Here is a 70,627-nt window from a genome sequence, read left to right on the forward strand (position 1 = left end):
GATCAGAATCTCTGGGGCAGTAGTGGTGGGGACAATAACCTATATATATATTTTAAAGTGTCCCTGGGGGTGATGGGATGCATGGTCAGGTTTGAGAACCATCCTATGGGGTCTCTAGCTCTGTGGTTCCAGCCGGAAGGTGCAGAATTCCAGCACAGAATTTTATTGAAGCTATAAACTATAGAATAAGTCTCATGCCACTTCCTGTCACCTATAACCACCAAAGTCCAAAAGGTACCAGAACTCAAGAGGAACCACGATAAGGCAAAATCATCAGCAAAATCAGAGGCCCCAACTACATGCGAAGCCCACCACTCTGGCTCCTGTGACCGAATTTCCAAACCCCTGGTGGGATGTGGGTCAGGGCATGGTCAAAGGGACTCCTCAGGCAACAGGACTAAGGGGTTGAATCGAGGCCATCACAGGAGATCAGGGATGCTTGGCTGCCCTGCAGAGGGGTGGAGACCTATCCAGGCCTTTCTGAAACCTGAGTCCTGGAATAGGGGGGGAGGAAGGGGGAGGAGGGGCTGCCTGGCCCTGAGAGTCCAAACTGGCCCCCCTACCCTTATAGCTCCTCCTCTGCCTGGGTGCCCTTTCTCTGGGGCTGCTCCAGACTGTGCAGGCTGCCTCCACTCTCCCTGTGCATCCCTCTGCCCCTAAGGTCGGGTGGGGACAGGCTGGGGCCACCAGCCAGCTCCATGGACAGAGATTTTGCTTCTGCTCACCTTCCAGCTTTGGAAAGGAAAAAAGGAAGATCTGTGTTGATTTGCATTTGGGAGATCCTACCCCCTCCTAAACTTCTGGGGGCGAAAAAGTGATTTGACCTTGGACTGACTGTTGAAGAAGGGACAGAAAGAGCCCAGAACATTCCCCCAGGTATGAATCCTTCACTTTTGCTGGTGGGTGTCTGTGTGTGTGTGTGTGTGTGTGTGTGTGTGCGCGCGCTATGTTTCCCACTGGTCAGATGTGAGGTTGTCTTTGATGATCTCCTAGGCCCCTTTGGACCGCTTCGTTCCACGATTCTGCGGCACTGAACTTCATTTCCTGAGTACCCACCCAGGCCAGGTGCTACTATCGACTAAAATCCAGTCCCTGCCATCAAGCAGTCTAGATGGGAAGATAGTGACAGTAATAATAGCTACCACACTAACAGTGGGGCAGTAGGTTAAACTAGGCTAAACTTTTTATAAACTTTAGCTTATTTAACCTAGCAACAACTGTTAGAGGTAAGTGTATCACTAACCCCATTTGCAGATGAGGACGGGAAGGCTAACGTAGCAAAGTAAGTCACACAGCTAGTGGTTGGTGGAGCTGATGCTTCTAACCATTGTGTTCTGCTGCCTCCTCCCCGCCCCCGCCCCCACTAAAAGGGACAGTTCAGGGCAAAAGGCACACTAATGAAGGGTGGGAAGGGAGCAGGAGCGCTTTTGAAAGCCAAGTTCAAAGAGGTCAAGAAACAGTTAAGCCTTGCTTTGACCAATTTTCCCAGGGAGTGGAGCAGGAGCAGGCTTGGGACCAAGTTTGGAGCTGGAGGTAGGCAGGCTCCAAGAGGCCCACTGGGGTCTCTTGGGTCAGCTGGGACTTGAAGTCAGTAGGAACCAGGATCAAGGGTCTTATCCCTCATTCCTGGGCTGGGGTGACAGGAGATACAGTGGGGAGACTTAAAGATTCCCAGCCATATTCCCTGGAAGCTGGTGTCCCCATACTCACATAGTAAGGGCTGACCTGACCTGTGGGCCAGTGTCCCAGCAGCCTGAGAGTTTTGGTGGCCCAGGAGAAGTGGGGACAGGCCCAGATCACTAGGGACCCCCTCAGCAAAGATTGAACCCTGGCTCCCCCACTCACATCTCTCAACTCCCATCTCCCAGCTGTCTCCAGGCCCGGCAAAGGGAAGACAAAAGCTGATTATTCCACTGGGGGCTGTCCTGGGCCCCATGAATGGGGTATTGAAAGCCCCATGCCCACATCCAGATAGGTTTTCATCCTCTCCCCAACCAGACTCTTTGTATGCCAGGGCGGAGGCACAGCCAGGGAGAGATGGGGTGGGGAGCGCTGCAAGGGGTACCATGTCCCTGCAATCTCAATATATCCCAAACAGAACCACCCCCTATGCCAGCAAAGCCCCCTGCCCCATTTAGTCTGTGAGGGCAGGGGGCATGGGCATGCTTCTGTATGCTGGTAACACAGTGTGAATATGCACTGAGTTCTACACTTAAGATTTAAGTACTTTTTTATTTGTCTATCTCAGCCCAAAATTTAACAACAACAAAATCCTCAAGGGCTTCCCATCCCCAAAAGGCAGAGCATCCCAAATGGCATTTACTCTCCCAGACCTTCGCCATCTTTGCATATTTGTGAGTCACGGGAACTATATTTCCTTGATGTTTTTTCTTTAATTGACTCATTTCTTCTGATTTAAATTCACTTTAAAGAGTAACTTTATATTATTTCTAATAAATGGAAAACCAGAATTCTTTGCCGTAAATAGGAGGCATTGAAAAAAAAGCAATGAAAATAAAACAATAAATATTCATCTTTCACCCCCTAAATGTATGTGGGTTGCACCAGGGGCACCAACACCACTCTCTGGGATGTGCTTCCCCGGAGGATAAACTCAGTGCTGGGTCCAGCTGCGTGGCCTGTCTGGGTTTGGGCCCAGACAACTCTCTGACCTCATCTCCCACCATCCGCCCTCAAGGCTCTCTGCTCCAGCCTGACGGAACTCCTCATTAGCTTCCATCTGTGCTCCCTTCCTTCTCATCTCCCAGCTGTTGCTCCTGCTGCCTCCACTCAGAATGCCAAACCCAAGTGGAAATGTCACTTTGCCAACTGAAGCTCTCATTGGGCCCTTCCAGCTGCAAGAAGTGACTTGGGGTTTTTCATTCCAGATGTTCCTGCTGTGACTTCTCCCCCAGCTCCATGATGGAACCATCAGAAAGGCCACTGAGTGGCTGGACGCACCAGGAAGTGGAAATTCAAATTGGTCCCCAATCAGATCCGAGCAGGGGGTGGAGGCCTGGAGACAGGAGTGTGGCCCTTGCACCCATCCCCCCAGCCCTATCCTTCCTTCTCCTCTTGCCACTGGGTGAGTGCCGTCCCCCTAACCCCCAACCATTTCCCTTTCTGGCTCTACTTTCCCAGCTCTAAAATTACGGTGGGAGGTGGTTTCTAAGTGAGTGGTTTCCAACATTCTTTCCAGCTCTGACACTTGTCCAGGGCTGATGATAGCTAAGCGTCTGAGCTGGGGAAATGGAGGGCTCAGTGCTAGAGATGAGGGATCGGTGTACACAGAGTGCGGGCAGTTAAGGGACATTGGAAACAGGGAAGGAGGGAAAGGAGGTGGGCTCACCTATGGCTTTTGGAAAGGCAGCTAATAGAATAGATGGAATCAAATGACCTAGGGACTATCCTAACTTAAAAAAGAAGAAACCAAGTCTCAGTTTCTTCATCCATAAAATGGGTTCCTTAGTACATGTCTCGGAGAATTGTTGTGAGATTCTCTGAGATGATATACGTGAAAGTGTCTACACAATACCCTGTGCACAAGTGGGCTATCATGGAGTTTTCATTGCCCGTGCTGGGCCGGTGTCCTTGTTTCCTCCCCACCTCCCAGGCCATGCATACTCAGAATTGTATGGTGAAGAAGAGTGTGGCTATTTCAATTGGAGTACCAGTTCTACCCTTTGTTGTGTGACCTTGAGCAAGTTGCCTAACCTCACTAAACCTGAAGTTTCCCCATCTGCAAAATCCTACCTATCTTATAAGTTGTTCTAACAGTTAAGTGACAGGTGGCAAACACAAGGCCCATGGGCCAAATCCAGCCTTCCACCTTGTTTTATCTGGCCCGGCACCTTGTTTTTAGCCTGCGGCAGTGCCGAGTTCTAGCTTAATTGTTAAGGAGTAGTTACATTTATACAGTTTTAAAATTACATTCGGCCCTTTGAAGGCAACCATGAGGTTGATGTGGCCCCCAGTGAACATGAATTTGACACCCCTGGATTAAGTGAACCAGGCCACATAAAGCAGTGAGCACAGTGCCTGGCATGTACATACATGAGAGCTAAGCAGAAGGACTTATCTAGGTAAAGCTTTTGGGAAATCATTATGAATCCCAAAACTAGTTTGCACACTTAAGGCAGAGCTACTGAGCACCTGCTGAGTAACAGGCCCCCGGCAGAGGGCTCTGGGAGACACCGAGGTGAGGCAGGCATGGCCACGTCTCCAGGCAGACGGCCCAGAAAGGCATGTGTATGGTGCCCAGGATTCAGAGGGAGCAGAGAGTACTTTCAGCTGAGCTCTCCAGGAAGGTTTTATGGAGGAGGGGGCTCCAAGTAGGGTCTTGAAGGCTCTAATGGGCTGCGATGAGCAGGATTGGCCAGAACTGTTCAAGCAGAGGAGACTGCATGGTAAAGTCCAGCAGACAAGATTGATGGCATATTAAGAAGTAAGGGAAGCTGGCCAGGAGATACTAGAAGGCTTTGTAGAGAAAGCTCAAGGGCTGGGACTCCTATAAGAAGTGGGGAGTCTTTGAGAAATTTAGCAGTGGAATGGGGTAAACTCTGTCTTAGGCGGATCTCTCTGGGGTGGCCTGTGGACCAATAGGAGAGGGGTGAAGCAAGGAGACTAACTGGGACCTTCAGGGGACTGAGGAGACTGGGAAAGCGAGGGTAGTGAAGAGGAGGGGGTGACGGTTAGGACCGTGGTGGGAGGGGAGGCTGTGTTCCCAGGGCCAGGCAGCAAAGGGAGGGGGGAGAGGGGCCAATGCTCTCCTCACTCTGTTTCAGCCAGTGCCCTACAGCCCACCCCACTGCCCTTTCCAGGTAGGTGCCCCTGCTCCTTCTTCCCCCACCCCTGTCCTGACCCCAGGTACTCAGGTGCTCAGAAAGAAGACCTCCATTATTTTAGATGCCCCAAAAGGGATTGTGCCAGTCTTCCCGTTTCATAGAAAGGGAGAAATAAGACCTAGGAGGGACAGTTCCCAAGCCTCCCATAACTTCATGGAAAGATGGACATCCTGGAGTTTGGGCCCAGGGAACCCCCTGGTGCCAGCTCAACCCTCTCCACAGAACTGAGGCTGGTGGGGGGTCCAAGCCGCTGCCGGGGTCGCCTGGAGGTCCTGCATGGTGGCTCCTGGGGCAGCGTCTGTGACGACGACTGGGACGTGGTAGACGCCAATGTGGTATGTCGTCAGCTGGGCTGCGGCCTGGCGCTGCCTGTGCCGCGGCCCCTTGCCTTTGGCCAGGGCCGAGGCCCCATCCTGCTGGACAACGTGGACTGCAGGGGACAGGAAGCTGCTCTGAGCGAGTGCGGCAGCCGAGGCTGGGGAGTCCACAACTGCTTTCACTACGAGGATGTGGCTGTCCTGTGTGATGGTGAGCAGACCCCTGTGACCTAGGAGGGCAGACAGACTCTGTCAGGCAGCAGGGCTGAAGGCTAGATAAATGAAGGGACTTCCCAGCAGTAACACTGTTCATTGTAGAAAGCCAAGCCAGTGGCTGCATTGCATGGTGCTGGGAGGAGCCCCAGGCTGGCTATCAGAAGCACTGGGCCCCAGTGGTGCTTCTGGCTCATTGTGTGACCTTGGTCAAAACCCAGCATTACTCCTTCCATGTTGGGCTCTGGCTGTTCCAGCAAAGCCCCCTTCTCATTTTTAAAACCAAATGATTGGGGTCAACACTAGCTGTAGGTCCACTTGGCATAGAGTTGCAGCAGAAATCTCTGAGAGGCTTTGATCTTGAGAGCAGTGGTTTTAATTTTCAAGAAAATCCCCCAGATGGCTCCGATGGTGGCCCTGTCCCAGAGTTTCTGATTCTGCACATCTGCAGGGGTGGGGCCTGAAAATTCACCTTCCTCAAGCGATGTAATGCTGCTTTAAGAACTAAAAGAGCTCCTCTAGAACTACTGCTTTCTGGATGCAGAGGGCCCTTTCACCTCTCGTACCCCTGGCTTTGATCCTATGTGTGGCCAGAGACCCTGGGCACAGGTACCTTAGGGGTCCAGGCCCTGTCACTCATATACTTGTGAGTGCAAAGACAAAAACCAGAAAGGTCCATTTGTTGTCCTCTCTTCCTTTCCAGAGTTCTTGCCCTCGCAGCGCCCAACAAAGAAAGTGTTAACCACTATGGTGCCCCCTACAACTCCCAGGAATGGGAATGGTAAGTAAGGGCAATGTCTGTGCCCACCTGGGTCTCAGGAGAGGGACCCAGAGAATAACCTCTGATATATGCCCTAAGACAGAAAGAGAGGGATTACTGATGGTTGAGTTTGGTCATCCCCCCTCCCCACCATGCCCCTTGTACCCCCTCAAGCAGCTCACCTGGATAGGGAAAGAGGATTCATTCTTGTGGAATGATTAAAAACAGTCAGCACCAGGTTGGAGAAAGTGGGAAAGGTGAGCACTGGATTTAATCTAATGGGAAAGTCAGATATGCACAGCAATGCTGATAATAATGTAGAACAAGAAAATGAGAAGTGACCCCAAAAAGGAACAGATAAACAGGCCAGGAAGTCCAGAAGAGGAAGAGGGTCCAATCCATCACAGATCAGGCAGGGCTTGCTGGAAGAGTCCTTGGTTCTTCACCTGGGAAGGTGAGAAGCTTTCACTACAGTCTTAAATGAGGAAGCAGCACAACCTGGTCGCTTAGGAGAGTGTGTACAAGGGCAGGGAGGGTTGCTTTTAGGCAGGAAGTGACAGTCAAAGCCAATTTGTCCTCTAATTCCACAAACCGCCCAAATCAGGAATGTGAGGAGACAGTGCCTTGGGGGTTAGTTAGTAGCTCCTCCAGGGTTTTAGGTCCTGGGGCACCATGCACTGTGGGTATGTGGGTATGGGGTGGGCCAGGAGTGGGCCTAGGGCATTATAGAAATGCATTGGATTAGGAGGGGATGGGAGGCAGAGTCCAGTGGGATTTGCTCCTTGCCCCCTCCCCTGTCCCGCCCTCACCAGGTGAGGGCAGTGTGCGCCTGGTTGGGGGCGCGGGCCCGTGTCAGGGCCGAGTGGAGATCCTGCATAGCGGCCTGTGGGGCACCGTGTGCGACGATGACTGGGGACTGCCAGATGCTACCGTGGTCTGCCGCCAGTTGGGCTGCGGGGAGGCGCTGGCCGCCACCACTAACGCCTTCTTCGGCTATGGCACGGGACACATCATGCTAGACAACGTGCACTGCGAAGGCGGCGAGCCCCGCCTGGCTGCTTGCCTGAGCCTGGGCTGGGGTGTGCACAACTGTGGCCACCACGAGGACGCTGGAGTGCTTTGCGCAGGTGCGGGCTCCGGAATCGGGGCGGGGCCGGTGGGAGGGACCAAGCTGTGTCCTGATGGTGGCGGAGCCTGTGTGGGGCTGGGGTGGGGAGGGCATTGGTGGTTGCCTGGGTGTTTCCCCGGAGTAATCCAGGAAGGCCCCGAAATTACTTTTAGTATCTCAGTACTGCTCTAGAAGTGCCTCAGGAAACCCCAGTGCTCTTTGTGGTGAGCTCCACAGCTGTATAATACTACAATATTGCTCTACTAATACTCCAGAATTACAGCAGTACCCCAAGAATGCCTGCGTTCTCGCAGGCATGGAGTTCTCGAGCATGTTTTAAGTACTCTTCATGGAATATTTCAGAGTAATAGAACTCTAAAATCACCTCAGAAATACTCCATTGTAGCCCAAGTATGTCTCTAGAAGTAGCTAGCACAGCCCTCTTTACTTCCGATGCTCTTTATTTTCCCCCACCTTGCCTCTGCCCATTTTGAGAGGTTTTCTGAGCAAATACCAATAGTAGGGCCAATAATGGCACTTCACAGGTGGATTCCACTCTACAAGATATAAAATGCTTACCCATGCCTCACAGCAAACCAGGGGCCATCATTTCCAGGTTATAGACGATCACGTTGGGGCTCAGTGAGGCAGAGTCATACCCATGGACACGCAGTGAGCCCTGTCAGAGTCACAGCTGACCTTGCTGCATGGTCTCAGGCGTGCCCCCGCCCTCTCTAGTCCTATTTTATCTGTAGGATGGGGATAATGAGCCTTGTTCTGCAAGACTTTCAGGACTGTGGTTGGCCCTCCCCTGTGGATAAGACTTATCGTCCTATTCTGGACACACATGGGATTTCTGAGAACATGGGAGAGAAAGGAAAGCATGTCTTTGAAAGTTCTGTATAAACTGTGATATGGACACCTGTAATTCACAACATGTGAATTACAACCACTGTCAAAGTGGGGCAGACCTCCTGGACCTCAGCTGGGGCTAAGCTCCCAGCTCTAGAAGTGAAATCTGTTGTCTTCTTCAGAGAAACCCTTCCGTCTTCCTGACAGCCCAAGGATGACCAGAAACCAGAACCTTGGCTTCTGACCCTGCTCCCTTCTCTTCTGCTCTAGTTTTAGGCCCCCCGACTCTCACAGCACTGCCACCCTCAGCCACAAGAGGGGACTGGGCCTGGCGCACAGAGCCAGAGGGTAAGGAGCCCAGCCTGAGCCTGCTAGCCTTCAGGCTAGAACAGTAGGGGCAAGGTGTGTAGGGCTGGAGATTGAGAAGGTTACTTGGATCCATAGGAAAGGGACCCTGACTAGAAGGCCAAAGCTCTTGGCTGGATGGTAGAGATGGGTGAGAGAGCAGAGGAGCAGATAGAGCAAGGATGAAATCCAGACCTCTGAAAAGTTCAGTAAGGTGGGGAAAGGTGGTAAGAGGTTTCTTCAAAGCTCTCAAGTAAAATTTGGGTTAGTGCCGAGGTTGGGAATTGAGAGGTATTGTGCGAGGGTTCAGATAAAGGCAGAATGAAGAAGTATATTTTAAAATTAGGGCTGAAACTATCATCGGGGTTGAAATTAGGACAATGCCTGGAAGTAGGGTTTGGTTCATTCCAGGCAAATCTCCTGACTGAGGATACACCAATCAACATGGTGACTCCAGAGTTGAGGCCCCGAGTATGGGGTACATGTGTGGTACAGCTGGGAGATCTCAGTAGGAGACCTGGTGCCTGCTGTAGGCCAGGAGGCCTCCCCTTCAAATACTCTATCGAGACGCCCTGTCTCCGCAGCTACAAGACTTGGTGTCCTCCCTTCCAGAGAGACAGCACTGTTCACCACTGCCTCCTGGGCCGCGGGGAAGAAAAGTAAGTGGCAGAGCAGGGATTCCATGGTGGGTGGGAAAGGATGGGGCTGGGGTACCACCCGGGAACAGGTGGCTCCAGCCTAGCCCCTCTGTCTGCGGGCCTGTGCGCCCTGCAGGCGGGAGGCTGCGGCTGGTGGGCGGCCCCGGGCCTTGCCGTGGCCGTGTGGAGGTTATGTACGCCGGGGGCTGGGGCACCGTGTGCGATGATGACTGGGATTTCGCGGATGCGCGCGTGGCCTGCCGCGAAGCGGGATGCGGTCCTGCGCTGGGCGCCACGGGCCTTGGACACTTCGGCTACGGCCGTGGCCCAGTGCTGCTGGACAACGTGGGCTGTACGGGCACAGAAGCCCGCCTGAGCGACTGCTTCCACCTGGGTTGGGGTCAGCACAACTGTGGCCACCACGAGGATGCGGGAGCGCTCTGCTCAGGTGAGGGCGCCGCGGGACCGCGCACGGGGGGCGAACTACCGGGCGGGCCAGGAAGCGCAGCAAGGGCGGGGCGGCACACAGGCACCCGCTGCAGCTGCAGCGTGGGCGTGTGAGGCTGCTTACGGAGCTCTGGGCGGGGCAAAGCAGGATCTGAGAAATAAGCGAGGCTGCACGTAGGCACGCATTGCGGCATAGGCGGGGTGGGACCTGTCGAGTAATGGGAGGGGCTGCGCGTGAAGACTCTGCGGTTCTGCCACATGGGCGGGGCCGGAGAGGACGCGCTCTCCGCAGAGAGGCGGAGCCCGTTCCTCCACTCACTCGGCCGTAGCGCAGCACGGGCGGGGCAGGAAGGGAGCGCCCTCTTGTTTGAGGGTGTGGAACCCGGTCTGGGGAGGTTGTGCGTCCTGCAGCAGTGAAGGGCGGGGCATGAGGTGAGAGACCAGAGACCAGGGATAAATTCTGAAAGTCTATAAAGGGCGAGGCCGGGGTGCTATTGCTCTGCTGAGTTAAGGACCCGGAAAGCTCTAATAAACGGACAGTTGATCAGCTTTAGGGAGCTGTAGGAAGAATAATGGAAAGGAGTGTTTGTAGAGTCTTACACATTTTAAAATGCTTCTAATCATTGCTTGGTGTAGGAATTGATATCTTCACCCTGGGTTGGTGCCCCAGGCCTAGTAGCCTTGGCCACAACCGGTAGGCTACAAAGGATTCTGCTTTGGGCCTTGGTGAAAGAAACATAATCACCATTTCTGATCCAAGGAGCAGTTATCCTTCAGGGCCCTGTGAAGTCCTTTATCCCTAAATCAGGCTTCCCTTGCAAGGGCAGGTGGTGACCTGGCCTCACGAAACATGTTCCTCAATGTTACAGCCGCCTCTTTTTCTCTGTCTTTGCTGATCCAGGCCCAGAGGAGCTAGGACTACAAGTCCAGCAGGATGGTTTTGAGACCACCCGAGTTCCCACTCCTCGGCCCAGGGACGGTAGGTGCCCACAACCCCTAAGAGGGAGGTGAAGGAAGGCATCAGGATAGTAAGAACCAGAATCAGGGGAAGTCACAGCCTGGGTTTATGTAGCTCAGCAGATTTGTACCATGTCCTGGAACATTTGTCCTTTTGTGCTAGTCTCAAGTCTCATTAATAGAGAGATGATGTCCAGAAAGAGGGAGGTGGGTTTTAAGCTAGAGGAATCTAGAAATTTCTAGAAATGGGATCAAAATGAGGGGATAGGGTTCCTTTCCTAAGGAGAGAAATGAAAGAATTCACTCTTTAGCTGGGGGAGCAAAGGGGTGAGAGGAGGCAATGATGACTTCAGAGGATACAATCACAGTCTCCAGAGAGTAGCCCTGGGGCTGAGGTACTGGAAGGACTAAGGAGAGAGCAGACATGGAACCTGACATGCTCAGAGCACCCTGCAAAGGCTTGTACATATTCTTACATGTGGAGACTGAGTCTGGACTAATGTGCATCCCATTTAAATCTCATTTGTCTGCCCTGGTCTGATGGCTGCCAGGGAAGTACTGTGTCTCAGACCAATACCCTTTGCTTCCTCTACCCCTCCTCTGGCCTTGCTTGGGAGTGGCCTGGCACAGGCCAGCACCTTCCAAATCTCAGCCTTGTCCCCCTACAGGGCACCTACGTCTGGCCAATGGAGCCCACCGATGCGAGGGGCGTGTAGAGCTCTTCCTAGGACAGCGGTGGGGCACTGTTTGTGATGATGCTTGGGACCTGCGGGCAGCTGGTGTCCTGTGCCACCAGCTGGGCTGTGGCCAGGCTCTGGCAGCTCCTGGAGAGGCCCACTTTGGCCCAGGCCGAGGCCCTATCCTCCTGGACAATGTCAAGTGCCGTGGAGATGAGAGTGCCCTTCTGCTCTGCTCTCATATCCGCTGGGATGCCCACAACTGTGACCATAGTGAGGATGCCAGTGTCCTGTGCCGGCCATTGTGACCCAGCCCACTCTGCAGACCACTTTTTCTGGAAACCTACTGTGGCCTACCCCTCCGCCTCCAGGAAGCCTTCCTCTTATGTCAACTGCAGTTCACTCAGCCCTTCCCTCCCCTTGCCTGGGTAAGAGCCTGCCCTGATGGTGTGGTCCTGCACGGGGCTGCCGAGTTCTATCCCATGAACTTATTGTGTGACCTCACCTGCTATCAACTGTTGTGGGCCCAGTTCAATGGAAGCTCCCATGTTCTGCTCAGCCAAAACAGAAAATTGGAGGTAGGGAATGACTTCTAACTCTCTTCTTTGGTGGGGCTCCAGTTACAACACCCCTGATCCTGCCTTCCTGGAACCCAGTCCATGAGGTTCACAGCCTCTCTGAAATGGGGTACCTCCCTTCCCCCACCCATCTTGGGATCCCGAGGGCAGGGAATCCCAAGAGGGAAGGCAGGAGAGGCCTGCAGCTTTTACCTTAGCCTTCCTGGGACTGTAGAGGAACCTGGGTCGTTGCCCTAGCCTGCTCTGTAAGGTCCCGGACTCAGATGGTGCTCGGCTGGACAAGGGGACTGGAGGGGCCAAAGCGGGACAGTGGCCCCTCCCTGCAGCTGGAACCAGCATCTCTGACTTTTGCTGCTCCCACCACAGAGCCTCCACTTGTAAAAGCAAAGAACTGTGGAGGCCTATAGCCACCCGTTCATAGGTGCCAAGTCAATAAAACATTGTCCCCCTTGTCTTTTAACTGAGGTCAGTGTTTGGACACAAGTGCATTGTTTGTGGCAGCAGGAGAGACTCTGGTGAGGACTCTCTGAAGGCTTGAGGTTGGAGGGCGGTTCAACAACGACATCAGAGAGTTCTCTGAAGGCCCATCGCATCCTGGAAATGCTGACTCACAGTGTCAGGCCTGGAAAGGCTCTAGAGGGTCTCCTAGTGCATTCCCGTTTTCCTTTTACATATAGAAAAATCTAGGTCCTGCAAAAGGAAGGGGTCTGCTCAAGGCCACATAGCAAGGTGATAGAGTTACTAGAACAGAAAAAAGTGAGAGGAGGCAGTCAGGAAGGCAGGTAAAGGAGAGTAAAACAGCATTGGGGCTTCCTCAGAGGCTGCTTTTGGGGCACCTTACTTGCAGTTCCAGGGGCAGAGAGAAGTGGGGGATCCCGCCAGAGCTTCTCTCAGCCCTGAGGTCTTGCTAGTAATGTCAAGCCTCTGCCCTCCAGGTCCAGCCTGCAGGCTCTGCATTAGTTTCCTATGGCTGTTGTACCAAAGGACCACAAACTTAGTGGCTAAAAACAACACAAATTGATTATCTCACAGTTCCTGAGTTCACCAGTCTGAAATAGGCTAAGTTCAAGGTGTCTGCAGAGTAGTGTTCTTTCTGGAGGCTCTAGGGAAGAATCTGTTTCCTTACCTTTTCCAGCTTCTAGAAGCAGCCTGCATTCCACGCCTGCTCAAGACTTCTTTCCAGCCAGCAATTACGTCATTCTGACTGCTGCTTCTACCATCTCGACCTCCTCTCCCGATTCTTCTGCCTCCCTTTTCCATCCTCATTTTCTTGTGATTATGTTAGACCCACCTGGATAATCCAGGATAATCTCTCCATCTCAAGGTCTTTAATTAAATTACATCTGCATAATTCCTTCAGCCATGCAAAGTAACCCATTCAGGAGCTCCAGAGATCAGAATGTGGACATCTTTGAGGGGCCATTCTTTTGCCTCCCACAGGCTCTAAACCTGGGTTCTGGCTCCCGGCCAAGAGGGAGGCAGACACTTCAGCTCCAAATTCCATCTGCTCTTGGCAGTAATGGCTTTGTCTCCATTTGTTAGGGAGCTCCCTGAGACCCACCATGTCATTGGAGAGATGAGGGCTGAAGGGAAAAAAGGAATGAAAATGCTTAAGAATTCAGGGAGTCAGACAGGGATGCTCTGGGCACCCACAGCACCCACATCCGAACCCAGCATACCCAGATGCTGCTTAGCTTGTGGTCATAGCCACTCCAGCCAAACCCATGTCTGAACATGCCTCTCCTTTGTCGGAAATGTCACAGCTTCCCACCCCTTGGGTCCCCTTTCCCATCTAAACCAAGTGCTTTTCTTGATGATCTCTCACTTGACTCTCATAGCAGCTCTGTGAGGGAAGTGGGTATCGTCCCTTTTTACTGACAGGGAACACTGAGGCTCGGAGAGGAGAAATGACTTGTCCAGGTTTGTATAGTGGACCCAGGACTAGAACCTCAGATTCCTGATGCCCGCTAATATTGGTCATGAACGTATCTGGTTCTCCCCTTTCCTGGCACATGGTAGCTTTGCATCCCCCTGTCCTCTTGAAGTGAGGTGTGGCCCTATGACATACTTTGGCCAGTGAAATGTGAATGGAAGTGTCTCCCCAGGCAGAAGCCTTCAAAAACTGAAACACAATTGCCAAGTTTCCTGTCTTCAGGGTGACCAGTGACCTTCCAGGTGATGGAGGCTCCATCAACCTGTGCCCCTAAGTGAGTGCCACCTGGGGCAAAGTCTTCATTGACTCAAGATGGACATAGAGAGTGAGTGAGAAATAAATCTTTGCCGTTGTAAACCACCGAGAGTGGGGGCTGTCCGTCAGAGCAGCCTAACCTACCTAGCCCGTGCTGACTGAGACCTCCCTCTGGGGTTAGCTGAAACCTGTTCTCCAGCCAGTTACTCAGGCTGGTTCTGGTCACAGTTTTATTCAGCACTTTTGGTGTTCTGTGTGCAAGGGCTTAGTGGGACTGGAAGCACACAGCTAAATAAGACAGGGCTTTTCCCCTCAAGAAACTCATGGAATAATCCAACAATGACTTGCATACCCTGTAAACTCCTGAAACTCAGCCTGTCCCACTCAGAATTTTGTCACCCGCACCTACATCTGGATTTCCCTGTTTAGTATCACTACCCACTGTTAGCTTAATCTAGAAACCTGGGTATTAACCCCAACAACCCACGCAAAACATAATTGACTGTTAAAACCTATTGACTGTATTTCCCAAATCCTGCTGGAATCTATGCACATTTCTCCATCCCCATGTTTTGGACTCCGAGCACAAGCGTGGGTTCAGCGACAGAGGGCAGCCAGGAGAACAGACTATGCTAGCCGGACAGGGACAATATGGATTGAACAAACGGCACAGAATTTTTGGACACTGGTCTTTGTACTGGGCTTGATAAAGACAAGTTTGGACTTTTTTCACGGCGGGACAGACAGCTATGAGGCATTAGGAACTTTGGGCAGCCTTGCATTTCAACCACGGTAAATCTTACCACATCCTCCCCTGTGTGGGTCCCCAGAGTGCTCTTCTTGTGAGTCTGTGAAAGGACCCCATTTTCACCGGCAGCACTACCACAGCTTCTTCACTGTCTTCCTGCCTGTCTCGTAACCCATTCCCCATATCACGAGAGTTGTCTCGTGTTTACCAGTTTGAGGGTGCCACTCCCCTGCTCAAACCCCTTCCTGTCTTCTTCGCTGTCATCTTCCTGTCTCCCAGCCCATTCCTCATACCACAGTGAGCTAATGTTTACAAATCTGATGGTGCCACTCCCCTGCTCAAACCCCTTTTATGGTCCCCTGGTGCTCTTCCTCAACTCCTTAGCTCAGTTTACAAGGTCCTGCACAGTCTGGCTCTGCCTGTGTTTTCGGCATCATCCCTCCCCACTCCCGCTGCCAGGATCTAGCCAGGTTGAACTACTTTCAATTCCTCTAATGTCTGGGCTGTCTTCCCACCAAGCCTCTGCACATGCTGTTCTCTCTGCCTGGAATAGGCGTCACCCTCTCTCCTCCTTCCCCTCAGTCAACTCTTATTTAGCCTCATGTCTTGGCTTTCATTTTTTCCAGAGGCCTCCACTAAGACCACTCACTGGGAACCCACACTGCACCCTGTACCACCCCAGTGACCCCACTCACCCCTGAGTCTCAGGAGACTGCTAACTTGGCTGCACCCTCCGCTAACCCAGGGGGCCTTGGAGGGCTGGGTCTGGGTTTGTTGTGCCCAACTTTGTACACAGGCTCTCACACACAGTAGGTGCTCAGGTAATATTTGTCAAGTAGGACATAAGCAGACAGTTCTGGAGCACCTGTGTGGTAGGCCAAGTGCCATGCTGGGCTCTGGGGCTGTAGAGCAAGAAGAGATGTAGACCAGGTTTCAGTTTGCACAGCACAGAGATTACCTTCAAGAGAAGATTGATGATAAGGCATTAAATCAATAGCCAAGAGAATTGGACCTGCTGATTAGTTCTATAAAAAACATAAAGTAGGGTATTGTGGCAGGAATTGGGTGGTCAGGCAAGGCCTCTGAGTAGGTGAGGTTTGAGCCAGGCCTCAGTAGTGGGAGGGACCTGACCATGAACTTTTGGCTATTCCAGGTCCTTCAGGGGGGGGTTAGCCTGACCTGCAGAAGGACCAGTGAGAAGGGCATTGTGATTGGAGCAAAAAGGCTCATGCTGAAATGAGTCAGAAAAGCTGGGAAGCACCAGACCACTCAGGGCTTTCTGCGCCATGGGAGGAGTTTTATGGAAGGGTGATGAGAATCCATTAGAAAATGAATGATAGATATGCCCCAGATGTCAGATGATTTGAAGCAAGGGCCCAACATGCAACTGAAATTTTAAAATTAGATACCCTGTTTTTTGAGTGTGTGTAAGATTTATTTATTTATTTTTAGAGAGAGAGGAAAGGAGGGAGAAAGAAAGGGAGAGAAACATCAATGTGTGGTTGCCTCTTACGCATCCCCTACTGGGGGCCTGACCCGCAACTCTGGTATGTGCCCTGACTGGTATCGAACTGGTGACCCTCTGGTTCACAAGCCAGTGCTCAGTCCACTGAGCCATACCAGCCAGGGCTAGATACCCTGTTTTTATTTTTGTTTTTTAAAATAATCCTCACCTGAGGACATTTTTTCATTGTTTGTTGTTTTCTTGAGAAACATCAATTCAAGAGACAAGCATCAATTGGTTACCTCCCCTATGCTCCCCAGACCAGGGATTGAACTCACAACCCAGCCATGTGCCCTGCCCAGGAATCGAACCAGCAACCTTTAGGCTATAGGATAATGTGCCAACTAAGCCACACTGGCCAGAGCTAGATACCCTATTTCTAATAAGCCCTTGTGTATTCACACACACACACACACACACACACACCCAGATAATTTTCATTGATTTTTCTCTGCTCTAACCCTAGTGGTCTACCCCAGTGCTGGGACCCTCCCTCCCTCCCTCCTACCACATCCTTCTTCTCATCCCCTGTTTGCAAGCCATCCAACTCCCACAATTGTGCTCATTGCTTTTTTTTAAAACTAACAGCTTTATTGAATCTAATTCACATACTATAAAGTTCACTCCTTTTTATAATTCTTTTAAAAATTTTTATTGAGTTTTTCAGGGTGACATTGGTTAATAAAATTATATAGGTTTCAGGGGTACAGTTCTATTGTTAAAGTTCACTCTTTTTTTAAAGATTTTATTTATTTATTTTTAGAGAGAGGGGAAGGGAGGGACAGAGAGGGAGAGAAACATCAGTGTGTGGTTGCCTCTTGTACACCCCCTACTGGGGAACTGACCTACAACCCAGGCATGTGGCCTGACTGAGAATCAAACCTGTGACCCTTTGGTTTGCAGCCCACACTCAATCCACTGAGCTACCCCAGCCAGGGCAAAGTTCACTCTTTTAAAGGATACAATTCAGTAGTTTTTTGTAAATTTGCAGTGTTGTGCAACCACCACCATCTTAATTCCAGAACATTTCATCACCCCCACCAGAAAAAAACCTCTCACATCCATTAGCAGTCACTCTCCACTCCCACTCCCTGAAGCCCCTGGCAAGAACTAATCTACTTTCTGTTTATGGATTTGCCTGTTCTAGGCAATTCTTAGACACGGAATCATGCAATATGCAGCCTTTTGTGCCTGGCATTTTTTTATTAGCATAATATTTTCAAGGTTCATTTGGATTGTGGCAGGTATCAGTACTTCATTACTTTTAATGGTGAAATAATATTTCTCTGTATGGACTTACCAAATTATGTTTATCCAGTTATCCATTGATGGACACAGGCTGTTTCCACTTTTTGGCTACTATGAATAATAGTGCTGTGAATATTCCTGTACAGGTATCTGTTTGAGAACCTGTTTTAAATTCTCTTGGGTATATACCACCTAAGAGTGGAATTGCTGGGCTATATGGTAATTCTATGTTTAACATTTTGAGGAACTGCCAAACTGTTTGCCACAGTGGTTACACCATTTTACAATCCCACCTACAAAGCACAAGGGCTCCAATTCTCCACATCCTTGCTAATTCTTACTATTCCCCGATTCTGGTGGCTCAAGTTAGTGTTATCTCCCTGTTTGGGTTTCCCTGATGAATGTGTTGAGTATCTTTTCTAGTGCTTATTGTGTATTTGTATACCTTCTTTGGAGAAATGTCTATTCACGTACTGTGCCCATTTTTCAGTTGGGTTCTTGCTCATTTCTTATGCAGAACTGTCCAGATAGCTTGTCTATAGCTTAGCCTCTAAGACTAGCTTTCCAAAATTATCTTTTTTGTTTTGCTAGTCAAAGCTAGCTATTGTAATTAGAATTATGCAGCCAACCTGGAAACTTAAGTCCTTTTATTTTCCCTCCACAAGTGTATACACTGTCACAGCCTGAGGTGTAGCTAAAAAATAACCTTCTCTGATTTTACACATGAGGATTGAAGGATTGGCCAGGACCCCACAGCTAGCTAACTACGGGGTGGGATTTACACCCAGAACGGACGAACTCCAAAAAGCCCCACACTTTTTGACCACCTGGGAGGTGTTTGTCATTATCTCCAGGGTAGAGGAGGGAAACCAAGGGCAGAGAATCTTCAGTTTTTCTGGGTCACAGAGAATGCTTGGGTACCAGGTCTAGGAACTCCCTCCTCAACCTACAAAACCTTCCTCCAGCCCCGCTAGCTCAGTGGACAGCGGCGTGGACCCGGAGGGAAGATGAGATGCGGACCGCCCTTCCGGCCCAGTTGGGTCACGCCTTTCTGCTGAGTCACGGCCTTGGTGCTGGGACAGGAAGAGCGGCCATGGCAGAGGAGGGCAAGTAGGAAGCCAGCTCCGGTGGAAATCGAAGCCCCACCCCTGGCTCCGCGTCAGCCTCTGGATTGGAGAGCCTGAGACCGAAGGCAAAGGAACCGCCTTCTCCTCCCCTGGAACCAGCCCCTCCTGGCGCGCCCCTGGGATCTTTTGGGAGAGTCCAGGGTTCCTCCACTAGGCGCTGGGCGGGGAGGGCGAGGCGGGGCGGGGCGGGGCGGGGCGAGGCGGGGCGGGGCTGGCCCGCCCCTGGGCACCGAGCCCTGGTGCGGCCTACACCGGGGTGACAGGGGAGGGTTGGGAAGGGCCTCCAAGAGCTGGGGGTGAAGGGGATCTTTTCCCGTCTAAGCAGCCACTCACAGGTGAAAAAGAGCGTTTGGCCTCTCCATTCGGGCCTCGCTGGGATCTTTACTCTTGGTTTCAGGGAGGAAAATTAATCTAGAGAGAGGCCTATTAAAACTGCAGTTTTCAATAAAAGTGGAATTAGAAAGGGACAGTCTGGGACAGTTACTGACATGCACACTAGACTGAGAGTTTAACAACCAGCTGCGTATAGGTACCCCAGCAAAGTCATGGGGTGCGGGGTCACACTGAGAATGTGGCCCCTGTGGTCTCTTGAGTTGGCCCTGGGGGACTTTGAGATGTAGTCAAGGTGGGGAGGGTGGTCTCTGGATCTCAGTAGTTTGCGTCTCAAACTCATAGGCAAGGCCTGACGCACCCACCCTGGCTCTGGCCCTGGCCCTGGCCCTTGGTCCTTTCTGTACACTCACTGCACCCCACCCTCCCACCTCTACTCCTGAGGTGTCCTGGTCTGCTGGAGTTTATTTTACTCTCAAAGACTACTTTCAGTCTTTCTTCTTTTCAGCTTACTCAGCTACTCAGCAAGTATTTGAGCCCCTTCTTGTGCCAGGCAGGGGAAAGGGCCCATCAGGGCAAACCAGGTCTCTGCTCTTCTAGAATTTATAATCTAGTAGGAGGCAGACCAATGGTTACATCAGAATCTGGTGAGAGTTGGGATGGCAAAGAACAGAGTGCTGGGTCAGGGGCAGGCTGCAGGGCACTCTGACTCAGTCTGGGGGAGGGTCCGTGGAAAGCCTTTGGAAGAAAATAACTTAAGGAGAGGAAAGGGAACTTGTCCTTACCGGAGGAATGGAATAAGAATCAGTTGTAACAGAGGCTCAAGGGAGAAGGTGGCTGGGGAGAGAGGGGAGCCTTATAGGCTTATTAAAGATTACTGACATTGTCCTGAGGGCACTAGGAAGCTAACCAGAGGGTCTTAAGGCCAGAAGAAGCATAATGATATCTGCATTTTTAAGAGATCACTCTGGGAATCCTGTGGAGAAGGGATAGGTATTATTGGGAGAATCAGATGGGAGCAGGGAAACCAGTTTGGAGACCCCTGCCACAATGCAGGGAGAGAGGATGATGGTTTGGATCCTGGGGAAGTGGCAGAGACAGTGAACAGAAGATGGCTTGAATGCTTCTGGAGACTTAGAGTGACACTCCCTCACTGGGACCCCATTTATTTATTTGTTCATTTATTCTCTTATTCAATAAATATTTGACTACCATTCTGGGCCAGATATTATGCCCAGTCTCCCAGGGAGAGGGGCTACTTGCTGACGCAGTCAGGGTGTGGAGGGGAAGGGGTTGTCTGCGGAGAGGTAAGGTGCAAACCTCACTGTGACCGCACAACTGCATAGTATTTGGACATGAAAGGGGGCGGGGGGGGGGGGGTCCTATGTATTCCAGCTCACTAGGGCCTCACCTCATCTCAATGCCAGCCAGCCAGAGATTATTGTTCCTAGTTGGCAGACAGAGAAACTGATGCTCAGAGAAGGAGCTGACCTGCCCAAGGTCACCTGAGTTAGAGGCAAACTTGGAACCTGGAGATTTGGGCTCTTACTGGCTTCTCTTCTCACTGCACTGCACTCACTTCTGGCTGCACACATTTGGGTTGTTTCAGACTCAGAGAGCCCCTCCACCACTGACAGGCAGGAGGAGAAACTGCAGACAGAGGGGCGCCTGCTCTCTGCCTCTCTCTGTCCAGCTCCAACCTCGAGATTGCTATATTATTAGCAACTGCCCACAGTTGCGCAAAGCTGTACAGCCTCCAGCTTGCCAGGGAACTTCAAGTGCAATATCTCATTTGCTCCCTCTGGTCCTACTGGGAATTGAAAATTATTATCCCCACTTTACAACTGAAAAGACTGAGGCTTAAAAACACAACTGTTATGCATCTGTCAAACTCCCTTAAAGTTCAAAGACACACAACTAATTTGTGTCCATTGAACTCTGATGCTCTCCTACTGTGCTGGGCTTGATGGGATGCAAATATGAATGGGACCTGGATTCTGCTCCAAAGAGGAGACAATCTATAGGGATATAATTCATGTACATTCCTAGCTCTTATATAAGATCCCAAGGTATGAGGCTTAGAGACAGAAGAAATCGCTCCTAGTAGATGTTCTGGGAAGCTTTCTGGAAGGGGGAACACTTAAGCCAATCTGGAGTTGAAGGCCACAGATTTGGATAGGCCAGAATAGGGTGATGGGACCCTTCTATGTCCTCTCCCAGCATCCTGGGCTCACCCTATCATCACGTATTACTTGTCTCACCTAGTAGACTTTATGACCTTGTAGGCACTCCAAATTTAAATGAATGAAAGGACAAATGAGTGGCGGAGAGGCAGGATGAGGCTGGTGTGCAGGTGGCCGTGGTGATCAGGAGGGTCTCTTCCAGTCCACTTTTGGAGGGCTACCATCTGGAGCAGATCCCTTGAATGATTCGGACAGAGGAATGAAATATATCCTTTCTTCCTTGTTGTGACCGGCTTACCACCCAGTATAAGGGCCAGTGCTAGGGTTTGGGTGTGAGGGTCGGTGAGCAGGAACCCTCAGTTGGTGGGATCATCATCAATCATGCAGCCCTGGGAGCTGGGATCGGAACTGCCCTTAGCACTCATCACCCTCAGCCCAATCTGCTTGGCCCGATTTTTAGAACAATCCCCAAAGGCTGCTGGGAACAGAAGGTTATCTGTTACCTCCGAGTTCTTTTTGGACCTAAAAAAACGTCCTCAACGCCCCAGGCTATCCAGGTTCCTGTCTATGAGGAGCAGGTGAAAGTGTCAGGATCACTGAAGGTTGGGTAGTGGTTCTCACCTGACAGGTGGGAATGAAGATTGCAGGGAACTCAGTGGCTACCAACCCTCACAGCTAGCGAGAGGCAAGGGCCCATGCCTACAAAGCAGCCCCCTCCTCAGGCCTCCTGCTTCCCTTGAGGAAGTCCTCAGGGGGCATTCCTTAGTCTGCTTTGGGCAAACAGGTTTACCTGGCTGAGCTTTCTGCAGCAGACTGTGGAAGTGGAAGAGATGGCCCAGCGGTCTGGCCTGGCGGTCTGTGCCTTTCCAGAGCAGCCATCCATTGTGTACCCATTGGGTCTAGCCCAGTAACTTCCGGGATGAGCTGTGGGCACCCGGCCAGCCCGCTCTGTCTCCTTGTCTCTGTCTCAGGCAGCCTGTCTGTCTCTCTGTCAGATCCGTGTGTGTGTGTGTGTGTGTGTGTGTGTGTGTGTGTACTAGGTCTATGTCCCTGCCACTATGTGTGTCTCTCTCTGTCATTACCCTTTTCTCATCTCCGGTTTGTTTTTTGTTTTTTTGTCTGCCTCAGAGCCCCCTCCCTGCCCAGGAGCAACCTCCTTCTTTCCCAACTCCAGGAGTAGCCCGAGGGCATCCAGCCACTCAGGAATCACGGTTGCCCCCACTCTGCCTGCTTCCTCTCCTCAGTCACCTGCATGACCCACTAGATGAAAAAATTACAAAGCATGGCAATACCGAAGTCATGCTCTAGTTTGTTCAGGCCCTTGTCTAACTCTTTCCCCATTGTGAAGCCTTAATTGTCCTCATCACACAGAGGTGGAAGCGCTGGCCCAGAGATGGGAGTTAGGGGAGCAAGATGTGAGGGTGGCAAGGCCTCTGTGCCAGGTAGAACTGAAAGGTGAGAAGGTTCAAGCTACAAGCTGCTCTGTCGGCTGGGCATGCTAGTTCTTACACATACCTTGGGCATACCCTCTTTCTTGGGTCTAGGCCTTGTAGCTCTATGAACCATCCCTTTGCTCGTGCAGCCTGTGGCATCCCTGGGCGGCATCCCCGAGGCTCTTGGCCCCTGGTTGCAGTTCGCCTCCTTTTCTAGGCCCTGCCTCACCCTGGGGGATGCCAGCACCCATAAGACATAGCATTTCCCACCAGAGCCTCTCAGGGGAACCTGGGCCTCAGCCCTAGCTCATGTCCACTCCCCAGAATTTTCTGTGGGCCTTGGGGGCCTCCCAGAATGGTGACGCCTCATTCTCCTGATCCTCTGTCATTCTCACTTCCCTGATGCCCTCTACTTGTCCTGTCCCTGAGGCCTCCAGCTGGGGACGCTGCCCCACCCTCCCACTGCCACACAATTTTATTTTCCCCACCTCACCTTGTCCCTCGCCTATCTTGGCACTCACTCCTTTGATATACTGGGCTCCCTGTGAGGCAGTACAGTTAGAAGCTACAAAAATTCCTTGGTGAATCAAGTGGGGAAACTGAGACAAACAACTGAACAAACTTACAGGCAGATACAGAAGGTCACCTCCCTAGAGAAAACATCTAGGCCGCAGTTGTATTTTGGCTCCAGGCCCAGAAAAGCAGCAGCAAAACCAGGTGGGCGATGCAGTGCGAACCAATCAGTGGTGACCACAACCCTAAAAGGGCACACCTGGAAGACTGATGACTATTCTGCTGAAAGCCTCCCCTGAGACCTCCCTAAGATTCCCAACAGCAAGAGTGAGATAAAAGCCTCAAGGTGAAGGACCCAGTGCCAGCACCTCTTCCTTCCCTCTCTCCTTCCCCCAAAGGCATGCATCTCCCAACCCTAAAGGACCCGCTGAGGCGGGAGCTTGTCCTGGGCTAACATTCCCCACCCCCCAACCTGTTTCCAAGACCCTCTTTTCTCTGACTTCCCAGTGAACTAAAGCAGCTCTGCCCTCGGGGCATTGACGCATTTCTTTCCTGTGACATTTGAAGAGAACCAAAGCAGCCCAGCTTAGGCTCTCCTGTTATTTCTTCAATGCTAAGCCCTTTCTTGTTTCACTATCTGCAGCTTTACTTTATTTTTTAAAAATATATTTTAAATTTATTTTTAGAGAGAGGGGAAGGGAAGGAGAAAGAGAGGGAGACAACCTCAATGTGTGGTTGCCTCTTGTGCATCCCCTACTGGGAACCTGACCCGAAACCCAGGCATGCACCCTGACTGGGAATCAAACAGATGGTCATTTGGTTCGCAGGCCAGTGCTCAATCCGCTGAGCCACACCAGCCAGGGCTCACTATCCCCAGCTTCAGTGAATACTTTCATACTCACTTGGACTCACGTTGTGAAATCTTTCCTGCATGAGATCAAGAACTCATATACTACTGGCTGGCCCTAGACAGACCTGCTTAGGGCCAGGCCCTCTGTCCAGTAACACCTGTACCCCAGTCCCTTGGCCACAGCTGAGCACTGCCTGCTCTAGGAGGTCTGACCTTGACTTGCTCAGCTCCTGGCCCACACTGTGGAGAAAACCATTGAGCCAGGCAGTGTGGGCCATGGTCTCCAGGCCCAGCTGGGCTTCGATGGCTAGCCTTTCCGAAGCTCATTCCCTTACCCTCCCTAGAGGCTCCCTCAAACCTTCCATCTGCTCACAACCTCCTCCTCTCCTCCTCCCATGACTCAGCAGATGACTTCATCTTCTCCTTCTCAGAGAAGGAGGTTCCCAGGAACCTCCCTTCTTTCCACTCAAAAGTCCATCCCACCCCGCTTCCATCCCAGCAGACTCCCCCTCCAGGACTCCTGACCCCCCACCCCACCTCAGTTCATCCACCTGCGCCATCCCTTCCACCTGTGCCATCCTTATACCTCTCTTTCTCAAGACTCTTTCCCCTGAGCATTTAAATGACCTCCAGCCTCTTTCAGACAAATGAGACCCTCCCTCTGCCCTGAGCTACCAGCAACGTCAACTTTTCCCTCCTTATCTGACCATTAAATTACTAATGAAAATAGTCATCTCCAAATCCTAATTTGTTGCCTCTGTACCTTCTGCCATTCCGAACCACTGTAGTGTGGCTCCCCACGAACTGCACTTACCAAGGTCAACAGAGACACCCTAATCATGAAGTGGCCTGCTTTTCTGTCCTCACATGAGTTTCTGGAGGCATTAGGTACCATGGAGCACCATGAGGACCGGATGGCCATGTTCTCCTGTGGTCCCTGAGTCACATGGACTCCTGGTTTTCTTAATGCTTCCTCTAGGTCTCCTCCTGAGCCTTTCTTCACTGGTTGCTCCCACACTTCACCCTCTGCTCATCTATACTCTCCTCAGGCTTGCGGGTCTACTCCCACTGAGAACTTACATTTCTTTCTTTCTTTTAAAGATTTTATTTATTTATTTTTAGACAGAGGGGGAAGGGAGGGAGGAAGAGAGGGAGAGAAACAGCAATGTGTGATTGCCTCTCACATGCCCCCTACTAGGGACCTGGCCCACAACCCAGGCACCTGCCCTGACTGGGGGTTGAACCCTTTGTCGCCAGTTGGCGCTCAACCCACTGAGCCACACCAGCCAGGGCAGAACTTACATTTCTATGTCCAGACCCAATCTGGACATCTCACTTGGGTGTATTCTTTCACATTCATTACTTCCCAAACCGATCCTGTCCTCTTTCCCTTAAACCTGCTCTGTCTAGGAGAATGGGACAATCCCTGTCCACCCATTTGCCTGGAGCCATGCTAATCATCTCCCATCTTCCACAGCCACCACTGCTGCTCTAACCCAGCCCTCACCACCCCTCACAGGGGCTATTACAGGAACTCCCCCAAATTTCCCTGTTCCTCTGGCCTCCCATCCAATCTGCCAGCTGTCCCAGCTGCCATAGCAACTGTTCTAAAATGCGAATCTGACCCCATCTCTCCCTTGTTTAAAATCACTTCTGGTTAAAAAAATCTTCAGGGCAGCATCTGGTCCATTCTGAGATTCCCAACCTTGGTGCCTCTCAGGACTCGTTTGCTTGAGCCCTCCCTACCCCTAGGACCCAGGAAACCCCCATGATGTCATAGATATCCAGGAAAACCCTGTGACATCATTGTGAGATATCCTGATCTGCACATGGTACCTGGAGTTCAGATAATTTTAACAAAGACAAGAACATTAAAAGGTTTGAGTATTTACCCAAGTGACTGATGGATCATTGGTTCCTCATTTTGCAAAAGAGGGACAGAGATCCAGAGAAGAGAAGTAATTTCATGTTTTTCAGCAAGTCACTGCGTTCTGTCTGCCGTACCAGGCCCCTGAATCCAGCACGGACAGCCACAGCCTTGGCCAGTCCACCCAGAAGCTTCTGTCTCTCCAACTCCAGGAGGGCCTTGGCTTTGACTCATCCTCCTGCAGGACCCCCCCCCCCCCCCCCCCCCCGCCGCTTCCTTGAGCGAGCAGGTCACTCAGCTCCTCCCTCTCTCCTCTCTCCTCTCTTTCCCCAGCTTTATCTGCATCCTCCCACAGGAGAGGTTAGAAATAAACCCAGCTGTGGGCAGGGAGTCAGGCCTGCCTTTACTGGCTCTGAAAAGGGGCCAATGAAAGAAAGAGAAATTAATTCTCTCCACTGAGGTGGTACTTCTGGGTGGTGAGATGAGGAACAGGAGACATGAGCCCTCTTTATGACCCAGGCCCTCTGCTTCCTAGCTGTGTGATCTGGACAGGTTACTTAACCTCTCTGTGCCTTGAATTCCTCATCTGAAGTGTGGCTTCCCTACTGCCTATGCGGGCATGGGTTGAACACATTTTCTCTCCTGTTTTTTCTCATTTATTGGCTTTTTCTTGCAACATGAGTATTAGAGCTGAGGTGCAGACTTAGGGAGAGGAGGACTAAGCATTGATGATAGGTTCTGAGGCAGCCTTGAGGTAGGCACGTAGCCCAGCCTAGGTTGGAGATGGCAGTCCTCGGGTTGGTGGCCAAACCTCCTCTTGTTGTGCTCTTAGGCCTTGTGTAACCCTCTGGGCACACACCTCTTAAGTGTGTATGTGTTGGCAGGGAGGTGTCAAGAGCTCAGTAATGCTGATCCATCCCTTTGGCCATCTCTCCATTCCCAGCAGGCATTATGGGCGGAGAAAAGCACATGCTGAAATTGACTTTCAGCTCCTGGGGAAACTGCCCAACATGGAGACAAAAGGCTTCATCTATTCTGGCCTCAAATGTAAAAGACTGTTGGGGAAAAGGGTCTTCCTTTTTCTTGTAACACCAGAAGGCAAAATGAGGAAGAATGAGCAGGGTCTGGGAATGCGAAAGCTGTCCCGAAGCGGGAGGGAGACCTCAGGAAATGGTAATTGCCTGTGGCTGGAGGTGTGCTAGCAAGAGCTGCCACCTAGGAGATGGAAAGATGGGGTGCTGCAAAGGGATTCCTCTACTGGAGGAACAAGAGTCCTTCTGCCATCCCTTCCAACTCCCCACCCCAAACTCCAGGGAGACAGGGAGGAAATCTGGCTGGCTCTGAAACCTAGAAGGCAGTTCAGGCCCCATACTCCTGACTTGTCTGGATTCGCTCAAAGCTTGGCATGGAAAGGGTGCCTTTTGCTCTTTCCCATCCCCAGGCTCAGAACAAAGAGTTGGTGCTGATATCTGTGCCTACCTCCCATCCACTGAAACAGCCTGGGCTCCTGTCTGCCTGCTGTGTCAGCACCAGCATTCCTATTATATGAGCAAGTGGGACTTGAACTCTGAAAGCATTAGTGCTGAGCTGACTTGGCAGAATTACCAACACAAGAAAATGCTCATTCCCTCACTTCTTCCAGCTGGCTCTCAAAAGTCCTCAAGGACACTCCACTTCCTTTTCAGGCAACCCAGCCCGGACTCCTTCAGAGTTGTCACGGCCTTTTGAGGTTACCCTGGCAGACCACTGGTGGTGGAAGAATCCCCCAGAGAGTTTTGAAAACATACCGTTCCCAGACTCCATTGCTGGAAATTCTGACCCCATATGTTGGACCTAGGACTCTGAATTCTAGACAAGCTTCCCCCAGGTATTGGGGGGACTGTGATGCACAACCTGATTAAGCACTACTGCTCAGTATTCATCTCTGATTGGCTGGTGTTCTGGCCCTGCTTATCTGCTGGTCCCTGACCCCCAATTCCTATTCTACCCCCTCCAAACTCAGCTTATCCCATCACTGGACAGTTCCAGATGATGGAGAAATTGCTTCCTTGAAATGAGCTGAAACTGGTAGCTCTCTGCAGCTTGAAGTCTTCTAAAAACAAAAAGCACTTGCTTCACTCATGTGATTGCAGGCTGCCACCATCCCCATCCTTGTGGGACTCCCACGAGTCGTTTGCCCTCTGTTGGAGTTCCAAGCATCAGAACACTTGCTTCAGACCCCTCTACTAAGTCAAGGAATGCATTCATGTCACAGTCTGATTCAGAGGGCAGGGTGGAGATTTGTCTTTAAGATTCAGTAGGGAACCTGAGGTCCAGATTGGTGAAACACTTGGCCTGAGGTCGCACAACTGAGTTTGGGGATTCTAGTCTAGGCTCCTCCCCCTTGGAAGGCTGTTCTCTTGAGAATGTGGATAGTTTTTCTCTTTGAGACAGTATCAATTTTTTTTAATGGTGACAGACATCCCTTTGGTGTGCTAAATTTTGGAGTTAGCTCTTTTTGGGAAATGTAAAGCCCTATGTCAACGTTTTTTAAAAGATTTTATTTAGAGACAGGGGAAGGGAGGGAGAAGAAGACAGAGAGGGAGAGAAACACTGATATGTGAGAGATACACCGAATCATTGTCAACCAGAAATCCAGGAATCAAACCGGGGACCTTTTGGTTCACAGGGTGGCATTGAATCCACTGAGCCACACCAGCCAAGACACAACAGGCACTTTTTCAAAGTCCACTGTCTGGATCCTCTCCAAGATAATCCTTTCTGGCTGTGGCGCTTTTTGCTCCTGGGATTGCCTACAGTTCTGCTTTCCTGAATTTTGCCATAACTTGGCCACAGCCCCCCTGTTTGGGGCAAAATCTTTCAAGTCTTACTCAAGAGGTAAGGCCATCTGGAAGCAGAGAGTCTCTTCCATTGAATGAAACTTCCCTGAGCACTTGTTCCATGCCAGACCCCGAGCTCAGAGGCGACTCCAATGGATCTTTGTCTTTGAGGAATTGTTTGTAAGACCCAGGGGAAGACAGACTTATACACGTGCAAGGGTAAAAAAGAGGTCTGCACCCAGGAGCAGTCAGTTCAATAGTGTCTGAGTCTGAAAGATAAGGAGGTAGGAGTTGAATGTGGGTGGGAATAGATGGAGTTCTCAGCAGAAGCAACAGCTTCTGAAAAGGCCCAGAGCTGGAAGATGGCACTGTGTGCTTGGGAAATGTCAGTCAAGTGCCCTGTGTGAGATGCAGCTGGGGAGGTAGGTAGGGGTCCTCAGGAAAGGCCTGAATTTCAGGCTAAGGAGCAGGAAGGGACTTCGGCCCATATGCAATGTGAGAGGCATGCAGGGCAGAGTCAAAGCAAGGGAATATCAGATGTACATTTGGAAAGATCTTTCAGATCTTTTACTGGGGAGGCTAGGAAGACATTGAGGCAGGGTAGTTAAAAGGCTGTTGTTATAGGTTGGAAGAACTTAAGAAGCATCCATCCAATTCTTTTATCTTGTTAATACACAATCTGAAGCCCCAAAAGTTAAAGTGACTTGCTCAAGGTCACCCGGCAAGATTAATAGCAAAGTCAAGGCTTCAGCCTGTGATTCCTGGCTCCCAGGGCAGGGGTTCTCCACTACCCCAGTGTCCTCAGGAAGAGAGGTAGCCTACTGAGATTTCCCCGTTGTCCTTTGCCTCTGAATCTGTCATGCGCACTGCCCTACTATAACCAGCCTGCTAGGCAGTGAGAGAGAAGTGTTCCCAGAGGACAAGGCGGGCGCATTGCCCATCTGCTTCTGAAGCTGGGGCTACTGCTGCTGCCTCTTCACCAATCAGGGAGCTTTCCTGCAGCAGGAGGAAGCCAGGAGCCAGGGGATGGGGCCGTGGTGATTTATGACTATCCAGAGACAGCAGGACACTAATGTCTCTGGCTGGCCTGGTTGTCTGCCAACATAGCCAGAGAGGATGCTTCTAAAGGTCATGTCCTCCAGCACTGGAGATGAGGTGTATTGTTAACCATATAGGGTTTCTGCCCAGTGCCCTTGTGTCACATCACCAGAGGACAGGGCTCCTCATTTCCTAAGAACATGCCAAAGGGTAGATCCTCATAGCCTGGGCAGGAAAGGGTATCCTTGCTTCTGGTGTCCAGAAGATCTGCCTGGGTTTGAATTCAGGCTCTCTGTGTCTCAGCTTTCTTGTCTAAAACACAAGGATGTTTCTGAGACTCTCGATCTTTGGGACTCAACCATATCACAGGTCATTAGGTAAAGATGCCCTGTTTCCACAGCAAAAGAATGCCAATAGTTTTCCATTTCAGAAGAGGAACATGTTGAATCTAGAATTATGATTCATCACAGCTGGGTGGAGCACTCAGTTCCTGTTTAATTTAATTTGTCACTTCAAAGGAGGGGAAATTGAGACCCAGAGAGGGGACAGACCTTGTACTTTGAGTTGGGGACCAGGCAGAAGCCAGAATGTTAGTTCTCCAAATCCTTGCTTCAGGTTTCTTTCAGCAGTAACAGGCAGTGGCAGAGGAAGTCAGAATATTAAACCATTTGTTTTGTATAATGTTACCATGTCTTTGAAGCAGTCTTCTAAAGAGCCAGGGACTGCTGGGCTGCAGCAGCTTTAAGCCTAGAGTCTTAAAAAAAAAATTAAAAGGGAAAGGAGGGCAGGGCCAGCTCTCCCCTGCACCACTGGAAAGGAGCCTCAAAGTGGAGACCACAGATGTCATTACTGTTTGACTTTGGAATATCCTTTCTTTGCATCAGCTTAACATTTCCCAAACAGATTTGACCTGGATTTTTTTCTTTTATTAAAACAAACATTTTTTTAAAATTTACCATTTGGGCTATTTTTTAAAGATTTTATTTATTTATTTTTAGAGAGGGAAGGGAGGGAGAAAAAGAGAGAGAGAAACATCAATGTGTAGTTGCTGGGGGTCATGGCCTGCAACCCAGGCATGTACCCTGACTGGGAATCGAACCTGTGACACTTTGGTTCACAGCCCGTGCTCAATCCACTGAGCACGCCACTGAGCTACGCCAGCCAGGGCCCTGGACTTTTTTTTTTTTTTTAACGTACATTGAACTGGCAGGGGAAGGAACTGAGGTGGAGAGGTCAGGACAGCACCATGAAATGTGTCAGGAAGTTCCCAAGATTTGGCATTGGAACCTTTAATCCACATGTAGACAGCCAGCATTGGCTGATAGGGCTCATTCCCATGGACCTGTGATGCCTAAATTAGAATAGTTCAGGCCTGGCCTGCAGGCAGGAAAAAAAAGGAAGAGGAAGGACTTGGTGAATAGTCTTGTAAGAGACAGAAGGAAATGGGAGGGTTTATTCACCAATAAGCCTGCATTTGGCTGAGTGGTGTAGTATGGAAGAGGGGCTGGATCCTGTGTTGGAGGAGCAGGAGAAGAGAGCCATTCTAGGTTTTCTTCTCACTCAGTACATCTCCTCTACTCCTGCCAGAGCAGTCTACTTAAAGTGCATCCACTCATTCATCTCTTTAATATGTTCTACATATTTACTGTGTGCCAGGCACTATGCTGAGCACTGAGAAGGCAATGATGAAGAAGACAAAACACAGATCTTATTTTTTGCTCTTGTTAAAATCTTTCACGAGCTTTCTATATATTTCAGAATAAAGAATTCACTTCCTTGCCTACCATGCAGAGCTCAAGTTCTGGCTACTGACTCCATCCCCTGCCCCACTATCACTTTAGGCAACAAACACTGGATTTTTTGTCTATCCATACACATGTCAAGGAGGAAACCTGCCTCTGAGTCCTACTGCCTGTGCCCTCTGCCTGCTCTCAAATCTTATGTGTCTTTGAAGGGCTGGGTTGGAAATGTTACCAACTTTCCTGGAGAAGCTTTTCAAAATCTCTTCCTATCCATCCAAAAATAATTTAAAAAAAATACATAGCACTTAACACATTCTAAATTCCTTGAGGGCACTTAACACATTCTAAATTCTATGCCCTCTTCCCCAAGCATCTAGCATAGTCTGGAATATTCCCTCAGCAGAACTCCTTTATTCTAGGTTCTCATACACAATACCTAATATCCACTACTTCATATTTCTACTCTTTATCACTTTCTAACATATTCTACATTCAGGGGTAGGCAAAAGCATGCTCACAGTTGCGAGTATATGAGTTTACTCTATTATTATTTATTTGTATAACTGTAAACCTACTTTTGTCCCCGTTTCTTGTCTATTTTCTTGGGTAGGGTTTTTTGTTTGTTTTTGGCAGCTTTTTTTGTTCACTGCCACACCCCATTGCTTAGAACTGTGCTGGAACATAGTCGGTGCTCAATGATACCTGCTGGATAAATGAAGTAAATAAAACGTGCGGTGAAAACTATGGGGTGTGTGAGCTACATGGAATGTCAAAAAGGGAAGCACGTGAACAAGAATTTGTCAGCTTTACCTCACTGTGTATGTCTTAGGTGGAGAAGATTAGTTAACCCGATACAACCTAGTGTTAAGCACACAGTAGGCTCTCAGCAACAGAATTTAATCTTTAACACTCAAACCTGGATAGAAAGAAGGGGCTCCCCAGGTGTCAGCAGGTAGACAGCCGCATCCTTTCTGTAAACTAACCGGTATGTCTGGCCAATACTTGTCCTTCCACGTTTTCACTTCATCAGGTCCAAGAACCTCAAGGTGGGGCTGGGGAACTGGAACCTTGAGGGGGAGGGTAATAGTTTAGCTCCCAATGTTTAGCTCCTTAATTCAACCACCCCAGGCATCACCGCAGCAGTTGGGTTCCACGGTAGACGCATCCCCCTAACTCCCCCATCTGTGAACCACCTTGGCCTGCTTCTTTATCTCGGACACAGGTCCAGGGCTAAGGCCCCAGCCTATTCCCTCGTAATTTCCTGGAGATTATGGGGTGGGGCCGTGAATCAGCACTCGCTCTGACTGACACAGCCAACGTCCCCGCCAGGGGTCCCCAGCAGCAGTAAAATTAGAACCCACCCCCTTTCCTCCGCCCGCGCGCTATGACCCCTGGGAGATGTAGTGTTGACCGCCCCTTTGTCCTTGATCTCTCTAACGTACGTCTCACCTCACCGGTAGATGAACTACAACTCCCAGGGGCCCAGCCACTGGGGCCTGTCAGAGCGAGGGTCTAAGTGGGGAGGGGTAGGGGCATCTGGAGAAGCTGGGGCGCAGGAACCAGGGTGAGGTGAAGAATGGGGAACAGCGGGGAAGGAAAGGACACCTACAAGACGGCAGCAAACTGAGTTGAGAAGAGACCTGAGCAGCGGAAGAGCCGGGGCGGAGCCTGGGCGGGGTGCGCGGGTGGGCGGGCCCTGTACGTCACGCGGCGTGGGCGGGACCGCAAGGGGTTGTCCTCTCGCTGCACGCACAGCAGCCGCAGCCGCCTCACTTCTGGTCCCGCGGTTGCAACTCCAGCCGCAGGCGTCGCGCCACCTTCGTCTTCTCAGCCGCTCGCTTCGTGGGTCGGTCCCTCAGGCACACGGGCTCCCGCCGCGCCGCAGCTGTCCTCAGAGCCTTCAGGCCTCCCTGGTTTTCTCGCCCGGCCCGACTCAGCCCGCGAAGATGGTGGACCGCGAGCAACTGGTGCAGAAAGCCCGGCTGGCCGAGCAGGCGGAGCGCTACGACGACATGGCCGCGGCCATGAAGAACGTGAGTTTCTCTTCCCCTCCCCCCTCATAGCCCCAGCCTCTTCTCGGACGCGAGCCATCGTTTGGACAACCCAGGGATTAGTCGCCTGTCGCGATTGTAGGGTTGGCCGCCACTCCTCGCTCACTGAGGGGACGGGGAAGGTCTTAGTAGCGAATGGGGACCCGGGTTGTGACGCGGCCTCTCCCCGGGAGTCCCTCGGGGCCGGCGGCGCTGCCTGCGAGGCCCTCCCCGGCCTAGGGTTGGGGCGGAGTCTTGCGGGACTAGTCTCAGAAGCGGGGTCTCTGGTCCTACGTCTCTGGGGTTGGTGGGGACCTGAGCGGGGGGCTGTGCGCATCCTTTGTGCCCCACTTCCCCTCCTCCCAGCTTTGGTGTGGGGGCGGGGGACCGCATGGATGCGGTTCCTCTTTCTCTCCCTTGTGTCTGGGCGGCGCCTTTCCCATTCACTCAGCATGTCTCCCCGGTTTTCTAACCCCCTTCTCCCCAAAATCGTCCCCGCTGCATTTACTGACAGATCCTGTAGAACCTCCCTGGGGAAAATGTAGGCTTCCCCGAAAACCTGGGCAAAATCGAAAGGTTCCTCACGTTTTTCTTAACAAAAGGCTCCTCTTTCTCCATTTCCCAAAGCAAATCCTTTTGCTTTTAGGAACGTTTTGTCTCTCGCTAGCGTTTTCATTGATTGTTCTCGACATGTCATCTCCATTTTTTCCTAATGTTTTGTATTGAGAAGGGTAGGTATTGTCTTTAAAATAAAGGTTGTGAATTTACCTGACTGGTTCAATTCGTGACATGCTGTTTTTAAAATACAGGCACACATCTGTTGAAATGAAGTTGAAAAAATGTTCTCTGATCTGTTATTGCAAACAAAGCGGTGGTGGGAGGCAGTATCAAGTCATTCCAGAAGATTCTGCATTTGTCATATTGCAGAGAGCCTAGAGGAGGTGGAGGCTGGGAGGAGTTATTTTAAAGGGGAAAAAGTCTTAAAATTTTTTTTGTTAGATACATCGGAGGCTTAAAAAAAATTGCTATCGCATCCTCGTGCTGCTGGAAAGGGATCCTGCTCTCCAGTTGTCTGCAGATTCCTGCCTGTATTGCACCATTTTTTGTCAGTAACACTGTATTTATCTAATGGGCTGTTAACCAGTTTGATTTTAGAGGAGAGGGAGGAATTGAACATTATTAAATGAAACATGGAAAATCCAATTAATGATTTAGGTCTCTCACTATCTTAATATTTAACTTCCTGCCTTATGTAACAAAGGTTTTAAAATGCATCTCCAGTGTGAAGTGGATTTAGGAGTGTACCTTGCATGTTAAATCTTTTTAATGAAGCGATACAGGCATTACAGATTACTGGACAACTTTATGAGTTCACAAAAGATGATAATGCTGATGCTTTTATATTTTGTCAGTAACATGAACAAAAATTTTTTAATCTTGTTAAGGAAGAGAATTGATTTTGAAATTGGGAGCACCATCGAATTAATATAGTGCCACAGTTCCTATCTTAAAACATTTTTTAAAGCTCAAATAATACAGGTTGCACTTTTCATAATATAGGTTCATGTTATTTAGACTCTTCTCATTTTTCCATACTTCAAGTTTCTCAGAAAAGCGAGTGACCTCGAGCCCATATCCATAGCAATCCAGTGATGTCACACACAATGACACAGAGGCTGCAATGCACCTAAGGGCTGGTAGGGAGTATGCAAATGGCATTTGTCCAAGGTAATGCAGAAATTAGCAGATAAGCCAGGTGGAGTTGAGCACTTCATCTTTCACCAGATAAGGATTGGCACAAAAAATAAGGATTTCATTTGTCCGTAGACATCCAAGTCAGTGACCTCTAGATATGCCTATTCATTTTGCTATTTCTAGTTTTCTCACAAGAGTGTATAAGATGTTTGTAATTTTAAACATTCATCTTGCCATTAAAACTGGGCAGTGATGGAATAAAGATAGATTTTAAACAAGAATACATTCTATGATCATAGTGCAGGGACAGGCTGTATACCTGGGTTTATTGCCTATTATTAACTTGGCAGGTTTAATAAAAATGTAAAAATATGATGCCTTTGTAAAGGGCATCGTTTTCAGTAAATGTTAGGGAATGAGAATCTGTTACAAAACACTAGGTTCGGATTTGGGCAGGTTCTCTTTTGCTGTGGTTGTGCTTCTGCTCCTTAATGGAGTTTGGAGGAATGAACAGTTTATAAAATAAAGCAGACCTTTTTTCAGACCTATTTACTGTGACTTTGGGGAAGTAGATGTACCTTGCACCTACATTTCCTCATCTGTTCAATGGGTCAATACCTAACAAAGTTATGAGGATTAAATCAATGCAGTAGGTGCTCAAAATGGTAACTATTTACAAAACTTTGTTTTTTCTTCTCACAAAAGTCATAGCAGACAATTTGGGAAATACTGGAAGATACAAAGAAAATAGTCCTATGTGTTAGAAGGATTAAATTGTTTGCATTTAATGAAATTATTCTAGTAATAACACTGTTGGGACCTGTGCAGAGTGGTAGTTGTAGGTGGGTAACCAGGATAGAAACAATATGCAGTGTTTATGCTTTTAAAACAAATGTGTAGTCTTGCATTTAAGGAGAGAGTTAACACCTAGGTGTTTCCTACTGGCTAGACAATACTGTCTTGTACTTTGGATTTTACTGCCTCCTGAGAAGTTAATGTTCTGAGCAGGCTATAGGTACTTCCTGGGGTTGGGGGTGGAGAAAAAGTTTCTGGGACACTAACTTTGTTGAAGTCATTGGATTGAGCAATTTAACTCGGGTGTGGGAGGGGGGGCATTGGTCACAAAAGGCTATCTTAATTATATTTAAAAAGTCTCCCTAGTAGAATCGATACACTTTAAAATTCTTAGTATCTCAAATACTTTTTCCTGCTAGCTATTCCAGGAGGCTAGATCAATAGCCATTATCGCTAATGGAGTAATGACACCTCTGTAGACTCTTCAGAGGTGGAGCTCTGCCAGCCATTATTCTAAGTCATGTGGTTTCAGTTGTTCTCTTCTTTGGGGCGGAAAGAATACAGATAACAGTTTGCTTTTTATATGTTATCCTTCACAGTAACTGAAACAAATATTAACTGCTTTTTCTGATTATTAAAAATTTTAGATGATGTTGCTAAATGTACATCCTCCTTAATCTTTTGTATTAACTGCTGACCCTGGGGAGGATTTTCATCCCTTAGTACTTGGAGAAACCCTTACTTATTTATCACACCAAGCTCTAAATGATTAAAAAGAGTGGAGAAAATGATCTTGCTTTTATTGAGGTAAAAGTCGCATAAGAACTAACCATTTTCACGTATACACTTCAGTAGCATTTAGTATATTCATAATGTTGTATAACCATCACCTCTAGTTAAAAGCGACGATGATTTTGCTATAGCTGGGTGGATTTCAAAACAGGACTGATTTAGGAATATGTCAGTAATGAAGTGCCCACAACAACAAAGCCAAAGGTAATGAATATCCCTTTGTCTTTGTTTTCTACCTTCTGGACCTTTTCAGCCTAACTTTTAAGAAGGGGCTTAGCTAGGTTTATATTTACGTTTTAAAAAAAAGTTACAGAGCTTAAAAACCACATGGTGCTCACCCAAATAAAGAACAAGTTACCTGAAATCAGGCAACTCACTATAGAGATCATGGAAATTTTGCTGGTGTTCTTACAACTTATTTTCTTCCCCAAGGCCCACTTTGTTAGAAATGATTTCCATGCTGTGTGTTAGCAGACCGCTGCTGAACACCTTGCAGTACTGAGAGTAGTGAGCGAGTCGAGCATGGGGTTCTTAAATGATGGGATTCCTGTAAATAACATGTTAAATACATTGTATTGATGGTTCTGTGGCTGCCAGAAGCTTCTCACCCTCATATCACTACTTTGATCTAGCAGGGCATTTTTCTGGATTTCTACCAGATTTCATGGGGTGTGAAAGAAAAGTGAAGACCATTTTATACATTTTATAGTCAAGGTGGGGGAAACACGTATCAACCACTATTTTTTGTCTTATTTTCTAGGTTCTGTTTCTTCTGTGTTTGAACAGACATTTGAAACTATCATTATGGGCAGGGGGAGATGGCACTATATTTGTTGTCTCTCTAGGTGACTAGTGCCAGCTGCCTTACGGCCTTTCCTCTCATAATCGTTTTCCTTTTGTCTTCCCCAAATTCCATTTCAGGTATCAGCTGTCATTTTGGTTTGCTATGAAAACATATCTTTCCTTAAATTGGCACTTGTAGAGCTCCTTGGAGTTTTGACTTTACTAATTTATGAATTTGAATAGTTAAGAAAATTAATGTAAAAAGTAATCAACAAAAATTCCCAAAAGAAAGCTTTAAGATAAATGGTTAAATAAGTGGTTTGCTCCCATGATTTTGCAGAAACAATAAATATTATAAATCTTAAAGACTTTGCATGAGTTTTTTTTCCCCTTTTTTTAAAAAACTGTGGAAGTCTTCCCTGGCTGGTGTGGCTCAGTGGATTGGGTGCTTGCCTGCGAACCAAGGGGTCACTGGTTCAATTCCCAGTCAGGTCACATGCCTGGGATGCAACCAGGCCCCCAGTCCCAGTAGTGGGGCATGTAAGAGGCAACCAACCACACATTGATGTTTCTCTCCCCCTTTTTCTCCCTCCCTTCCTCTCTAAGAATAAATAACTAAAGTCTAAAAAAGAATGTGGAATTCTAAGCCAAATTTTCATCAGCTTTCATCTTGAAGGGTATGATGTCCCTCAGAGGTAGATTTTTCTTTACCTGAGTTTGAACAGTTAGTGCGCCACAAAGCATTATTTGGGTTGTGAATTGGTAAATGAAAATGGGAGTGTTCTTACATATATAGGTATATATATTTAATATTACTTTCTATTAGTTTTAGGTGTACAGCATAGTGGTTAGACAATCATACTTCACAGTGTGTTCCCCCAATATTTCCAGTATGCTTTGGTACCATAGTCGTTTCAGTATCATTGAGTGTATGTCCTATGCTGTACTTCACATCCTCAACATATATTGTTACTTTTTTAACACAACATTTAAGAAATTTCCAAATAAACTCTCATTGGTCTTATGTCCTTAATTTTTGGAGCAATATCTTATTTTTTGTAGAGATAGAAAGCCAGATTTAGTAAGTAAGGCCTAGGTGTAGTGTCCTTTTCTTAATGATTCTGTTACTAGAACAGGGGTGTCAGAGCTGGGAATATGACAGTGACAGCAGTGGGCAGCTGAACATGTAATGACAGTAGTCGCTCAAAAGGAATCACTTGTCCACCCTTCCCCACAGCTGAGTGTGAAGAGCAGCTGCAGTGGTGTACAGCAGTGAGAGAAGGCTAAGAGGTAACAAGGGGAAGGTTACCTGTTAAAAATGCAGGTTTGTTCTGAAAGAGGTCATTTAAATTTTATTAGCTTTCTGAAAGGAATTAGGAGTATGACAATTAAGCCAACTGTATTTAAATCACCTAGATCTAGGAAACAAAGTTGACTATGGTGCCAGTACTTTAAGGATGCAGAAATAATCTTATCTTTTAAAAACTGAATTGTTTTACTTCAGTACCATTCGATTCAATACAGCGTTCCTTTTGTAGCAGTCCAGCATGAAACCGTGAGTGGGTATGTCTTTGCAGTGGAGGCCTAGTGTGGATAGTGGCTGCGTAAGCGATCCCATGTCCCCTGCCAGAGCACTTTCCCGTGCAGCCTGCCTGGTATGGGTAGACTGTTGTGGATAGTTATTTTCAAATCATATTCCATTCTTCACATACTAACTACATGTGGTCTTCCCTAACTACATTTGTGTAGTAGAAATAGAAACCTTAAAGTTTAGGCCCGGCCGGTGTGGCTCAGTTAGGTAGAGAGCATTGTCCTGTAAGCTGAAAGCTTGTGGGTTTGGTCCTGGTCAAGACGCCTGCTAGAGGCAACCAACCAATGTTACTCTTTCACATGGATGTTTCCCTCCCTCCCTCCCTCCCTCTCTCTCTCCCCCTCTCATTTTCCCTCTCTTTTTAACAAAGAAAGAAAGAAACTTCACAGTTAGACACTAGCTTTTTATTCTAGACTGAAAATGACCTGATCCAGAAGGGCAAGGAGAACTAACAGGATAGGAAAAACAGGAACAATAGTCAGAAGCATTCTGAAGCAAGCAGAGCTGGTGGAGACAAGTATTATCACCATAATAATTCCTCATGGAGGAATATTGCCATCATATCTATCTACAGTTTTAGACTTGCTTTATCTTACCTTTTCCCCTTGATGTTATTTTAAGGATATTTTCTGTCATTAGTATTTTCAGTGGCTAAATAATCCTGTGGATGTGTCATAATTTTAATTATTTTTTGTTTCACATTTAGGCTGTTTTCAAATATATAAATGAATACTGTCATGAATATCTCTGGCTAAAGCTTCTGATACAGTTTATATATTAGGACAGAGACCCAAAAGTGAAATTGGTGAAAGAATAGCTAAGAATAATTTTTAAGGATCTTGAAACTACCACTAGTACTAGGTGATGATTTCTGAAAAGTTTTGGAAGATGTAACTGTTTGAATAGGTATTACATACACATGGTTCAAAATTCAAGGATACCCTACCACTTTATGTTAAAAATAAAATGAGATTGAAATGGGGGAAAGCTTGACTGCTGCCTTGTTTGTGGCAGATCTCCCTTTTTCTGCTTTCTTGTGGTTGGAATGACTGCCTTAAAACTAACAGTGAAACTCTCAAAATCTTAACAGAATACAAGGATGGTGTAATACACCCTCACGTAGCTCCCTTCATCATTTGTCAGCGCATCGGCCACTCTTCTGTCTATATACACTTTCCTGCTCTTGCGGCAAATCTATTGAACTAATCTATCGAATGTATGGCTATCAAACTAAAATTACCCCTATTTGGCACAGATACTCAAATTGCGAACAAGATTTCTTTACATTCAAATTTGGCCATCTCAAAGGGTAGTTTCTTGCTTAAAGTATTTAATCCAGATGGCAGATAATTTAACCTTTCTTTCATTTTTGAGAGTAGTGTTTAAGTTAACATCCAAGTGCTCCTTGCCCCTCAGCTTTTACACTCAGGAGAGGGGTTGGTTGAAAGTCTGGGTGGGTCAGTAGTGCGGAGAGGAAAGACTATGGGGTATCTAGGTTAAAAGAATAGAGTTCTGTCATTACATTAGTATGTTGCTTCCTTTTTTATTGCCCCCATCTTTTTTTAAAGGGTAATGTGGGTAGATTCTTTTGTCAGTTTTAGCTTTTATCACCAGTCTGATAGAAGAGCTAAAACCCAGTTGATTTGTTGAGGAGGATGTGAATAAACTTGCTCTTGTTTGCCTTCATAGCTTGCCAAACTTTTTTTTTTAACCCTCACCTGAGGACACTTTTTCATTACCTTTAGATAGAGAAAAGAAGCATCGATAGGCAGCGCCTGTCTGCCTGTGCTGCCCTCCCACCCCCACCCACATGTACCCAGACTGGAGATGGAACCCAGAACCCGGGCATGCCCCTGGCCGGGAATCAAAGCTTTCGGGTATGGGATGATGCTCCAGCTGACTGAGCCACACTAGGCAGGGTGCCAAGCTTTTTTTTTTTTTTTTTTTTTTTTAATTTAATTTTATTTTATCATTTTGCCTTAACGTTAATATGTTGCTGGGGAGGGGGTGGTATGTATAGATAGATACTAAGTACATACTAGCTGTCTGGGCTCAGACAGCTGGGTTTTGAATCTATGCTCAGAAGTATGGAGCTTACCAGCATAATGGTACCAGTAATGCAGGTGGCTATTCTGCCATTTTATTTATTTACTTTACCATTTGAGGGTTCTACAGGTAAAAACTAGGTTTCTTTAAGACTAGATTTTGGGCATTTGATTAACTTACTGAGGAAGGGAGGTAAACAATATGGTAAACTTGAGCAATTGTAATGGATTGAATTATAAAACTTGCATAGAGTATATTTTTATTGATATTACTTATTTTTAAACATTTTTTGTTTATTGATTTTTTTTTTGAAAGGGAGAAACATTGGTTTGTTGTTGCACTTATTTATGCACTCCTTTGTTGATTCTTGTGTGTGCCCTGGCTGGGATGGAACCCGCCATCTCGGTGAATCAGAATGGTGCTCTGACCAACTGAACTACCCAGTTGGGGCGCGATATTACTTATTTAGAACTATGTCTAGCGTGTAGATTCTCAAAAATGCTGAAAGAATTATAACTTGTTCTTATTTTGGGTATATAGTATGTTTGCATTTTGATCATGCCTTTTCTCTGTTCAGTGCTGGCTTACTATATACATACACATTTACAGGCTATATGTATATGTGCATTTTTAATAAATGCTGGCTAAAGACTTCTGTCGTCTGTGAAACCCCGTCAGTATCATTGTTCACTGCTGTTGCAGCAGAGCACTGCTCTGACCACAGTGGAAAACTTAACATTTTTTAGTATGACTTTTTTTTACATCTGTTCTGAGATTTCTGAACTGACTAAAATCTTGTTGGGAAGATAGAAGATGTAAGTTACACAGTCTTAGATAAAATATTGCAATATAGTTTGACATTTATTGTCACTTGTGAACCATCTTCATATACTTCCCTACTTAATTTCACAAAAGTTTTAGAAAACGATATTCCCATTTTGCAAGTAGAAATATTTAAGTAATATGCCTAAGAGTTGAACTAAAAGTATTTTTTTCCTAAACCTAAGGCTATTCTAAAAGTTTTCAGAAAGAAGTCAAAGGTATAATGTGTATAAATGGATACTGGTGATCTTTTAACTATTTTCTCATTTATTTAATTTCATTAAGTTTAGTAAATGTTTCATTGGTTGCAGAAGCATTAAAAATCCTTTAAACTACTGCATGTTTAATCTTTTTGTTTAGTTGTCCTTGAGAGAGTTGTTGTGTAGTTTAGGTTAAAATACAGAACACATTTCCTTTAGAATAGTCCTAAGGTATATTACTCAGTGTGAGTGTAATCTGCTTTCTTTTAGAAAACATTTGATCTCATGATATCGGATGTTTTAAATACCATTTAACAAAGGAGAATTTCAGATTTTTAACATGAGGAGGTAAGTACTATAGCTTTGCTATTGGAGTCTTAAAGGTATTTCCAGCAGGTGAAAGAATGCCACTCAGAACTGAATGAGAGAATATACCTTACTTGAAAGAAAAATGGGAGGAAGCTGTGATCTTTTTGTACATCAAAAATAATATGATCTTGTGTAGAAACATGTTTTGAGGGGATTAGGGTAGAGATCAAGGAAGAAAAAAGGTGCTAATTTGAATATTTTGGAGATGGTCTAGGCAGGTGGAATAAGTGAATGATAACCAATCCAAAATCAGAAAGGGAAGATATAGTTGTGGTGAAGGATTATTGAACATCTGGGAATATTTATTCCACACATAAAAATGGAGTCAAGATCATTGCTGTGGAATTAGAGGAGGGCATCGAGGTCACAGTCTGGGCATCAGAGGAGATTTCCTAGAGGAAGTGATGCCAGAGAAGCATTTCAGGGGTGGGGGCATGGCATGAAGAGACAGGAAAGATTGGAAGAAGGGATGTCCAGACAGAGGGAATATCATGTTCAGCTTTGAGATGTACAGGGAGCAGAATCTGGTGCATGAATCATTTGTTCACTATGGCTTACACTCAGGGAATACTGCAGTAGTGTGTATTTGAGGGAATTTTAGTCTACAGAGGTAAATGGGGCAGTTCACAAAGGGCCTTGGGGAGTTTGTATTTGTTTGTTTGTTTATCTGTTTTATTTTTTAAATCCTCATCTGAGGACATGCCTGCTGACTTTAGAGATAGGGGAGGGGAGGGGGAGAAACAGCGATTGAGAGAGAAACATTGATTGGTTGCCTGTCATATATGCCCCGACCTGGAATGAAATCTGTGACCTCTTGGTTTACAGGACATCACTCTAACTGACTGAGCTACATGGGCCGGGGTGAGTTTGTGTTATTTTTAAGCTATGAGACATCACTGAGGGATTTTAAGTAGAAGAGAATCATAGTCTGATTTTTGGTCTGGAGAGATCATTGTCAGCACTGTGGAAATTGAATGAGAGGAGAGTGACAGAGGGAAGGAGACTTAACTAGTATTGTAGGTGTCTAATTGGAGAGATGAAAACTGGATAAGATGAACTAAGTTGTGGCCATGCTGAATTTGAGGAAACATTTAAATGGAAATAATTAGAGACATGGTTTCATATTAATAAATGAAAAGCATTTAGAACAGTGTCTGGCAGAGTGTAAGCAGTCAGTGCTATTTCTTCAGTAAACAAATATGTAAATATATACATATATATTATTTTAAGATTTTATTTATTTTTGGAGAGAAAGGGGGAGAAGCATTGATGTGTGATTGCTTCTCACATGCCCCCAACTGGGAACCTGGCCCTTAACCCAGGCATGTGCCCTGACTGGGAATCAAACTGGCAACCCTTTGGTTCACAGGCCTGCACTCAGTCCACTGAGCTACATCAGCCAGGGCACAAATATATATTTAAAACCCACTAATGACCAGGCTCTGGTCTAAGATCAGAAAAATAATGATATCTCCAACATTCTAGTTGGGAGCCTTCTCTGTGTGTGTGTGTGTGTGTGTATGTATACACACACACACACACACACACACACACCCATGATAATTAAAACCAGGCATAATAAGATCACGTAGGGGAAAAAAGAGGTGAAGTACATCTGAAACCCTGGGGAGTAGCACGTTAGTAGTAACTGGAACGAGGAATGAAAGACTAAGAGTAAATATAAATGCAGAAAAACAGGAGAGAGTGCTAACAAAAAGTCAGAGGCATTTCTTTAAGATAAGGTAATTTGGGTATGTGAAATAGGAAGACACTTGATGACTTTTTAAGAGTGGCCACAGTGGTAATGGGATGAGGAGTTAAAGAATATTAAAGAAATGTATCTGTTACCACAGATAGAGTAAATTTTCACTTAATATCCATAGGCTCTGCAGCTTTGAGTGATACCAGGTATAATGAAACTAGTTTTACCAATGGCTAGTTGATATAAATGAGAGTTAAGTTAGTGCAGCATTTCATCAACATTATAATGAAACATTCAGGAACCTACACTGTATAGGTTTATTTACAGAAACTTAATTTGGAAGGAAATAAGAATGAAGAGATGGAATTAAAAGGGATCATTTATTTTAATTGTGTAATTGGAGTACATGAGGTCTGTCCGGAAAAAGTCCAGCCATTGTTAATATAACAAGAATGGTTGTGTGACATCGATGTGACCTGGCAGCCAAGGAGAGTGGACTGGAATGCGCATGCATGAACAATGATAACTTCACTGTACTAGTCAGTGGGGGGTGGTAGATGCGGTTGAATAAGCATGTGTACTGTGTAGCCGTCACATTCAAAATGACTGAATAAGTAGAGCAACGAATCTGCATCACATTTTGCATTAAGCTTGAACATTCCTTATGCAGAAAGTATTTTGATGATTCAGAACGCTGCAGCTATGGGCAAATGGTGATTGGCAGCTTAATCATGACAATGCAACTGCTCATGCCTCACGTCTTATACAGAGTTTTTTGGTGAAACATCAAATCATCCAAGTGACTCAGCTCCCCTACCATCCAGATTTGGCACCCTGTGACTTCTGGCTTTTCCCAAAACTAAAATCACCTTTGAAAGAGATTTCAGACAATTGGTAAGATTCAGGAAAATACAACGGGACAGCTGAAGGCAACTGGGAGAAATGTGTGAGGTCCCAAGGTGCCTACTTGGAGGAGAACTGAGGTATCACGGTGCTATGTACAATGTTTATTGTATTTTGTATCTTCTTCAATAAATATCCCTGTTTTTCATATTTTGTGGCTGGATCCTTTCTGGACAGAGCTAGCTCATAGGTTGGTGGGAAATAACAGGAGATAGGAGAAGGAAAAATACAGGAAAGAGAACAATTGATGACTGTTGGGAGGGAAGAAGCATCTTGTTTGGCATACTGGATCACTTTTGCTTTTTGGCTGTTGCTGCTGTTAACGTTCGTGTAGAATTTTTTGTGTGAACATTATGTTTCCATTTCTCTCGCACACACTTAAGAGTGGAAATGCTGAGTCGTGGCAACTCAACTTTTTGAGTGTGGTACTTGAGTTCTTAACCTGGAGAAATAGATATGTATGGATCCCACACAGTGTTGTATCTTTAAGGACTAAACCTGTTTATTTACTTAATTATGTATTAAATAAATATTTTTTATATTTAAATGGTATTTATTTGTTTAAAAAGCTTCCCCTCCTTTGTTAAGAACAGTTGTAGAGTGGAGAGCATGTGGGATTTTGAGCCATTAGATTTGGGTTCCATTCTTTGGCTCTGAGTCATAATTTTCATAACTTTATCTTTTAAAGATTTTATTTTTAGAGAGGGAGGGAGGGAGAAAGAGAGGGAGAGAAACATCGATGTGTGTTTGCCTCTTGCGCACCCCTTAGCTGGTGACCTGGCCTGCAACTCAGGCATGCGCCCTGACTGGGAATTGAGCCAGTGACCTTTTGGTTCTCGGGCTGGCGCTCAACCCCCCTGAGCCACACCAGGTAGGGCCCCACCCTGTATATATTTTTTTATGACTATCTAGAATTCTGTTATATGGTGTATTGTAATCTAAGTAGTCTCCTGTCTAAGATCATTTGGTGGTTCCAGACTTTAGCTGTTACAAATAATGCAGTGAATTAGTTTCTGGAATGAAACTGTAGTGTCAAGGTTTTTGATTATTTATATTTTCTGATAATCTTTCCCAAATTGCCCTGTATACATTTATTGTGTCCACAGTGGATGAAAGTGCTGTTCACCCACTCTGTCTCCTTCATAGTAAGTCATTAAACTTCTAAGTTTAGCCAAGCTAATATTTATAAGGACTGGTTAGGCACTCTATGTATATTTTCCTTTTCTTTCAACTATCTGTTCCTTTTGACGATTTTTTAAATTATTGGTTGGTCTTAAATTCTTTTTAGGAGGTCTCCGTAAGAAATTAGCCATATGTCTGTGATGTGCTGCAGTGTTCACAGCATCAGAGACTCTGTATGGGCAAAAGAGCACAGGATTTGAAGGCAGAGGGCCCAAGTTTGTGTCCTCGTGCTGCTGTGTGTTAATGGTGGGATTTTGGTGAAAAGGCTGTTTTATTTCTCTGCATGATATAGAATGTTCCCTGTAGGGTAGTTGTAAAAAGAACACAGAACTTGGTGGTATCAGAAAAACAGGTGTTCCACCAGCTCTCCTCTCAACTGAGACCTTGACTGTGGCCCTGAATATGCCATGGAAGTTTTGTGACTCTGCTAGGATGTCTCTCTTCCTGGAAAGTTTTTTCCTTCTGCAATTTGTATCCAGTGTGACTGCTGCTGGATTATAAAAACCCAGCTAAAGTTGTTAATTTCTAATTAAAACACTGTCTAAGCTTTCCAAGCAGTGTTTTGCCATCTTTAAGAGTACCCCTGTGACTGATATTCTAAAGTGAATAAGCTTGAGTTCTCCTGGTGGAATATTGTATCTTCAGCTCATCGTGACACATGCTGGATGTTAAATGAATGCTTGATGAATTATAAAAAGTGGCCTTTAAGCCCTGGCCAGCATGGCTCCATTGGTTGAGTGTCGTCCTGCAAACCGAAAGGTTGTCGGTTCCTGGTCAGGACATGTGCCTGGGTTGCGGGCTCTGTGCCCTGTCCTCGTCAGGGTGCTTGCAGAAGGCAACCAGTCTATGTTTCCCTCTCACATCTATGTTTCTGTCCCTCTCTTACCCTCCCTCTAAAATAAATTTTTTTTAAATTAAAACAAAAAATGGACCTTTAAGTATATTTTTCTTGTCATTAGACTTGATGGGACATGTTATATGAAGTTTTCTAGAATGAATATGTGTTGGAGGTCCCCAGGACTGTCCCCCCAGGTTCAGTGATTTGCTAGGACCCAGCATGGAGTCTCACTTAGCGGCTATGGTTTATTAGAGTGGAAAGCTACAAAGCTAAATCAGCACAGGGAAAAGGTGCTTGGGGTAAAGATTAGTAAACTAGGCGCAAATTTTCAAGGGTCCTCTGTCAGTAGAGCCACACAGGGTGTATGTTTGAAATGTTATCTACCAAGGAAACTCTTCAGAGACCCCAAGGGTTTTATTGGGGCTGGTCACATGGGTACTTTCTGCCCAGCATATAGCAAAATTCAAGATGCTTAGAATGATAACAGGTGTTTAGCATAAACCACATTATTCACGCAGTTTAGGGACAGAGAAACATTCTTATCTGAAGGTGGCAGGAAATCCTTCCAAAATCCACGTTCTCAGGTGCCTGCCAGAGGTCAGCTGCACAAGCAGACCCTTCTAAAGGGAGCAGTCTTGAGCCTAGTTAACTCTTTTCTGCACAGCAAAGTTGAAGACACTTTACTCAGATAGGAAAGACACAACTTCAGATCATTTCCAAAAACTTCAGTGATTTTAGTAGACAGGTTACCATAGACTATATGATTAACTGCATTCAAGCAGAAGAACAGTGTCACATTTTTCAGTAATGGTGTATTCCACTGCCCGCACAGTAGATAGACACAGTGTCCACTGTGTGCACACTGATGCCCACCTCGTAAGCTCATTTCTTCTGTTTTTAGCGTAGGGTGTTCGTAGCAGTCACTGTGTCTGCTTTCATCTGCCTTTTCCATGGCCTCTTGGCCCTTGCAGATGATAATGTTCCAAACCTAGGAGGGCACAAAAAAATGCATAAAGGGGCCAAATGTCATACCTAGTGTTTGATGGTTTTTTGTTTTTGTTTTTAAGTAGACTATCCAAAAAGAACAGTTTTAGATTCACAGTGAAATGGAGTGGAAAGCACAGCCTCCCCTACTATCCGAATCTAAGTGGTACATTTACAGTCAGTGGACCTACTTCACATGTCATTATCACTTCCAAGTTCATAGTTTACATTAGGGTTCACCTGGTGTTGCACATTTTATGGATTTTGACAAGTGTATAATGGCATGTATCATAGACAAAAGTTTCACTGCCCAAAAAGTCCTTTTTTCCTGCCTATTCATCTTATGTGTTGGATGTTAACTTCAGTTCTTTGTGGAGATTTTCAGCTTCCTAAATAAATGTATTTTATGTTTACCACCATAACTGTTATTTTGTACTATCTATGTAAGATTCTGCAAGATAGAAGTATACTTTAAATAAAGTAAGATTAATGTAACAAGATGAAACACTTGAAGTAGCACACAATTTAAGGCTCTTGATAGATAAGTTGAATTTGTGAATGACATAAGACTTAAGGTGCTTTAAGACTTAAGGTCAGAAAGTCATCTAAATACCTTTTCAAGAATCCCAAGGGTTGGTAATCTCAGTAGGCACTAGTTAATCAATACCTAATTCCTTAGTAGCTGGAATTTGGGGAGTTCTATTTCTTAAACTGTTGGTGAAAATAACAGATTTTTCTAGCCTTTTTACTCACGGCTCTGTCTTCAATTCACTAAAAGAAATTTGAACTTGAGCTAGTATTCTAAGAGTTTAGAAGACAAACATCAAATTTGTTTCTAAGCAAAATATATAATGCTGGAAGATAAAAGCTTTCCACATTTTCCAGCGTCTGTAATAGTAAATTTGGGGACTGTGTTTTATAAGTGCTGCATTCTTACGATATAAACAATTCAGTGGCTTGAAAGACATGACCTCCCTTCCCAAGTGATGGATATCTCACATCTTTCCACATTGAATAGTCATTCTATCTTAAACTTTTTGGACACTTTTTTTTTTGTCTTTTAAAGTATATTTAGATGTTGAAAAATAGTATGGTTGTGATCTCTATTTTAATATAAAAGTTACAGATTAATTCTCATACAAGTCACTTTGATTTTAAGGATTTTTTAAGGTTCTGATTTAATGCTTGCATTTTTTTGTTTTGGTTTGGTTTTGGTTGATCTAGAGAGAGAGGAAGGTGGGTGGGGGAGAGAAACAAAAGTTTGTTGCTCCACTTATATATGTATTCATTGGTTGATTCTTATTATGTGCCCTGACCGGGAATCAAGCCCACAACCTTGGCATATCAGGAAAATGCTTTGACCAACTGAGCTATCCATCCATGGCTTTCTGGTGTAAGGTTTTCAGAGAAACCTTCCTTTCCTTTGAGCAGACTCTTCAGAGTTATAGGCTTTTCCCTCTTAGTTTTTCAGTGGCAGGGAACACCTGGGTATGTTCCAAATGTGGAAACCCCGTATCTAAAGGTGATATTGGCACTTCATAATCTCCATGTTCCAGTTTGTTTGAGGCAGTTAGACATACTTTACATGTGCACAAATTGCTACCTTTGGGCTCTGCATCCAAGCTTTATTTGCAGTAGGAGAGCTAAAGGTATATATTATACTGGTGAGGTAATTTGAGCTTTAAATAGTTCCTGGCTCTTGAAATAAGGACAGCATGATTTAGGGGAAAGGCCAAGACTCTCTATGTCAAAGGACTTAGGCACTCTGGCTTCTCCTTGCATGGGAGACAGTCATCAGGTTGCACTGGAAACTGCCAGTCTTCAGTATCTACGCATTCAGCGAACATGGGCCAGAGTCCTGTGGTTTGCGGCCCGAGGCCTGCAGAGGCCTCGGCTTGTTGGAGAGTTGGTCTGGGAAATTTTTCTAGCTGTATGATACTAAAGTTTATGGAAAGAAGGTTATGTAAGGTAGGTAAGGAAGTTTCAGCTTAGAGTAGAACACAGGATGAAATGGAAAAGAGATACTTGATATAGGATGATAAGCTAGAGATTGTGTAAGAAATTTAGAGGCTTCCTAGCTGACAATTAAAATGAAGGAAAATTATTCAAGTTATTATCAAAAGTGATTGCTCACGGTTCTATAGCATTTTGCTGTGTCAAGCACTGCATTGTTTGTCTGGTATAACCTAACAGTAACCTTACGGAAGAGGCAGAAGTCTTCATTTTACAGATAAGCAAACCAAGGCCCAGATGGATGAAATGTTTTGCTCCCCAGGTCACTTAGTAAATGCTGAGACTCAGAAAAACCCTGTCTCCTGGGATATTTGAATATTCATCAGAAATCAAGAGGAGTGACAGTGACCTGAGGGCTGAGAGTAGTGTCTCCCGAGCTTAGAATATATAAAGAATTGGATATGAGACGATAAGCCTCTTTATTCAGGAGCAGTGGTGTTTCCACAAGGCGATGTGCTAGGGAGGTCTTGGAGCAGAAAGCACCTCTGTCCTGATTTCCTCCTGCTCTAAAGTCCAGTGCACCAAATCCTAGTCTCCCACTCTGCGCTCGGAGCACTGAGGTCGTGTCTGGTAGAGGTACTCTTCTCTAGCATGATAATGGAGAATCAGTAATGCATAGTGTAAGGTTAACATAAGAAAAACTACTGATAATTTGAGGAAATATTTGAATGTATATTACTTGCTGGATATTTGAAGAGAATTAGTAAGCAAAGCATGATCAATTAATTTAAAGGATGAATTGCAATAAACTAATAAGTATGATTTGGTTTACATTCTGGTTTAATTATTTCTGAGAGATACTATTTAATTTACACAACCAGTTTCACTAAACAACTCTTTTCCACCCTATCCCCTTTATAGAAGTGGAATGCATACTGAATATAAATGATTCCTACATAGAAAACCATCTGTCAAACATCCCGCACATCCATAAGTAATATGAAGTAGATGCTGTGGTTGATCCACACAGGGAACAGTGAGGCCTCTAGAGAGAAGCCAGTTTAACTGGGGCTGGAAGGAGAGATGGGGAAGATTTCCTAGGGGCATTGGTATGAACTTGGTTCTTAATAGTTGTGTATTTTCCAGGCAGGAACACTGGAAAGTGTTCTAGGCAGGGGCAGAAGAACACAGAGCAGAAATATGACGATTTTGCTATTGACGTGTTACAGCTGAAGCACAGGCACAGGAGAGGGTGTGGCGAGGGAACCACCTCTTCTGCTGTTACTTAGGAAATAGCGAATGACCTGGGTCCCGTATGTTGTGACTTAGCTGTTGACTTAGTACACACCAGTTTAGATAGGCTAGTTAACTAGACAGATAAAAATGCGACCTCGGAATAGGAATAAAAAGTAAGGGAGGGCTCTGTCCTTGTAAAATTTTCTGTTCCATGGGGATATCAGACCCTTAGTAGTATGTGTGGGGTGACTCTGATAGCACAGAAGTTGAGTTATATAAATGTAGTGTCAGTGTCTTGATTTAATTTATTATGTTTTGTGTACAGCATAGTGGTTAGACATTTCTGTAACTTACGAAGTTATCCAACTTTGATAAACCCATCACCCACCCGGCACCACCCACAGTTAACTACAGTACTGCTGACGATGTTCCCCATGCTGCTCCTACATCCTCATGACTGTTTTATAACGACTAGTTTGTACTTCTCAATCCTTTCACCTTTTTACTCAGCCCCTTAATCCCTCTTCCATGTGGCAACCATTAGTTTGTTCCCTGTATCTATGAGTTTGTTTCTGTTTTGGTAGTTCATTTACATTTTATTTATATTCCACATACAAATGAAATCATATGGTATTTGACTTTCTCTGTCTGACCTACTTAGCATAATGCTCTCCAGGTTCATCCATGTTGTGACAAATGGTGGGATTTCATTCTTTTTTTTTTTTTTTTTTCATGGCTGAGTAATGTTTCATTGTATATATGTACCACATCTTTATCCATCCATCTGTGAATGGACACTTAGATTGCTTTCATATCTTGGCTGTTGCATGTGAAATGTCCTTTGTTACAGCTTTTGTTTCAAAAAAAAATTTTTTTGCCTGACATAAATACTGCTACCAGCCTTTTTTTCCCCCCATTTCCATCTGCATGAAGTGTCTTTTTTCATTACTTTTCTTTCAGTCTGCATGTCTTCCAGTCTGAAGTGGGTCCCTGGTAGGCAGTTTATGTAGGAGCCTTGCTTTCTTCTCCATTCAGCCACCCTATGTCTTGATTGGAGCATTTAATCCATTTGCATTTAAAGTATTGATAGGTACGTAGTTTTTGCCATTTTATTATTCATAGTTTTGATCTTTTTTTTTTACTCAAAAAGTGCTTTTTTAAAATATATATATATATATATATTTTTTTTAAAGATTTTATTCGTTTTTTTATTTTTTAAAGAGGGAAGCGGGGGAGAGAGAAACATCAATATGCAGTTGCTGGGGGCCGTGGCCTGCAACCCAGGCATGTACCCTGGCTGGGAATCAAACCTGTGACACTGTTTCGCAGCCTGCGCTCAATCCACTGAGCTACGCCAGCCAGGGACAAAGAATGCTTTTAAACATTTCTTGTAATACCAGCTTGGTGGATTGGAGAACTACTTCAGGTTTTTCTTTTTTAGGAATCTTTCTTCTTCAATTCTAAACGATAGCTTTGGTTGGGTAGAGTAATCTTGGTTGTAGGCCCTTCCTTTCCCTCACTCTGAATATTTCTTGCCATGTCCTTCTGGCCAGCAAAGTTTCTGTTGAGAAATCAGTTGACAGTCTTATGGGAGCTCCCTTGTACGAAACTTACCTACTTTTCTCCTGCTGCTTTGAAGATTTTCTTTTTGTCTTTGACCTTTCATATTTTAATTATGATGTGTCTTGCTGTGGGCTGCTTTGGGTTCCACTTGTTTGGGGCTTTCTGTGCTTCCTGGACTTATATGTCTCCCTTTTCCACATTAGGGAAGATTTCTGTCACTGTTTACGCAAATAGGTTTATAATCCCTTGCTTTCTCTTCTCCTTCTGTTACATGTATGATGCAAATGTTGTTCCTCTTGTCCCAGAGGCTCCTTAAACTATCCTTTTAAAAAAATTATGTTTGCTCTTCTAATTGGGTGTTTTCCACTGCTTTGTCTTCCAAATCACTGATTCAGTCCTTTCCTTCATCTAGTCTGTTGTTGATTCCATCTCGTTTATTCTTCATTTCAGTTACTGTATTCTTTATTTCTGACTGGTTCTTTTTAATGGTTTCTATCTCTTTATGTAAGTTCTCACTCAGCTCATCTATTCTTCCCCTACGTTCATTGAACATCCTTATAACCAGTTTTGAACACTATCTGGTAGATTGCTTGTCTCCATTTTGTTTAGTTCTTTTTCTGGAATTTTGTTCTGTTTCATTTGGAATTATGTTCCTGGTCTCCTCATTTTGGCTGCCTCCCTGTTTCTGTTTCTGAGTATGAGGCAGCTCTGCTCCATCTCCTAGTCTTGGCAGGGTGGCCTCGTGTAGTTAAGTGTCCTGTGGACCTAGTGGCAGAATCTTCCTGTTCATTTGAACTGGGAGCTCCAGGGGTGCCCCTTGTATGGGTTGTATTGTGTCCTCTTGTGGTTGAGCCTTGTTGCTGTTGGCATATCAGTGGGATTGATCCTCAGGTGGACTGGCTATGGGGATTGGCCGTGACCATAGCAGAGGAGCCATTGTATAGGGACTGACTCCACAGAGATTTTGCTTCAGTGGGGCTCTGGTGTGGTTCTGGTGCTTGCCAAGTCCACTGTTTGGGTGTGTCATTTGTGGATCGGATTGGGTGGTACTATGGTGCAATGTGAAGCCAGCCAGGCATGTTGGTTCTGGGACCTTTTGGGAGGGGCTCTCGTGCAGGCCGTGGTCAGCTGCTGCCTGTGCTTGGGCTTGGAGGTACCTGGGGGAGAGGCTATGCTGTGAACTGAGGTCAGATGACACTAGAGCTGGGGGCCTCACAGCAAGAGGTACAGGACACTGAGGTGAACCACTGCTTGCTTGGGGTTTGTGGACCTTTAAGATATTTTAGGAAAGACTGAAGCATGGGCCAGGGCCGGTAGCTTGTGAGGTGCAGCCTGTGAAAGAGATTCTGGCTGGTGCGTGGTTTGGGTAAGGCGAGATCTCAGGTATTCATCAGGGTGAGACCAGCGAGTGGTGTCAGTTGGTTTGGTGAAGATTCAGATTTGGTGCCTACTTGGGAGGGCTCAAAAAAGGAGCAGTGGCACCTGCCAGTGCTCTGTCCAGGCCAGCTTCCATCCTGTGCCCTGAAGCCAGACAATTCAGTTCCTTCCCATGTGTCCCTGGTGCTTTTTGAGCTGTTGCCCCAGCACTGAAGCGCAGAGTGAGCGAGTGTCTGCAGTAAGTCCACATACAGGGACTCCAGCAGCCCTTCATCTCACCTGGACGGAATCCCCACTGATTTTTACAGCCAGATACTGTGGGGCTGGGACCCCTCACTCTTCAGGGAGGGCCTCTGCAGCCAAGCTATCCTTCTGGATTCTTAACCACCACAATTTAGTTGAATTTTGAGGTGGTCACGGGAGGAGGCGAGCTCAGTGTTCACCTACTCTGCCGCCTTGGCCAGAGTTCTCGGTGTGTCGTTGCTTTTGTTTTCTTAAGGCGATTGTTAGTCTTTGGGTTGATGAAGACCTCTTCGAAATGGCTGTACTGAAAGAGGCATGAATTCTGTTGGCCACCTCAGGCCAGAAGCATTTTGTTCACCTCTCCATTCTTTTGTATTGCTAATGTATTCAGGCAAACACTACTACGACAAAGGTGTTCCCCAGGTTGCTAAAATCTCAGTGGTCAGACTCAGTCCCATGCCCCCAATTTTGACTGCCTCTCTGAGGTTTGTAATTGGTATGATCTTCACACAAGAGCAGAAAAATGTCCTTGTTTCTCAAAAGTGTGCTTGAAGTTGACTATATTCTCAACCAATACTCAAAATATTCCCACCCAGAAGGGATAGGGCTGAAGTTTAGCAGATAAGGCAAGGTTAGAAGGAAGCTGTCCTTCTGTTCTTATGAGAACAGGATGGTATATAAGAGATATATGGGCCGTCTGTACTAGAATCCCGAGGAACATGAGAGAACTGTTGACCTTTTGTGATTTAGGTCAAAATTTGATTTGCAATGTAATAGCTAGATTCGACAGTTCGTGGAGCAGCTCTGTGATAGGTATGTGTCCATTCCTGGTGGGGAGCAGGGTTCAGGCACCACTGACCCAGCTGCAATTATTTCTTCCCCTTTCCCTACTGTGCCTTCTACCTCCACTCCCCTTCCATGCACTCACACAGCCTGCCTTCTCTGTGAGTCACTTTAATCAGCTGGTGAATCTGTTTGTGTTTGAGCGGCGTAAAGATATGATTAATGCCATTGATACAACACCTCTTTTATTCTTTTCCTCTTAATAGGTAACAGAGCTGAATGAGCCACTGTCCAATGAAGAAAGAAACCTTCTGTCTGTGGCCTACAAGAATGTAGTTGGGGCACGCCGTTCTTCCTGGAGGGTCATTAGTAGCATTGAGCAGAAGACTTCTGCAGACGGTAATGAGAAGAAGATAGAGATGGTCCGTGCTTACCGTGAGAAAATAGAGAAGGAGTTGGAAGCCGTGTGTCAGGATGTGCTGAGCCTTCTGGATAACTACCTGATCAAGAATTGCAGTGAGACCCAGTATGAGAGCAAAGTGTTTTATCTGAAGATGAAAGGGGACTATTACCGTTACCTGGCTGAAGTAGCCACTGGAGAGAAAAGGGCGACTGTCGTGGAATCATCTGAGAAGGCCTATAGTGAAGCCCATGAGATCAGCAAGGAGCACATGCAGCCTACTCACCCCATCAGATTGGGCCTGGCTCTTAACTACTCCGTTTTCTACTACGAGATCCAGAATGCCCCAGAGCAAGCATGCCACTTGGCCAAGACCGCCTTCGACGATGCCATTGCCGAGCTCGACACTCTCAATGAGGACTCCTATAAGGACTCCACTCTCATCATGCAGCTCCTCCGCGACAACCTAACGCTCTGGACAAGCGACCAGCAAGACGACGATGGTGGAGAAGGCAACAATTAAGGCCCCCCCAGGTGGACTGGCAGCGCACGCTGATGCTACTACTGCAGTCTTTATTTTTTTCCCATGAGTTGGGGGTCGGGTGGGGGAGGGAAAGGGAGGGATGACCTTCCTAGGGAGAAACCCACGACCTGTTCTGTCTTTGATTGCCTCTTTGACATTTTTGCCAAAATACCACTAGTGGAAAGTCAGGCTAGCTGTGCTGGTGTTGGAATAGCAGCCTCACGCCGGCATATGGACTGTTCCGTAGATTAATGCAAGTGGAGCTGTCTGTCTTTAATTTAACTTATTGCTAGATAATAGGATCTTGAGATGAAAAGAAAACTTCAATGGAATGGCCCTCGTTAAATAAGTTCTGTGGTTCCAGTAAGAATTTTTATGTACATATGCTCTTGTCTTAATTTCTATCTCATCTGTTTTAGCTGTGCATTTTTTTCAGGGTGTAATCTACCAGACATGGAATAGTTTAAATCCCAAACTTGACAGGCTCGGAACATAAGGTATATTTATCCTTATGGTTTAGGCCCTGCTAGTTTTCTGAAGTTTCTGATTAGCTGACAGTATTAACACTAAATTGCAGTTTACAGTATTTCTACATTACAGCCATATGTAACATCAAGCCATTGACTGTATTTTTCTTTGCTAGTTATTTTGGCTTCACGTCCCTTCTCAGCCTTATCCAAGTTCTCTCTCTCTCTCCTAGGCCAAAGGCTGGCCTGAGGAGCATCAGAGCTACTTTAGGTTTTGGTTAATAGGTGCTTGGCGGGTGGCTGTGGGGTTTTTGTCTTTCTTTCCTCTTAAATCCACCACAAAAATTATTAACCAGTTTAATAGAAACATTAAACACCACAAAAATAGAGAAAATTCAGGTCTGTATGTCATTTATTGTATTGATATTTTCAGAGAAGTCCTGATCCGTAAACTGCCACAGCTCCTTCCTCAGGGATCATGCTGCCGCATCACTCCTCACTGCAGTCTTCCCCACTGCACCTTATCCTGGCGCCACTCAGTTGGTTGAAAAGCTGTTGGGTTGTAGAAGCTGGGTGGTCGTTTCGAAGAAGGCCGTGGTGCAGTGTGTGAAAATTCAGGTGGCAGAAGCCGACTGGTAGAACAGCCCAAAAGGAAGAGCTCCATCCATAGACGTTCTGCCTGATTCGGGAGCCTTGCATGTTGGCTTTTCCTCCCTGAAAACACTTGTCCCAGTCGTTCCAGGAAAACCAACTAAAACCATTATCAGATAGTAAATACTTAACCCCTGTTTGACCGAAACTTTTTCTATACAGATTTTTCTCTTTAACAAATGCATAGAAGTCAGAGGTTAATTTCTCATGCAGTTATTGCATGTGTTAGAATTGAAGGAAACCACATTGCTATTTTCACAAATTTGTCTTCAGTCGTTAGCCTTAGTCCTTCATTCTCGTTTTGGATAACTCTGTCTGAAAACATGACCCGTTGCATGTGTGGTCAGCCTTTTTTATAAGGTCAGCAATGGTGCGAACTCCCAAGATAGGTAATGACACCAGACTTGTTTTCTTTGTCTTGTTTAGGCAAGGAGAAGTATAAGTGATGATTGAGGAAAACTGACACTTGCTTTTTACTAATATCAAAATTGAGCTTACAGTTATGAAATGAGTACATTTAACAGGATCCAGGTTACAGTGAAGATAGAATGGTAATGATACTCTCTAACATTGCACAGTTCACCCAGCATGACTTTCCTTAGAAGGTCCCCTTCCTGTGCTAGAGTGGAAGTCCCAATTAACCAGACCCAACCGGAAGAACCAATAGAAGAAAGCTTTACAGCTATTTTGCCTTTACAGGGCCCTAAAGTCAATGCCATGGAAGGGGGAAGGTGGGCGGGGGGGGGGGGGGGGGGGGGCTGCTTTCCTTAATTTATCTTCATGTCCAGTGAGCAGTGTTGTGTCCTTGTAGCTTTTGGAAATGATTTACTGGAATTACAAAACGTATTTTTTTATTTTTAAATTTCAGCTTTGGCTCTGGCTGCTTTTTAGAATAATGCAAGATAAAATCATACCTGAGGGCTAAAAATGAAGAGGGAATGGTAGACTTGATATTTAAGCAGCTTGAATGGTTCCTTTTCTTTTCTTTATTTTTAAAGAAATGCACTTGCCTATGATACTGTCTCTCTGGTGAAATGATTACTCCTCCATTACTCTATTGATACAATATTGTGCATGCTAGTGTTGTATTTCTATACAGTAGCTTGAAATTTATTAACTTATACTGTAGGTGTTATGTATTCCTATGACAAAAAAATCAAGTCTTCAAATTTTTTAAAGTTTTTTTAATTTAATTTTTCTTTTTGGGGGTAAAGTTTGCTCTACCAAATAGTGATTGTAACAAATTGATCTGTTTTGGATGTTGCTATAGTGACATGCAGTTATATATTTTGTTTTTAAAAGGGGGGGAGAAAAGAAACACCAGTGTTAGCTTAATCTTAATGTCTGGTGTTTGTCATGGTGAAATTATAGCTATTACAGTGTAGGAGAACATTGACCATGTTCTCTGAATGAGCCTTTGTGCTTTTTGTCATGTTATGCAGTGAACTATTTTTAAGGTCTAATCAGTGATTATTTTTCCAACTCCGTGTTTCTCTAAGGAATTATTTCACACACGGACCATTCTTAGCAGTTTTCCTCAGTGATGGAATATCATGAATGTGAGTCATTATGTAGCTGTCGTACATTGAGCAAATAAACTTACAGATCTGATGTCAGTGCTAAGTAGTTTTATTTATTGAGTTGAATTTTTCCTTTGCTGGGGCTTTTGAAGGTTTGATTAGTTGTGAGTATTCTCTCCCTCGCCCACACTCAAAGAATGAGGTTGGATTGGGGAGTGGGGGGCAAGACCATATATACTGGAGAGCACTTATATCTGGGATTTGGACTTGGGTTTACTCACCCTGAAAAATCGTTACACCTCTTGGGCCTTCATTATTTCTCCTACAAAACAAGTGACTTAACTAGATCTTTGAAGGTGGCATGCAATTTGTGCGAAAGTGCAAAGACCGTAGTTTGAATCATGGCTCCTTTTGATTATTGGACAAATCACTACACTTCTGAGCCTTGGGTTGGGGTGGGGTGTGAAACTAAATGAAAACCAGTCATGCGCCTCTTCGGTATCTCTCTGGTGCCTTGTTGTTGGAGATCTCATCATGTGTTATATGAGGTGGTTCTTTGTACTTACGAGTGTTCGTACATATATTGTCTTGGGTTTTTCAATCCTTCTGAGGTGGCCAACAGCCATAGTTGGTGCGAGCTGACCTCTCGACAGAATGCTGTTGCTGCTGGCAGCTGTCAGTGTGTTCGGCACCTGAAGGGTTGCATCCCAGGGTGTGTGGGGTGTTCTGCCACGAGGAGGGCTCTGTCTACAGGGAAGAGTGCCAGGGCAAAGGCTTTCCTCCTCCATCAACTTGGGCATGCTCCAGTAAAGGGTGGGGGGGGGGGGGGGGCGCTGGTTCACCTAGTGGAAGAAGATGACTTTTTAAAAAGCTTTTGAGAAATTGCAGTTCATGCTTTAGGGATAACACTGTGTGTGGCTAGGTTTTTGTCTGTGTGTTCAGTGAAGTCACCTGTGTGTTCGTCGCTCAGAACCACTGTGAGAGGGCCACTGCAAGTGTAGCTGCGGAGCTAGAAGCGGCCGTGTGCCCAGGGTCCCGCAGCCTGCGGATAAGCCCACATTGGAGCCTCCCTGTGGCCCTTCTGAGCTCTGCCTCCCAACACCAGGCTGTTCCACTCAGCTAGGAGACTCAAACTGAGTAGCACCAACATTCAGCCACATGGACGGAGCTCTTTTAATGTGGGAATTACTAAGGTTAGAGAGATGAATCAGGCATCTTGCTAACAGGGAAGCACAGATAAGGGTGAGATCAGAAGAGTCCAACTTAATTGGAAGTAACGACTCTCCAAAGCTCCTCAGAAAGGAGGGATAGCTCCTGGCAGTTGCTATTCTTATACCCTGATCTTTGTGACTTCCCACTATGGGGGCCTGGAATTTGACAGGAGATGAGTTTACCCAGAGCATTCCAGCACTTCCTTTTGAGATAAAATACTGCCTGTCGCATTTCTGTCCAGTTTTAAGAGTTCCTTAATGCAGTGGTTTTCAGGCTTGTTCATCTCAGGACCCCTTCACACAACTCTTAAGTGCATTTGTTTATGTGGGGTGTATCTACTACTAGAAACTAAAAATACTTATTTAATAAAAACAATAAAAACCCATTACATGTTAAAATAATAATTTCATGAAAAGGAATTATTTTCCAAAATGAAAAATAGTAACAGCATTAATTTACGGTTTTGCTGGTCTCTTAATAGAGCTCAGCTGCACTCAGAGCTGTTGCTCCTATTACATTACATTACAGTGTAATGTGTTGTGCTGTTTGAGTTGAAGCATTTGGGAAAAAATCTGGCATCACACCAGTAAGTATTTGGAAAAGGATGGCCCTAAAGAGTTGAGGTTGAGAACGTTTTAACTCGAATGATGCCTTGAGTGAGGCATCATGGGGAGGTCCTGTTCCTCAGTGCACTTCAGAATTAAAAACATGACCAGTGTGAAACAACTAAATGAAGGTAATGTGAGAGGGGCGGGAGAGTGGTTATAAAGGGGTAAACAATCCATTCTTCAAGGGGCAGCTGCAGAAGAGAGTTCCCTGTTTCTGTAACTTTGTAGTTGGGGTGGAGGGGCCATCAAATGAGATTTTGCAGCAGGGAACCTTCAGCGTAGCAGGTAAGTTGTCGAGTGAGTGTGAGGGTTTTCCTCCACTCTATTTATGTGTCATTACCACATGCACTGGCCTTCATGCTGGGCAGCCGAAACTGGACATTGACTCACTGCTGATCTGAGTGGCTAAGAATGGCAGCTACCTCCTCTTGGGTACACAGTTCTCAAAGCAAGCTTGGAGAAAACAATCTGAAAACTAGCTGGGTAACACTTCTATTTCTAGGAGTTGACATTAAGTGGTCACCAGCCTCATCAGAACATTCTAATGTGGGATACCAGATAGCTAATTACCCCACTGATTTGAATTTTCCAGCTCTGGTATGGATAAGGATACATGTGATTGGGTGTGAATGGCCACAAACCCCACCTGTAACTGCCCACAGATACCCAGTGAGCAGCTGGGGCGAGAGTGGCTGGGCCACACTGATGAGTGCTCAGTGCCAGGGTTTAGGGTTATTGGCATTTCATGGGCATCGTACTTAAGCCATGTGTGGCAAGACAAAATGGATTAGGATTTCCTAATTTAAGTAATAGTCTGAAATGGCACTTAATGTACAGTGTGGGGGAGGAAAGAATACAAAGTTATTTGGGGGGATATTTTTTATTTGAATAAGTAGTACGTGCATGTTAAAAAGACAAGTGTACAATCTAAAACAGGTTTTTTTTTATTGCCTTTGAGCTAAGAATGGTTTTTACAGTTTTACAGGGCAGAGACAGTGTGTTGCCTATGGAGGTTAACATACTTCCTATCTTCCAGTAGTCTGGAGACTCCTGGTTCATCAGTAGCTCCCAAGACGTTTCCCAAGTCACCCATTTTCCCATCCTAGAGGTAACCACTGTTGTTCCCGTCTGGCTCAGTTCAAGATTGTAGACTTAACTCTGGCTTTGAGAGAGGATTTTTACCTTGAGCACTAAGTGACTCTTGGATTATAAAAGGTTTTACCTTGTGATTTTAACTGAGAATCCGGTGGACCCAAATAGTACCTCTTGAGTTACAGTTAACCCCAATGTAAAGGGCACCTAGCTAGGTGATACTGGCACTTAACCCCCAGCCCTTTATTTGGAAGATTTTCAAAGACAAAAGATGAATGACACTGGACAACCGAGTACCCAGTACTTGATAGGGTACTATGTCATTTCATTTCTATTTCTCTGTCTTGTGGAACCTTGAAAATAATGACATTTTTTGTAACCACCCCTACATACTCTCTGGGATCTAATTAAAATTCATTAATTGGACTTCATTATACAGTTTCTTTAGCCTCTATTTCTTCCATCTCCTTTTTTATAACTTTTTCAAGAGACCAGGCCACTTGAATGGCCCGCACTCTGAGTTTGTTCAATAGTTTTCCTTTTGTGTCATTTCATTTGTTCCTGTCCCTCTTGAGACACTTTGTATCTTGCATAAGGATTTTACTTTGTCCCTACATCCAGTCTTAAGTGGCTCATGTGGAATGGAATAGGGCCTGGCCAGGGCTCTCCCTGAGAATTAGGTGGTCTTCAGCAGCAGCCAATACCACGGCCTGTTATCTGAGCCTATAAAGTTCTGAACAACAGCCTGGACAGAATACCTGCCACCCACCTTGTTTTCTGAGTCTCCCAGGTGAGGGTGTTTTGCCTCCTCAGAATCCTCTCCTGCCTTCCCTGGATGGAAAAGTATTAGGTAGCTGCCCTGTGGGTTTGACTCGGCAAGCCATGTCACGCGTGCACTCACTTGGCCTGGTGGGTCTTGGGGCCTGTAGCCGGTGCCTGGGGGATGTGGTGAAACAGTGCAGCCCACCACATTCCTGGGGGTTCTCAGGAACAGGCAGGCGTGCCTGAGAGGCTGCCTTTGTGTTCACTCTCCATCCGCAGACTGAATCTAGGCTCGTTTTAACATGACCTTGCTGTTAACTGGTTCGCCCGACCATGATGGGCAAATCACCTCACTACTCACTGTCTGTGCCATAAGGGGCTAGGAGACATCGACACCTGTCTCTCCCTCCACTCCCTTAGCTTGAAGCTAGAGTTTAGGGATGGGGTTGAGATGGTTGGTCAGTTCTTTGAAGCCTGATGGGAATCTCATTTTGAATTCTATTAGGTTTGTTATCAAAGCATACTTCCTTCCAAAGTCTCTGCCTTCCAAAATACGGAATGGAGTTACATCATTACAGTTTATAGGTGTTTTTGTCTGCTCAGTTTTAAAAAAACATTCTTTTTGGGGAATGTTGTGGCTCTTCAGTGAGTTCTAGATTACGGGGAGTCTGATAGTGGGAAAACTAAGACTGAAAAATACTCTCTTGCCCTAAATTAGGTTACGTTCAAAATAGAGACAAGACATTTTGAAGTAATGGTTGGGTATCGGGTATAAAGGATGAGCAGCAGCTCATGGCTGACTGCATATGTTTTGGGTGAATCCCTTTCCTTGTAATTCCTTGTAATCTCCCTAAATGCCGCCCAGATCTCTAGGATCAGATATTACATCCCGCTGCTGGGTGAAAGCAGAAGGAGTAATAATTGCTCCCAGTGCTTATTAGGATCTAAAACTTTTTAAAATTTAATCTCCATTTTATATTTTCCCATTACCATTTAGTCCCCTTATACACCCCTCATCCCAGCAATCACCACACTGTTGTCCGTGTCCATGCGTCCCTTTTCCTTTTCGTTCAACGCCTCCACCCCATAACCTCCCTCCACCCCTAGCTGTCATCCTGCTCTCCCTCTATGAATCTGTCCCCACATTCCTTAAGTTTGTTCATTAGATTCCACATAGGAGTGGAAACTATTGTATTTGTCTTTCTCTGCCTGGCTTATTTCACTTAGCTTAGTGTTTTCCAGGCCATCCATGCTGTCACAAGGGTAAAACTTTCTTTTTTACCACAGTAAAAAGAAAGTTAACCAAGTTTTTATCAAAACTTTCTTTTTAAATGGAATACTGAGTAGTATTCCATTGTGTAAATGTCCCATAGTTTTATAGGATTTAAATTTTAGCCTGCCCTAGTTGAAATGGCTCAGAAGATTGAGGCTGGCCTGCAAACTGATACGTTGTCAGTCAATTCCCAGTTGAGGCACATGCCTGGGTTGCAGGCCAGATCCCCAGTTGAGGGGATGGGTTGGGGTGAAAAGGCAACCAAGCCCTGTTCCACATTTTGCTCTCTCTCTCCCTTCTCTCTGAAAATAAAGTCTTTTCAAAACATTTCTTCAGGGCCTGTGAACCAAAGGGTCTCGGGTTTGATTCCCAGTCAGGGCGCCTGCCTGAGTTGCTGGCCAGGTCCCCAGTGGGCAGGGTGTTCTCAAGAGGCTGCCACACATTGACGTTTTTCTCTCTCTCCCCCTCCCTTTCCCTCTCTAAAAATAAATAAAATCTTAAAAATTTCTTCAGCCTAGTGGTGATAAAAGCCAAAATGAATGCCAATCCCTCCAGGCTTCAGCACCCTAATGCGTACTAACGACTGATTTGGCCACTCCTGTTCCATTTTTTGGGTTACCAAACTGCAGGGCTATGGAATTGAGAGGGAGGATTTGGCATCAGTCCCGGACCAGGTCTGGGCCCTGGCACCACCCTCACCTAGGTAGGGGCCGGCTCTGGTGGTGCCATCCTCTGCTGCCCCTCGCTGGGCGCCACCAGCTCTGCATGCAGCTGGTCGTCACAGATGGAGCCCCGCCCGCCGCAAGTTTCAGCCAGGTTCTGTTGCTGAAAGCATTCCGGCTACGCAGGTTTGTCTGAAGTTCCGGGACAGCAGCAGCGCCATCCAGCCCAGCGCGCTGTACCAACTGTTTCTGGGTCCCCACTCCCAAACACCTGGGCCCAAAGGGAAGGATTTGCTGTCTGCGTGTGCCCAAGGGCACACGGGAGAATTCGCGTAAATGAGCTTCTTGGCTCTAAGCGCCTGCACGTCGCGTGCCCCCGGCCATGGCTTGCTTGGGAAATAAGTGCTCTGAACACTCAGGGTTGGGCAGGTTCCAGGGCAGGCTAGACACCCGTACGTGAACGTGGCCTGCCTTCCAATTGCGGGCTTTGGGAAGCACCAATCACAGGCCAGTCTGTTTATGCTCCTCCAATGGTCGGCCTGTTGCTAGGCCTTGTGTTGCTGCTCCAGGATCTGCCTACGCGGCTGTCCTTGCATAGTCACTTCCGACCCTGCCCTCCTTCCTCGTTGTGGGAGGCTCATCCTCTGTTTTTAAACCTTGTCGCCTGGGTCTCTACCTTCCGCCCACCAACCTCTGTGTGCCCTCTTGTCATCCGGAGTAACCTGGTCTGGGCTCTACAGGGCATTATAATGCCTTATAAGGCGTTAGCGACATTAATTGGCGTTGGCCGTGGCTTTGGTCAGTGGAAGAAACTGGTTTGGGAGGGCGGAGCCTCAGGTTCCTCGGCCCTTGACCCCGTGCTAGCACCTCAGTTTCCTTATCTTAACTACCCGACCTCTAATGTCCTGTGTAGGTTTGCTCTGCTTTTTTTTTTTTTTTTTTCCCCTACATAACTCTCATTCTGGAACCAGCCCAAGGAGGTAAGCATTACCCAGTATTACAGGACACAATAGTTGGAAGGATGCAAACGGAGTTGGCATCTTGAGTCTGTCGTGTGGTTACTTCAATTGCTGGTTCTGTGACAGAGCGCTTAGATGGCAGACCTGCTGTCCCGAGGACCCCCAGGACAGCCCCTGCCTCTCTTTGACATTCAAGGTCCTCTGGCACAGCCAGGCCCCAACCTACCTCTCTAGCCTCACCTGCTTCCTGGCCTCAGTTTGCAGCCCCATCCCACCCTCCGCTGTGCATGTGCTGTTCCCACATTGAATGCCCTTGTTTTCCCTGTACTCCTGGGTAGAAGTTCATAACTTTTAATTGAACGGTGGTCGCTCAGGGCTCTCTTGCCCAGAATTAGATGTCAGAAGTGTTAGGGAGTGTAGACAGCTTCAGTCAGTCTCTGCCCTACTCATCTCTCACATAGACAAGCACAATCTGAGGTGTGAGAGGGGAAATGGGTTACCCGAGTCACAATAAGACCTAGTTTAGGACTTGAAGATAATTTTCAGTGGCTACTTACTGTTTAAAAAGATGAGATTTCTGTCACTCAGCAGCAATGTCATTTTCCAAATGAAGGGTTGTCAGTGGAAGGCTTAAGAGCTCAGGATTTGAATTCTGAGTCCTAATTATATGGCATAACTTCTCAAGTTCCTTAGCCTTTCAGAGTGTCAGTTTCCACATGTATAAAATGGGAGTAATACAGCCTGTCTCAAAGACACCTAGAATTGACCAGGTACTTAATGTGCTTAATGACCAGATACTGTTCTAAAGGCTTCATATGTATTAATTCATATAATCAGCTCTATTTTGCAGAGGTAAAAATTAAGACTTGTCTAAGATCCCACAGCTAGTAAGTGGACCAGTGGGGATTTGAACCCAGGCAATTTGACACCAACAGCCAAAAGCAGAACCACAATCCTGTTCTGCTTCTCAGAGGTATAGGGTTGCTATGAGTTTTAATAAACTAAGGAGTGATTGGCAGCTAGCAGGTGCTCAGTACATGCCAGTTGTGACTAGTAACAGAAACACTGGTAAATACCTATGCATGGGGTGGGGCAGGGGCTCTGGCTCCAGGCCTTGGCTGCCAGACTGTCAAAGGCAGAAGCGCGGGGGGGAGGGGGGGGTGCCGCCAGGGGAGTGAGCTGGGTCCTCCAGGAGGGAACTCCCAGGAGGCTGGAGGGCTCTCAGAGACTGAGGCCAGAGCAGAGAAAAAGGCATGGTAGGGCCAGGCTGGGATGGGGAGGTGTCAACATTTTCCGAGACCAGGTCTCCTACCCCAATTTCTGTGCTGGACCTGGCAGGACCAGAACCTGGGCAGAGATTCTGGATGTCTCTGTAGAGCACCAGGGGGCAGTCACTTGCTGTCCTAGCTGGGCCTAGAGGAAGGGAAGGGGCAGGGAGAACTCTCATGCCCAGCATTAAGGCATCCTGCAGGGGGCAGTCTCGGAGCTCATCTTGGTATTGTTCCAGCCCCCAGGCAGGGTGGCCATGGCTTCATTTCTGGAGCTGACCAGTGCAGTCTGAGGCCTGAGCTGGCCAGGCCTGTTGCCTGCTTGGTGGAGATTGATTACTCCTCCTCTGCACACTCTTCCTCTCACCTGGAGACCATTGCCTCGGGCCCCCAGAACGCCTGCTGAGGGCTTGGCTGTGGGACCACTCACAGGGTTCAAGGCTTTCAGGTTGGTCAGGTGGAGGGAAGAGGGTCTTCAGGATCTTCAACAGGGCCTTTGAGGGAATTGTAAAAGGATAGCTCTGGGGCTATGGATGGGGGTGGGGCTTGGTAGGGAGAGGGCACAGTGACCTCTCTGGTTATTCATTCATCTAAGTTCTTAATCTCTCTATCCCATTGTCCCGTCCACTTTGAACACAGACTTTTTATTTTTTTAATTTTTTTTAAACTATTTGTCTGAACACAGACTTTTTAAAAAAAATCTTTAAAAAATCTTTTTAAAAAGATTTTATTTATTTTTAGAGAGAGGGGAAGGGAGAAAGAGGGAGAGAAACATTGATTGGTTGGTTACCTCTCGCACCTGCCCCAACTGAGGACCAGCCCACAGCCCAGTCATGTGCCCTGACCAGGAATTGAACCCATAACCTTTTGCTTTGCTATATGACACCCAACCAACTCAGCCACACCAATCAGTCTTTTACAACCATCCCTACACAGACTTAAAGGACACTTAGGATCTCATCTTGTAGAGGGGAAATGATGTGAGAAGAAAAAGGTTATGCAGACCTGCCCTGGCGTCAGGGCCAAGACTGAAGCCTTCCTCGTGAATGGCCCTTGTTGGTCCTGCAGAGAGCTATCCTCACCTCCTTGGACACCCCTGCTACTTTGGCCTGCCTACCATTGTTAGGGGGCTGACCCTGGGCAGCCCCCAGTCTTCATGATTCCACCTTGATTCCCATTCGGTACCACACCGTCAGGGCAGGAGGCATCTCAGAGGCCACCCAGATCCCTTAGAGTGGAAATAGCCTACAGCAGGGCTGCTGCACCCCAGTTCGTGCCTCCTAAACACAGAGCTGCTCTTGTCCCCTCTATTAGTCCAAGCCTTCCTGGCAGGTTCAGGTTCTGCCCTGTTATCCCTGGGGGTAGGTGTAACTTCCTTCCACTGAGGCAGGCCTCCACCACCAGTGCTGCCTCTTGAGCCACCCACTGCCACCTTAGGCTGGGCAGGGTGGAGTACTGGACTGGTAGGTGAGCAAGGCTGGAAGGGGGGCGTCCATTATGCTGCAGGGACCCCTCCCATGGCTGGGCAGTTTCCCCCAGGGGCTCCAGATATGACCTTTTCTCTCCAGACAGGGAGTAGGGAGCCCTGGTCCTCAGTCTGCCTCTCAGCAGAGAGGGAGGTAGCAGGCTGCCCGTGCAGACTCTTCCACCTCCATGCTCCTATTCCAGGTCATCCGGTGATTCTGCTCCTGATCCGGAGCTGTCCCTTCTTAGCTGACTCTGGGACTCCTGGCACTTTTAATGCTGCCAGCTCTCCCAGCACCACCAGCAGTTGGTAGAGCTATCTAATAAGAAGCCTAGGAGAATGTGGTTCATCCTTGGGAGGCATGGTTATATATATATATGGCGAAATCCAAAGTCACCTGACCAGGTGGAGGAAGAGGAGGTGGAGGACCGAGAGCCCTTGACCAGGAAGATTTTGCCAGACATGGAGTGAGTTCCTGCTTACTGGTGGGTGAAAGATTTTCTTAGACTCCTTGAGGAATAAATACTAATTAGCCACAAAATTAGGCAATATAGGGCACTTTGTTTGGGGTTGCGCCCGGGTGAGATTCCCCACCCACGTCCACACAGAGGGGGGCCTAGAAAGCCGCTGCCGAGCAAGGAAAATGGCGAGGTTTTACTTTGGGTTGGGTCTCCGTGGGAGCTGGGGATTGGCCCCTTGTGAACAAAGCGGCAACATATCATTGGTGCTTCCCCTCGAACCCTGGTTTGACGTCAGCCATCTCTTCCGGGTTGTAGTTCAGCCGCCATGATTGATTGTAGTCCGGCTGCCATTTGTCCTACCCTGCCCATCCTGACAAAATGTTTATTTAATTCTGTGCAGACTTAAAGTAGTGACCTAATGTCTTCATAAAAAGATCACAAAGTCCCTTAAAACACCCACAAACACGCACAGTCCTTCCTTTCCCCCTTTGCCCAGTCTGGGGTACCGTATCTCAGGAAAGGAAATAGAAGTCCATGGCCCAGGCAGCCCCCGGTTCTTCCCAGTAATCCATCTTGGCTGGGAGGCCTCCCTCGGTTCCCAGCACCATCAGCTGTGTTGCCGGGATCTCTGCTAAAGCCGGGTGATAGTTCCCCCTTCTAAAGCTGCTGGGGTCTCCACTCTGGCAAAGCCGCAAGGTTCTCCACTGCCCCAACCGTGTGGTCCTCCCTGCACAATGGCCGAGGGAGTCTCCACTCTGCCAAAGGCCGAGTTGTTCTCCCTCTAATGGCTGCTGTCTCTCTCCTGGCCCCACCATGCAGACCAAGAAACGTCGCCCGGGTGCGCAAACCCCAATAAAGCTCTATACTGTGTAGTTTTGTGGCTGATTAGCATTTATTCCTTGGTGGAGCCTGAGAAAACCTTTCAGTGGGTCTCCCCCATGGGACCCTGTGCTCCCTTGGGCTGGCACACAGGACATTGGTTGATGGACAGATAGTGCACACTTTGGGGCTAGAGGACATATGGTGGGCCTCCACATTTGCTGGGGCCGCTTCCCTGGGAGAGTCACAGGAGGGCAGGGCTGAGCCCCCATTTCACCTAGTGCCAGTTCTGGCTGAGACCAGCGCAGCATGCCCAGGTGCCCTCACCCATGCAGCTTCCTCCCTCTCCTTTCGTGCTTTGGCTCTGGGCCGGCAGCTCCTTGCTGCCACGCATTTCTGAGCCTGGGGCCAAGCCCTGAGCTCCCAGGTGCTGCCCCAAACCTCAGGTCCCACTGTGTGCATGTCAGGGTGGGGTGCAGGAAGCTCAATGTAAGGCCAGCAGATAGGACCCTGACCAGCTTGATTCCTGCTCTGCCCTGGGCTCTGCCAGGATAGGGCAGGGTAGGGCTTGGGTGGCTTTCAGAAAACCAAAGGATCTGGGGTCTGTCTTAACCCAGTGGTCAGTTCCTGGCCAAGGGCCCCAGTCCTGTCTGACCCTCCTCTTCTTTAGTCCTTTGGTTGCCCCTGCCCCATCACAAAGGTTCTCCAGCCACACCCTTTGGACCCAGCACTGGGGACCTCCAACTTTTGCCTCCCACTCTGCCCTCTCCTCAGAGCAGTCTGCAGCTGGCAAAGCCTAGGATGCTTCTGTAGCGGGGAAGATGATGCTATCTGGAAACAATCCCCTCAGCCAGCAGCCAAGGTCTGGGGTCTGCTGTACCTTACAGAGACAACACGGTCAGCAAGCCCCAGGTCAGGAGCCACAGCCTGGGCAGATCCTCACCTTCCCCACCTGCTCCCCACACCTCTGCCTCCAGTCTGTCACCGCACACTGTAGAGCCTGCTGCTGCCACCTCAGGCACCTGGTTCTTTCCCTCTCTCCCTGGCAGGACCCATATCCACTGCATCTTGGCAGCACATTGCCCCCTGCCTCTTGGCTGGCTCCTGCCAACCATTCTCCTTTAAGATACGGAACCTGTTTCTGAAGCAGAGATGCTTACACCCTCGCTGATGCTGCAGCCTCCAAAGCACGGCCTTCAGTGCCCTCCAAGACAGGGCCCCACCACCCTCCCTCATTTGCCCTGCCTCTCTCCCTCCACTTGCTGCTTCTCT

General features: G+C 46.9%; 2 protein-coding genes across 4 annotated transcripts; both read left to right on the plus strand.

The window, feature by feature from the left end:
* The first annotated feature begins 547 nt into the window (after positions 1-547).
* SSC4D (scavenger receptor cysteine rich family member with 4 domains) lies at positions 548-23,355 on the plus strand. Of its 3 annotated transcripts, none has more exons than XM_036020790.1 (11): positions 548-876; positions 2,889-3,085; positions 4,785-4,820; positions 5,067-5,372; positions 6,078-6,155; positions 6,947-7,261; positions 8,365-8,442; positions 9,024-9,098; positions 9,214-9,525; positions 10,426-10,503; positions 23,189-23,355. In XM_036020790.1, exons 2-11 carry the CDS (start codon positions 2,920-2,922, stop codon positions 23,245-23,247), a joined length of 1,503 nt encoding a protein of 500 aa, XP_035876683.1. In that variant the 5' UTR covers positions 548-876; positions 2,889-2,919; the 3' UTR covers positions 23,248-23,355. The 3 variants fall into 3 exon arrangements, with proteins under 3 accessions (XP_035876683.1, XP_035876682.1, XP_028374416.1); XM_036020789.1 differs by lacking the exon at positions 23,189-23,355 and adding an exon at positions 12,872-16,085; XM_028518615.2 differs by lacking the exon at positions 23,189-23,355 and adding an exon at positions 11,150-12,194 and having other exon boundaries at positions 557-876.
* A 9,518-nt stretch (positions 23,356-32,873) lies between these two features.
* Positions 32,874-58,868, plus strand: YWHAG (tyrosine 3-monooxygenase/tryptophan 5-monooxygenase activation protein gamma). The gene is made up of 2 exons (XM_028505572.2): positions 32,874-33,359; positions 55,480-58,868. Exons 1-2 carry the CDS (start codon positions 33,273-33,275, stop codon positions 56,134-56,136), a joined length of 744 nt encoding a protein of 247 aa, XP_028361373.1. The 5' UTR covers positions 32,874-33,272; the 3' UTR covers positions 56,137-58,868.
* Positions 58,869-70,627: the final 11,759 nt, after the last annotated feature.

Source organism: Phyllostomus discolor, chromosome 3 (genome assembly GCF_004126475.2).
Source record: "Phyllostomus discolor isolate MPI-MPIP mPhyDis1 chromosome 3, mPhyDis1.pri.v3, whole genome shotgun sequence".
Classification (NCBI taxonomy): domain Eukaryota; kingdom Metazoa; phylum Chordata; class Mammalia; order Chiroptera; family Phyllostomidae; genus Phyllostomus; species Phyllostomus discolor.

Bases quoted from the DNA above. Each gene is read 5' to 3' on its own strand.
- SSC4D (XM_028518615.2), top strand. From the start codon at position 2,920: ATGATGGAACCATCAGAAAGGCCACTGAGTGGCTGGACGCACCAGGAA. The intron at 8,443-9,023 runs GTAAGGAGCCCA...CTGTCTCCGCAG, and splicing joins CTGGCGCACAGAGCCAGAGG to CTACAAGACTTGGTGTCCTC. The intron at 10,504-11,149 runs GTAGGTGCCCAC...GTCCCCCTACAG, and splicing joins CACTCCTCGGCCCAGGGACG to GGCACCTACGTCTGGCCAAT.
- YWHAG (XM_028505572.2), top strand. From the start codon at position 33,273: ATGGTGGACCGCGAGCAACTGGTGCAGAAAGCCCGGCTGGCCGAGCAG. The intron at 33,360-55,479 runs GTGAGTTTCTCT...TCCTCTTAATAG, and splicing joins TGGCCGCGGCCATGAAGAAC to GTAACAGAGCTGAATGAGCC.